General features: G+C 37.3%; 2 protein-coding genes, 1 long non-coding RNA gene and 1 pseudogene across 4 annotated transcripts; 2 read left to right on the top strand and 2 right to left on the bottom strand.

The window, feature by feature from the left end:
• Positions 1-22,201: 22,201 nt before the first annotated feature.
• On the bottom strand, positions 22,202-24,707 carry SSE1 (shrunken seed protein (SSE1)). Of its 2 annotated transcripts, none has more exons than XM_010257272.3 (8): positions 24,495-24,707; positions 24,188-24,245; positions 23,789-24,002; positions 23,399-23,706; positions 23,034-23,302; positions 22,773-22,840; positions 22,626-22,687; positions 22,202-22,494 (listed from the first exon to the last, which is right to left on the bottom strand). In XM_010257272.3, exons 1-8 carry the CDS (start codon positions 24,561-24,563, stop codon positions 22,433-22,435), a joined length of 1,110 nt encoding a protein of 369 aa, XP_010255574.1. In that variant the 5' UTR covers positions 24,564-24,707; the 3' UTR covers positions 22,202-22,432. The 2 variants fall into 2 exon arrangements, with proteins under 2 accessions (XP_010255574.1, XP_088751796.1); XM_088895670.1 differs by having other exon boundaries at positions 24,188-24,352; positions 24,495-24,633.
• Positions 24,708-46,530: 21,823 nt separating this feature from the next.
• On the top strand, positions 46,531-53,945 carry LOC104596204 (uncharacterized). The gene is made up of 2 exons (XR_735009.3): positions 46,531-46,929; positions 48,911-53,945. It is a non-coding gene; the product is annotated as an uncharacterized LOC104596204 (long non-coding RNA).
• A 2,812-nt stretch (positions 53,946-56,757) lies between these two features.
• Positions 56,758-65,092, bottom strand: LOC104596203 (hydroxymethylglutaryl-CoA synthase-like). Its single transcript, XM_010257269.2, has 12 exons — positions 64,752-65,092; positions 63,434-63,540; positions 62,139-62,271; positions 61,909-62,052; positions 60,456-60,614; positions 59,718-59,791; positions 59,545-59,620; positions 59,381-59,436; positions 59,157-59,244; positions 58,889-59,029; positions 58,642-58,791; positions 56,758-57,138 (listed from the first exon to the last, which is right to left on the bottom strand). The coding sequence occupies exons 1-12, from the start codon at positions 64,821-64,823 to the stop codon at positions 56,911-56,913; spliced, it is 1,428 nt and encodes a 475-aa protein (XP_010255571.1). The 5' UTR covers positions 64,824-65,092; the 3' UTR covers positions 56,758-56,910.
• Positions 65,093-71,893: 6,801 nt separating this feature from the next.
• LOC148804277 (laccase-14 pseudogene) overlaps positions 71,894-72,089 on the top strand; it is a 504-nt pseudogene continuing 308 nt past the window's right edge.

Here is a 72,089-nt window from a genome sequence, read left to right as displayed (position 1 = left end):
CATGGAGGATCTTGCTAACATAGTACACTAGCTTTTGCAACCCTTCGTCTTCTCAGACTAATACTGGACTGGTTGTCTCGTCCCCAATCGAAAGGTATAGGAATAAGGTAAAGTTATATGTTTAATATATGATGTATTGTTAATTTAATCTTCAAGCCTTACTTATTGTTCAAAAGTGGCTTTTAATGGTAACACAATCTAGAATCTGGATTGGGTCAGGCCCAATTTGTATCAACCAAACCTTTTTCCACTAAAATATTTTCAAACTCATGATACAGTAATAAATTGTGAAAAGGAGATCCATCACTTCTGTACAATGACCAATAAGACATGATCCCTATTATTTTTCTCTTTTATTAAACTCAAAATGCATGCCCAATTACATATTTTGAGTTGAGCCACTACTAGGAATGGCAATAGGGCGGGGCGGAGACAAGGTTATCCCCATCTCCGCGGGGATCCCCATTCCCTGTGAATTTTTATAATGTTAACCATTTTGCTTTTATTTAAAAATAATTAAAATTTACAATAAAATATTCAAACATATTCAACCATATTTTTAAAAATATTAATATATAGATGTATGCGTGTATATATACATATATAACGTATGCATATATATATATATATATATATATATTAATATTAGTGGGGATCCCACGGGGTGGGGAGTGCTCTCCTCGTCCCCGCTAATGGGAAATCATCCCCATCCCTGCCCCATTCGAGGCAGATCCCCACGAGGATTAGGGAAATAGGGAAAATTGTCATCCCTAGCCACTAGTAGACCTATCACCTTTAATAAACCATACTTAATTGGACAGTGCTTGGGGATTTCATAACCACACGTAGAAACAAAAAAGAGACTATGTTGGATGGAGGATATTCTATTGTTATCTATACTTGAACCAATGACTCCTGTTTACTTCCAACATTCAAGCCATGTTTATTTATTTAAGTAAAAAAAAAAAAACCCAATTTTCATCCCACTCAATAACTTTGCATGGTTATAATTCAAACCTAATGATAAATTGTAACAAGGATGGAACAATTAATAGTCCATGTGAAGAAGAAAGTATGAGATAAAGCGTGTGTTTTGTTATGTGGATGTTTTGTGATAGGTGTTTATCAAAATGCCGTCATGTCATCGCTAAATCTATTTTTTTCTCTTTATGTTCATCTATACACATTGGTATTCACAAAAGTGGGTTTTGATTTATATGTACACCAATTGTTGAGGAAGCTTTATTTTAACGCTTACCCCCAACGGTTGAGTGTTTGATGTGGTGCCTAATGGTGCCTTGTTGTCAATAAACGATTTATCAAGTACTTTTCTCGATTTTGAAGACAAATCAAATACAAACATTTATTTAATAAACGAAAGCTATACCCAACACATACTAATATAGAGTAAAACTAGCCAAAGTGATCATCTGCCTTATTACCCACACGTACACGAGGGACATGGCAAACCAAGGCTGAAAAGAATTTCTTAGGGTTGCGTTTGTTTGTAGTGTAAACTTTGGACTGGTGTAAATTTGCACTTTGGTCAAGTTTTCTCTGTTTTGGGTAGTGGTGTTTTTATACATTGTAAATTAATGTATAACTCAATTCAAGAAAGTTTTTACATTGATAATTCATCAGTGTAATGTTAATAGTGATTTTTTCAATGTAAAGTTTTCTTCTCTTCTCTTCTCTTCTCTTCTCTTCTCTTCTCTTCTCTTCTATTCTCTTCTCTTCTCTAATGATCTTAACCACATTTTACATTCTAGGGGCATTCTTTTTTCGGATTTTGAGAGGGGGGAAAGTTGATGGGATTTTGGTTCCCACTGACCAAGAATCCCATGTTCTTTTTTTTTCAGATTTGGGGAATAGGGAAAGTTTATTTTTCTTGGGTATTACTTACCCGGGTAAGTGATACCCATCTCCTAGGTGGGTAAATAACTTTCCTACATAGGGGAAAAGTTGCCAACACTTGAATGGGACAAAAATGTCCTTTTTAATAATGAATTTTTATATCTAAAATGGTCATTGCCTTATTTACGTGAGAAATAAAAGAACATGGGTAAATGCATTTACACGGGTAAGTGTTTCCTAGGAAAAGCTTACCCAGGTAATTGCATTTACCCGGATAAGTAACTTACCAAAAAGCGAGCGGGCCTTCTTATTAAACCATTATTGCTCTACTCCACTAGTGTAAAAGTATATTTATATCACAATCAAATGCAGCCTAGATAATTTCCTTCTTGCAATTGCCCGCACATTCCACGGTGAAGTAGCATTATTATCCACCTACAGGAAAGAGGTGAGAGAAAGGAAATCACTCTCCAAGTTTAAGATGAAACAAGATAGACCAATTATCTCCGGTGGAAAAAAAAAAGAAGCCTGTTGTGGGTGACAAATGCTTCAATCTCTAAGGTTGTGTTTGGTTTGAAAGAAAAAGGTAAGGAGAGGCAAGGAAACCTTAACAAACCTTGTATATATTTCCCTATGTTTCCCTTCCTTTTTTTAACTTTTCTTTCAAACCAAACACAGCCTTAGAGGGAGTAAAGCACATAGAAAAAATCACAACCAAAAACAACATTGATCTTCACTACCTTCGGATTCAGTCATCATATAATCGTAGTCACACCATGCTCACAGCCACTTGCAACCATGCATTGGGAATATCTCCCCATGAATAAAAACATACAAATACTAAGATATTCCTAATGCATGGCTCCAAACAATTGTAAGCACGGTGTGAATGTGTGATTATGGTTTTGTGAAGACCAAATCCGTACTCTTACAAAGAAGGTTTTGTCCAACTAGGGGCGCAAATGGATTGGATCATGATCCAATCCGATCCTATTTGGTCAAATTCGGATCACCCCCTATCCGATCCGAGAATATCTGATCCGATGTGTTATATATTTATAAATTGGTATATTTTATTTTTTTTCTTTTAATAATTTATTAATTTTTAAAGAAAACAAGTCAGATGAAATCAAATCCAAAGATCCGATAGAATTCGAATTCAGATCAAGTTTTTTAGATTCAATCGAATCTTCGAATCAAATCGAATCCGACATAAACAATATCAAATCAAATTGAAATATACCATAATTCAAATCCGATCCGATCCATTTAAATCCTTCCATACGTGCAACCCCTAGGATTTCTATTCCTCATCAAATTCACAAAACCGGCCTCGATCACGATCGAGGAAGAAAGGCGCATAAGGTATTAATAAGAGACTGCGCTATATAGAATGAGGATGAAATGGTTTGATGCATGATTTGCTCTCAAATATGAGACTGTTGTCATGCTTCTAAATATGCCCAACAGTAATATAACATTTGGTAAAAATAGACAAGTCATTAGAGCCACAAACTAAATTAATAGATAACCCATTAATTTAATTAATTTAATGTAGATGTAAACATATATATGTTTAAAACTTTAAATATAATGATTGGATCGGGGTGGATCTGTATTTGATCCAATTTTAAACTGATAATTTGGATTTGGATCGCATTTGAATTCGAAATCGGACAAATTAATACTGTTTGAATCCTAATAATCTGTATGGTCCAGTGGATTTCCTAAGTCTCAATTTGGAAGGAATACAAATATAAATTTATAGAATATAAATACAACAACATAAGAGTTCTTTTTCAAAACTTCAAAACTTTAAAATGATATATTCGACCCTTTAATTAGTAATTATAAAATTAATAATATATATTTCAAAAAAAAATATTAATCATATCGATATATGCACTAATACCCATTTGTATATATCAGGTACATCAATATTTTAATCCTCAGATGGAGCATTAGAGACTGCCCTACCACATTGTTAAATGGAATTAACTGAATGTGATGATTGTACAAGTTTGTAAAACTAATAATAACATCTCACATCAATCATAAAATACATAGAGCCCATATTGTAGACCAGGTTGGAAAGGAGGCCATCCGCTAAAAGGGCTGCAAATAAGTCAGATCCGATTTGAATCTGAGTTCGATTTAATATGATTTGAATTGGAATACCTCCCTTAATCATAATAAATCAAATTAAATTGGAAAGGTCAATCCATTTAGTTAACGAATTGAATTTGAATATACCCAATCCAATTCACCATGACCTAACCTGATCTATTAGTTATGATATATTATATATTACTAGTAAATATATACAATGCATTTGTACGTGACAGTGTCTCCAAGACAAAACTATTTATAATTTATTGACAGTTTTTGAACAATTATAAGTGGATAGTTTCTTAATTACTACAAGTGAACAGTTATAAGTGAACAGTTTCTTAACTGTTATAAGTGGGCAATTTTTGGAGTGAGAGTAAAAGACATATATGCCCTTTTTTATGCCCGTTGTATGTTGTTTAAATAATAGGTAAAAATATCTAATAAAAAGTCTAAAAAATGGGGTTATTCGCTCTTTTATTAGTATATATAATGATATATGATATATTATTATTTATAATATATCATCAAGTTTTATTTGAATGGAATATCAAATAAGATATTTAAATTTGAATTCAAATGATAATGTTGAAAATCCAATGACTTTTTATTGGATTTGGAGTCTGTTGAACTTTTTATCAAATTGGAATCCAATCCAATCCGTTTGCAGCCTTATCCATTAAATAGTTATTATCGAAGTCTATCATTTATTCTTTACGCCCAATTTGGAAGGAGTAAAAAAAACAAATATATATATATAATACAATACATACAAAATATAAAATTTAAGCTTAATTGAAAAAAGTACAAATATAAATATATACAATACAAATACATATAGAATAATATAAAATACATAATTTTGTACTTTATACATTTGTATTTATACTCCTTCCAAACTGAGCCTTAAGGGTGTGTTTTGGCCTTACGATAAACATGGACGGCTCGGCTACCCCATCATCTCACTCTCACGCTATATTTGGGGGACCCACCACCTAAGACAGGTGAATGTATTTAGTTGCCAATTAACCTTTTCTTCGGGAACACGTGGCCATTTTAGATGGCCCCTTCTTATCTTCTTACAAATTTGAATGGCTTCATTGCTTGCTGCCTAACTTCAACATGGTGACATCATCCCCCACGTCTCGCATGACGAAATGAACCTGCTTCATCGGTTTCTCCCTCGTTTGATTCAAAATCGACGGTGAATGAAATTGAAGAGTGAGTAATACTGGTAGGACTTGGGAAATTTTGGAAGTCATACACTCATACACGGGAAGAAAAAATGGTGGGGCCCCGCTGCTGGTTAGTGGCGTTTGGATGCTTGCGTTGTGTGGTCGTCTATCGCGGCCACGGTGTCTGGGACCCATGATCTTTGCCGATTAATCCTGATCTCATCTATCAGAAAATAAAATATACATATTGATGTTGGGACCCACATAATTGAATATTATCCCAGCTTCCTCCCCCCACCCCCATTTTTTTTAGGGGCCTACAAGCCTATTAGTATTAGCACATAATCTACTAATCTAATGGCTACCAACATTGTGGATCCCACAAGCGCGTGAAGCTTCAATGTGCCGACACAAGATGTTTGTGGTCCTTCACCGTACTCTTTTGGGATGTTGAAGTCAACAATATAAACATCGTTGATTTATTATGATTATTTCAAAAGTGCGTATATGTAGTATATCACCTTCCCATTAATAATTTATATAATTTAGGTAGTCATTTGCATTTTGCACCTCATGAATGATGCATGCGACGGGGGCCCCCATCTACAGCTTGGTGATTTAATCTCATCTCTTCATCAATCGGCAGATCTTACGATTATTACTAACTATTAATTTTGACCATCCATCTGATCTGATCCTCATCGTCGTCGTCATTTTTACTGATCAAGATCCTTAATACTTTTGACCATGTGATCATCGTGGTCATCATCTCTCTCTATTAACGAGTTACTACATCCTTGGCTGGTCCCTGCTTACAGATCATAGGTTAAAGAAATTTTCAACTTTTAATGATCACCGTCATCAACTCATCATCATCACTGTTCGTCGTTGTTCTGCAGTTGCTTTTACTACTGCAGCTTAAGCGTATGTTCTTTCAAGGCTCAAATGTTGTTCCTGTATGGGTCGGATCCATCCGGGTCTCGGCGGATCCAAATCATACGACGAATGGGTAAAGTATAGTAGCATACATTAATGTGAATCTGGCGCACACCCGAGTGGTAAATGAATAATTATGGGCATGGATCATAATTTATGGATTCTTTTAGATCTGTGAAGAATCTAAAATTCTAAATAACCAACTTAAAAAAAAAAAAAAAACAGAGATTTTGTGCAGGTAACAAAAAGATTTTCAAAGTAATAACTTTTACAGTCTTTTCTTCTCCTTTTTTTTTACTTGGCCTTTTTAACTTGAATAATAAAATCCCAGCTTTCTACAACCTGAACTGGACGGTGGCAAATGCAGCGAAATGCATCCACAGTAAATTAAAATCAGGTCAGTGCTCTTTTTTCTTTTTCTTTTCTTTAAGAAAACATTTCTCTTACTCTTCATTTCACACACTTGTACAGCAAAAGGCTTGAAGAGTAATTTACACTTTTACCTCTCTCTCTCTCCTAGGCTCCGGTCCTCTACTCCTCTTGGCTTGTTTAAACAAAAGGCAAGCAAAAAGAGGTTTCGATGCTGAGGTCCCACCCTACCTAAAGGAGGAGATGCAGAGAGCGGGACCCACTTCCATGGTGCTTTGCTGTCAATGCAGATCGTTGTGCTTGTGGATGTAGTTGCACCAGATTCCGAACCGCTCTTTCGGTGTGACCCCCGCTCTCGTTATTGTACCATACTATAGGTCCTACCTGAATAACATACTGATAATCGGATCTCAGTCATCTCACCTCACACCGTCAATTAATTGGAGAAAGGGACCTACAAAATAGATGGTCCCCGTCCCCGATCGACTCACTAGAGGGTGTTCCACATCATCACTGTAAATTGATCAACTCACCCCAAATTGTTTGACTTGCCTTATTTCACGCCTTTCCACGTTGACTCCCATTTCATTTGTCAATTTATAATAAAAAAGTAAACAGTCTTTTATTTTTTTTTATAAATATAAAACAATCAACAAATAAAATAGAAATAAGTGATTATTTTCTCACAATAAGCCATGATAGCTGCTAAAAGTTAGTAGTTGCTAAGATGCGCACGCGTGGATGAGAATTGAGAAATGAGATAAAAGATGGCTTTATGCATTTATTTCATACTATTTGTATTTTCCATACTTTATTATTATTTTATAGTTTATTCGTTGGGTACTACGCTGTAAGGCTGTTACATTACATACACCGAGCAAGTTGTTGTGGAATACGGATTAAACAGCAGCTGGAGGACCCTCACTACGTGTCAGTCAAATCTGATTGGGTGTGGCACAAGTGGAGGGAGGGGGGCAAGGGCAACGTGCCAACCCTCCCACTCAATAGTATTTTGGTCCCCACCCAAACACGGTAACTAGAGTTAAATTTAGGCGGTCAGACTCAGGTCCGCCCCACACTTGGGCCTTTGGTAGAGTGGCGGGCCCCCACATGCAGTTGTATGGGATAGAGTGTCTATGTGTATATGGGTCAAGATTCAACAATAGGCAAAGTCGTACCCATCCATCCAAGATGAAGGTGAAGGTGGTGAAGGTGTGGGTGGTGGTGGTGGTGGTGGTGGTGGGGCCCGCGCACGCTGTCTGTCTCGTGAAGGAGGCTCCTCTCCCTCTCTCTCTCTCTCTCTTTGCTTGGTTGGTGTGGGGTCCGCTCCTCGTAGGCCACGATGGAATGACCGCGACCCATTTATGTATTTTAATGTGGTCCCCTCCGCCCCACCCGGCCACCCGGCCCCTCCTGAGCAATGAACCCGGCAACATCTTGCACGGGCGGGGGGGGCCCTTATGTCTAGACCTCAGTACTCACATTTTGGCAACAAGTCTAACTTAAAAAATCCTATTTTGACACGTGTTGAAGTTTTTCACTTTGTTTATATTAATTAATTAATGTTACCTTAAACTTTATAGTTTGTTGGGGGTGAGGTGGGAAGAGGGGCAACTACAAAAATCTGGATTTGCTACTCACATCATCTTCACAGTGCTTTGAGCCCTGCATTGAGAACACCTCCCATACTTGAAATTGTTATTCATGGAAAGATGTTCCAATGCAGATGTGATGTTCTGTGAGGTTGGTTTGAAGAGCAAATCTGATTTCTAGCGGTAATGGTGACAGTGACCAGGCAAGCATTTGTAAAATCAAAAGTTTGGATTTTGTTGGTAAAATAAGAATAAGGATGAAAATTTCAACTTCATCTTCATATCTCATTTGGTAGAGAAAAAAAGGTGAATGAGTGATGTGCATATAAACCTAACAGTACTATTAATTATGTCAACAAGGAGTCAAGGATAATTAAGCCCCACCACAGCTCTCAGCAGAGACAGACTGCATCACATGAAGGCGGGTGATTCGGCGCAAGACTCGATCTCTTGGGGTTGGAGTCCTACTCAGCCATGACAATTGAGAAAGAACCATTTTGAAACTTAAACAGGCAAGCACTCCCATGTAGTTGTGGTACAAGACAGAGAGGGGGTGTTGTAGCCCAAAAGACAGAGGAGGCTTTGAAGGGGAGAAAACTAGAAAAGCCCACCTTTGGCTTATGAATTCAGTTCAGTTTGGGATAGTTCTTTTCTTGCATTACTTGACCAGATTATGAAGTTGATCTCTAATGATAATGCACGTTAAGTTGAGAGTGAGGTAATCAGATAGCCCTCCTCATACTCGTACGTCCTCACCAACCAAACCCAATTTATATCAAGCTTTGACATCTTTTTTAACTTCAACATATCGTTTTGGCGGGCAGGACTCAAGAGCTGGAGCAGTCGGTATCAGGCTGAGCCTGGAAAAAGGTCCAAAGCTTTGTCATTAGAAAATCTCAAGGAACAGGAAGATAGAGAGTTATTCTACATCCCTGTCCCTGTCCCTGTCCCTGTCCCTGTGCAGTAATAGTAGGGTAGCGTACTAGCGTTGCATCAGTTTTATTGGATGAGGGCTTTTCAGTCCTGCTGTGTTGAATCTCTCCCTAGCGAGCAAGTAAAAGGGTAATATTGTATCAAAGTGCACACTGCACAGTGGCAGTTCGGTCCAAATTGAGATTCATGGTCCCCCTCCACCCCCAACCCAGATCTCCTACCCACAACTACAAGACACTACAGCTGTGCATGCATTGGGAACATCTATTTCTCAATGCCCAGTAGTGACTAGTGAGGCGTGCGTGGGTAGGAGATCCGAACACCACCCACCCACCTTTACCTAAGCAAAGTTCTTGGGCCTTGCCTTTCATTTTTTAAATAAAGAAAATGAAATAGATGATGGTATTCATGTCATGTGAGGAAGAAGAAAGACGTGGGAGGATAGATGAGATGGATGTAAGGGTTGTATGACCAGGAACATGGTCATGATCAAATATAGGCGCACGTCATTTATTTGGCCCATCAAGATTTGTTTCATTGGTGGCTGCTGGCATTGAGAGGGATTGGAGTTGCAACTTCTTTAATACATTGCACAAGAACTGCTCCTGTCCCCACTTGGACAAATCTGAGGGCTGTAAATGCCCATATTTAGACCTTGGGAGACCAATAACTCTTAACACACTGATTGACGAGATATCTGTTTGAAATCATTCCAACTCCTAGTATTCCTTTGGTCTTGAAACTACGGCTTAGTTTGGAAGGAATACAAATACAAATACGTATAGTACAAATATATACAAAATAATGCAAAATACAGGGTTTTGCATTCTGCATATTTGTAATTGTACTCCATCCAAACCAAGGTTTTTCTTGGTAGTAGAATTAATGAAGGCCAAACAAGGTTCAAAATATCACATGTTTCAGGGTTACCAATACATGAAATACTGAGCTCAACCTATTTGATAGTCTTAAATGCTAATAATCCTCTTAGCATACATATCTCTAAATTATGAGTCCAACAAACTTCAAAAAAAAATAATAATAATAATAATAATAAAAGAGTATCAAGTGATTAGACGCTCCATACTCAATTTTGAAGTTTTTAAATATCAAGCATATTGACACTTGGAACCATAAGACCAAACAAAGTGTCAACCCAAAAACCCATCAAAACCATAATTACAAAGACTAAAACAACAGAGCGATGACCCAAGACGGAAAAGACCAAAAGACCAAACCCATTTCCCCCCGTGCCCTGTTCTACAGATCTCTTTGAGCGAGACCTTGCGCCACAGAGATGTGGCTCTTCTAGATGAAAGATCATTCAGATGCATGTACCAATTTCAGACACAGCCAACCTCTCTCATGTTTAGCAGGTAGTAAAGAGTGCCTCGAGATTTAGAAAATCCATTCACCATTGCAATGGGCTTCTTTTCTGGTCGGTAATGTCCATAAATCTGGAATGCTTCAGATTCATGAAAGCAGTGTGGCACCACTGATGAGTGATGACAATGGCCGCATAACACAGATATTACTACTGAATGCTAAGAAAACAAATCAATACGTTATTCTGCACTTAAAGAGGTAAGTGGTCAGATTTGACACCTTTTTTTATAGGAAACGGGAGGTCAGATTCGACACATTCTGATCAACCTGTTTGGACTGATAGACAATGTTTGGGAAAAATAGACACAAATAATTATTTACTGAGGAGACTTTTGAATATGATTCCCACAAATATTGCAATCAACTCCCACATGCTTTTTTCCATCCATAAATCTTTCAAATGGTATGATAGCCTACTAATGAGACTTCATGGCACCTAGAGTCCGAGATTAAATTACGTTTTCAACCCTATCAAGTTACATTTCCAGCTTCTTTATTGGCTTTACTACTAAATACACTGCTTACTGGGACAGTTTCCCAAATAAGGATCCTTTGCCAATTTGCAATACATTATTCAGGCTTGATCTACATAAATATGAAGGTGAATTGGGAGGCAAGTAGATGATAACTGGTGCGGAACCTGATGAAAGGTCAAAACATGGAAACAAACTCCAAGGTAGTTTCTGTTGCTCAAGTGGAAAACTTGCAAGAATTCGAGGCTTTGGTGTTTGTACCAGAAAAAGAAGAAATAGAAACTGAGAATGGTAAAATGCCACCGCTGGGAGTCATGCCAGATGCAACAAAAAGATAGATCAGATGAATAGAGCCTGCCATGCAACATCAAAAAGGAATGCCTTGCTCTTGGATGTTAACTCATAGGGATTTTAAAGGGCTGGATTGTCACAGATTTTGTGATAATTTGCAACTTGGGTTGGTACAATGCCAAAAAGATGAACTTGGATGAACAGACCTTGCTGTGCAATATCAAAGGAATGCTTTTCTCTTGGATGTCAACTCATAGAGATTTTAAAGGGCTGGATTATTGCAGATTTTTTATAAGGCTGCAAACTTGGGCTGGATTATCCAGAGAAATGTAACCAGTGGGGTTGCATCTTGGGTTGCGCCAACACAACCTTAATCCAACCCCGAAAAAAGGGGGAGGGGGTTTTGGTTGGTTGAATAGAAAGTAGTTAGGATCAGTGTTTTAAAAGCGCAAGGCGCAAGGCGAGGCGCGTGCCTTTTTGAGGCAAGGTGCACAATTAAAAAAAAAATCAAAAATTATAAAACATAATATTAATAAAAATATAAACTTAAGTTTTAAAATAAATGTTTTAAATAACCTATTATCTAAAATTAAAATACATAAATATAATATGTAAAGCAAATCCAAATGAGAATTTAAAAATGAAATCAAACATATAAAACATTTTCAAGCATATAAAACCCACAATCTCTTTTTTCTCTAAATTGCATCAAGTAGCTAATGTGACATACTACATTCCTAATTCTACAAGCTGCCTTTGTGCTACACCCCTCGAGGCTAGCCCAAGTCCATGTTAGGGTCTTAAACCGGAGCTTTGAGAATCCCCTATTTGGTAATGTTGTCCATTCATTCGTCCTAATAAAATATCTTCTTAAAAGCAATTAAAACTATAAAATTATTATTTTTGTGTGAAAACAAAGAATTTAAGACCCTAACATGAATTTGTTTGGGCTGGCCTTGAGGGGTGTGGCACGGGGGTCCAGAGGCAAAGCCCCCGGCCCAGCAGCCAGACTCAAAAAAAAAAGGAAAAAGCGGCAAATTTTCAAAAGGCACACGCCTAGGCTAAGGCGCAAGGCGCACCAGGCGTGCACCTTTTGAATGGGCTGCGCCTAGGACCTGGGCACGGTGCCTACCCTAAAATGCGCCTCGCCTGTGCACCTAGTCACGCCTGAGGTGCGCCTTTTAAATCACTGGTTAGGATTAAGATTTTTTTTTTTATCAGTAACAAAATGCCTTATTATAAGATTTGTGAAACTTTAAGTACAAGAAAAGTGAGGAGGTAAACTGTCTTAACTCCCCCACAACAAAGGAACAAAGAAGAATGCTAAAAATTAGCCCAAAACATAAATTCCTTAAGCGCCCCCTTGCTCTAACCCATCAGCCATTGAGTTAGTGCTTCTCTTCACCCAGCTGTACTTCACCTAAATATCCCTACTCAGCCATTTAAATTTTTTCTTTTCATTGTTGTAGCACCATTGTTGTCTTCCTTCAACCAAGAGTTAGGATTAAGATTAGAAAATATCAATGATGTTTTGTAGCATATGTTAATGATGTTTTGTCATTTCCACAAGTAATTTCTTATTAAATGTGTTAGAGGGTGGGGTAGCACAGTGTGTTTGTATTTAAACATCAACGCAAATTTTTGGTGGTTGACTTGGAGTGGGTAAGGGTTGGCTTAGGGTTAGAAAAAATATTGATTGGACTGAATTTGGGCCTTTGGGGTTGAGTTGTTGACGACCTCAGCTTAAAGATTTGATAGGGTAAGGGTTGAGGTTTCAAGACCACATGTTGGGCTAAAGTTGACCTTAACCCAAATCAACCGGTCCTAGTTGCACCCCTACTAACCAATATATGCAAGATGAACAATGGTCATTAAACAACTCATCCTTATCATGGTTCATTTGATATTAAAACAATTTCTTGATAATTATTTGAGGCAATAGACGAAATTTATCCATCATCAATAATCTAAAAGATGACCCGAGACAAGACATATATCTAGCTAAAAGTCATGTTTAGTAATACACTTCACATCAGAGTGGTAATAAAGTCATTTCGAATGAGCAATCCCAGAAATAACTATGATCGTGTTATTTGTTATAGGTGCAAAGGTTTCAGCATAGCCAATCTCACTGTTTGCATTCAGACAATCACAACTTACGAAATCCAGTATCAGAAAATAGGATATTTAAAACTAGCAGAAGGAACAATCCAAATACAATTTAAGAAAAATAGGATTTTCACATTCAAATTACAGAGAACAACCAGGAACTTCACTTCTAATGTGTGCACAAAGAAAATAAGTATATATGAGAATTATCCAATTCATCTACACAAGAATTCAAATAATTTGCAAATAAACAGTAGATGACTAACAAAAAATGATACCAGGATTGGTTGCTCCATTGTCTTGGTCCGCTCCTTGGGTCCTGCCTGATGAATAATCAAGCTAAATTTGATGATACACCTTTCAGATTCTAGGTTGTTGAGGCGTTGACGGATCTTTTATCTAACGGAAATTGAATTGGCGTATTTCTGGTCCCGTAGGACTATAGTAATTTTATTAATGTGAAGGTTATTTATGACGGACAGCTAGGAGTCCTAAAACTTTCAGATTTATGTAGAGCCTTCTAAGATGAAGGCAATTTGGATTTTGGAATTAATGATGAGAAATAGAGATGCCAAAGCAGATGCAAAATACAAATACTAGTACCGCAAATAATAATGTCTTTGGTTGATGATACACCTTTCAGATTCTAGGTTGTTGAGGCGTTGACGGATCTTTTATCTAACGGAAATTGAATTGGCGTATTTCTGGTCCCGTAGGACTATAGTAATTTTATTAATGTGAAGGTTATTTATGACGGACAGCTAGGAGTCCTAAAACTTTCAGATTTATGTAGAGCCTTCTAAGATGAAGGCAATTTGGATTTTGGAATTAATGATGAGAAATAGAGATGCCAAAGCAGATGCAAAATACAAATACTAGTACCGCAAATAATAATGTCTTTGGTTGCTCCTTGTGGGTATATTTGGGTGCATGTTGAAGTAGAACCACAAGTCAGGTAGCCATCAGATGGATTGGGGTGCTGGTAAGAGTCCTTGGTTGTCATGTCATTGCATGAGAGAGGCTAGGTTCTTGGCTGACAAAGAGAACATCTCAATTCACTAGGTCCAAAAATCAGCAAACTGGTTAAAGCAACATTTTGGCTACAGGAGGCATAAATATATAGTGAGTCATATTGAGAGTCCCTTGTCCTAGCTTGATAACTTACTTTACAGGTCTTTGTTTTTATCAGCAACAGAAAACATAGCTTTTTTTTTTTGATAAATGAGAAAACATAGCTTTATTAATTAGAAGAGAAATTTACAACATCTTGAGTAGCCTCGGCTACCCCAGAACATCTTAGAACAATATCAGAAAAATTTTCTTATCTTACAAAGAAGCCCAAAAGCAATTCCCTCTATTAATCCCTTGATTGTCTAAATGATCAGCAATGCAGTTTTCTGATCTAGGAACCCACTGCATAACCACCAGCATATCTTTTGAAAATCTTTTGAATTTTTTAAGCTCATTTCTGTAATACCATGGAACCTTATCCTCTCGATTCAGCCAGCTTGTGATCACCTTTGAGTCTCCTTTGATCACCAAATTTCTGATCCCTATCTCCCATGCTTTTTGAACTCCAAACATCTTCAATTCTGCAACCGTGGAGTAACCTTCCCCTAAAGGTCCGGAAAACAAAAAAAATAACAGATCTCCTTTGTCATTTCTTATCACCCCTCCCATTCCAGCAGCACCCGGATTACCAAAGTAGCTAGCATCAAAATTTAATTTAAAGAAATCATTCCCTGGAGGCTCCCAATTTTTCACTTGTTTCTTCTTTGCCGAAGATGATGCTGCGATGACTCCCCAATTTCTTGTAATACCATCAACAATAAACAACTTTGTTGTCTTCATCCAATGTGTCACCTTTATCAATATGCTTTCAATCAAAGACTCTTTGCTTCTTTTTTCCCTTCAAAAATTCTCCTGTTTCTTTCTTCCCAGATCGTCCAAACCACTACAGCTCTTATGCACTTCCACAGTAATCTTCCCCTTCTTCTCAGCCAGCTGAAAGTAGAGGGGTCAAACAATCTATCTAAACTAGTTGGAGAGTTCCACCAGCAACCAAACAAAGAAAAAAAACAATCCCAAATACAGCAAGCAAAACGGAAGGAAATGAAAAGGTGATGAGAAGTTTCACCATTTGATTCACACAAAGCACACCAATTTGGGGATAGGCACCATCCAGGTCTTCTCCTTTGTAATAAATCGTGAGTATTGATTGGAAAACCTCTCAAGAAAAAGCACTCACCCTAGGAGGGATTGGGTGACACCACACTTCCTTAGTCGAGAATTGCCCTTACGGGGGAGAGGGAAGAGTCAACACTCTAAATAAGGATGCACAAGTGAAAATTCCAGAAGGATGACTAGTCCACAAATGGCTATCCACTTTGTTGTTATCAAGGAATACCTCATCCAACAAATGTAAAAGTTGAGACACTAAACCCGCCTTTGAATCCCTCACATTTCTACAAAAACCCCAAGTTCCACCCAAGATCAGAAAGGGATGGGGACCGAACCAAAAATCAAAGATAGGCCTACCCTTTAAGGATGAGAGAGCAAACAAAGAAAATCTCCCTAGCCCCAAACACCACATTCCCTTTTTCTGCACACGACCTCTTGTCTGATTAAGTGATCTTTCTTCTCTTCCCCCAGCTCCCAAAGAAAATCCCTCATAACCTTCTCAATCATTTTCACAATAGCCTAAGGCATGCTAAAAAGTGAGAGATAATAAATTGGGAGATTGGCTAAAGAGGATTGAATAAGAGTTATCCTACCACCCAACGAAATATAGTTTCTTTTCCATCCTGCTAGTTTCCTTTCAAATCTTTCCACCACCTGGTTCCAAAAGGTAGATGCTTTAAGATTTGCACCCAAAGGGAACCTCAAATATTTCAATGGACAACCACTTGAGGTACACCCTAACTTCCTAGCCCAACTTTCAACCTCAGTCTGAATCAATTTGACTCCAACCACCACACTCTTACTAAGATTCACCTTCAAATTTGTCACTTTCTCGAGCAAATTCGCTAACCATCTTAAATTCCTCACATCTTGCTCTCCCTCTCCACAAAATATTATGATATCATCTGCAAATTGAAGGTGGGTCAACCTACCCTCATCTGCTTTTAGGATCAATCTACTGAACACTTCTGCGATGAGGGTGAATAAGAAGGGGGAAAGTGGGTCCCCTTGCCTTACACTCCTAAGAGTGCCGAAGAAATCCTTTACTCCCCCATTTACCAAAATTGAAAAGTGGCATGTCCTCAAACAACCTTTTATCCATTTACACCACCTTGCACCAAAGGCCCATTTATCCATGGCTTCAATCAAAAACTCCTAATCTACATCATGAGCTTTCTCCAAATCCAATTTACGCACAATGCCCTTCCTTCCCAACCTTTTAAAATCCTCAACACATGCATTGGCAATAAGAATTTGATCACAAATTTGTCTCTCCTGAATGAAAGCCCCTTGGAATTGTGAAATGATTGAGGGCAGGATCTTTTTCAAAGGGACAAGACTTTGGCCAAGATTTTGTAGGGGTTTGTCACCAAACTAATAGGCCTGAAGTCCCTCGAGTGGATAGCATCAAATTTCTTGGGGATCAAAGTGATGAAATTGGCATTGACTCCACAGTTAATGATCCCTCTATGGTAGAACTCATCAAACATTTTCATGAGATCCTCCTTTATCCACTCCTCAAATCTATTTTCTAATTCCACTCTCCATCTTTCTTCCAGCACTAGCCCTTCAAGTTTTTCTATTTTCCATCTGCTTGCTATTGGCATCCTATAAATTGATTTAAAATGACTCACATGAGCCCTTGAAATTTCTTCCTGCTGAGTGGTTGTACCATCCCCTGTCTCCAACACTGAAATGAAATTTTTTCTTATCCTCCCATTTGCAATCTTATGAAAAAACTTAGTGTTCCCATCTCGTTTCTTTATCCATCTCACTCTTGACTTTTGCTTCCAACCGGTCTCCTCAATAACAACAAATCCAATTCTCTTTTCATCTTGAGCCTTTCATTCCTCTCTCCTTCCACCAAAGAACCTTGTTCTTCCTTTTTATCAAATTCTTCAATTTGACATTAAATTGGATTTTCTTTCCTCAATTCTCCCAAAACATCTTTCCATTCCATTCCTTAATTCTCACTTTCACCTTCTGAAGTTTCCTATAGAATCAAACACCCTCCCAATTTGTCATTGTCTCCTCCCCCCCCCACCACCATTCCTTCACCTTTTGAATAGAATCCAGAGACGTAAGCCACATATTCTCAAACCTAAATGGAGAGGGTCCACCTCCTTTTGATCCTCCTACACAAATGGACCAATGATCTAAGTTGAGTCTAGGAAGAACTCTACCTACCAATTTGTCCCAATGATCCTCCCAATCTAAAGAAACAAGAAACCTATCCAACTTTAAACAAGTGGGGTTTTCTTGGCAATTTGTCCATCTGAACTTGCCCTACCCTGTCTCAATCTCCTTTTTTTTTTTATCAATAACACTTTCATTAACTCATTAATAGAAGATTTACAATAGGAAGACAAACACGCTTATCTTCCAAGAGCAACAAAGAACCTCAAGAAAAGGAAAAAAAGAAAGAAAACACACTATAGTTACAGCTTAGCCCAAAAAAGTGAATCCCTTTCTGCCCCTTGTTTAGCTAAACCGTCAGCTAAGGAATTAGCCGATCTTTTAACCCAACGTATCTTAACTTCCATCTCCCGCACCAGCCACTTGAATTTCCTCCTCTCATTATTGTACTTCCATAAGCCATTGTGATCTTTAATCAGCCACCCTATCACCACCTCTGAATCCCCTTCAATTAAGAGTTTCCTGATGTTTAACTCCTTAGCTTTCTGGACTCCTTCCATAACTGCAAAGATCTCAACTCTAAGGGAGTCACCCACTCCAATTGGGTTTGAAAACATGGCAGAAATGACCCAATTTTCATCCCTAAAAACACCCACAATCCCCGATTGTCCCGGATTTCCCCTGCTACACCCATCAAAGTTTAGTTTCACGAATCCACTAGGTGGAGGGGTCCAAGCCACACTCATTACTAACTTAGTCTGTGTGCAACTTGCAATTTCACCCCACTTCCTCAACATGTCATCCACAGTGTAATCTGTGAAAAGCTCCAAAGATTTCAGCCACTGTACCACCCTAATATGAATGATAGCCCTCAGATCTGTTGCTCCTCTCTGAGCTTCTGAGAAGCTCCTGGAGCTTCTTTCTTCCCAAAGTGTCCAACATACTGCAGCCCTTAGTCCTCTCCACATTGTCCTTCCCCTTTTTATCCGCCACCTGAAAAGAGAAGGGGAAAAAAGGCCTTGCAAGTCTGATGGGGTATTCCAACTACATCCAAATAGGGACAAAGCCCATTCCCAAATTGACCTCGCAAAATGGCAAGACACCAGTAGGTGAAAACCAGTCTCCCCATCTGCTTTACAAAGAACACACCACTGAGGTGACAAACAAGTATTGGGTCTCTTCTTTTGGAATAGATCACCAGTGTTGATTCTTTCCAAATAGGCTTCCCAACAAAAACTACCAACCCTAGGAGGTATTGCTCTGCACCAAACCTCATCAACAAGAAAATGAGGGAAGGTAGGACTGGTGGATTGACTTAAGACTTTGAAGAAAGAAGCACAAGAAAAAATGTCGTTGGGAAAAGGTGTCCAAATTCTAGAATCCGCCCTAGTGGGGTCTAAGACAACGTTATCAAGAATTGCAATAAGGCTCAAAATATTGTCAAAGTCTGAGTCCCTCAAATCCCTTCTTAGACCCAAGTTCCACCCAATCCCAGAAGTGGAAGAGGACGGGCTGGTAAAAGACGAGATTGGCTCATTTTTCAGATCAGAAAGAGCATACAAAGAAGGAAACTGATCCTTTAGAGGGGCACTCCCCACCCAAGTTTGTTCCCTGAATTTTATGGAGTTACCGGAATTCAAATCATACCTGATATTAGGGGAGAAAACTGGTAGAAGGTCATGAATGGCTTTCCAAGGAGAATTGCTTGTGGTCCTAGCTCTAATTCCAGCGTCCCATCCATTATGCTCCAGCCCATGAATACTTGCCACTATTCTAGCCCATAACTTCTCCTTCTCCAAGGGGAATCTCCACAACCACTTTCCCAACAGAGTCATATTCCTTCTCCTAATATTCCCAAGCCCCAAACCACCACATGTCTTACTCCTACAAACTATCTCCCAACTAACTCTATGATCCCTCTTTTTCTCTCCCGGTTCCCACAGGAAATCTCTCATTAACTTCTCCAATCTATTAGCAACCTTCACTGGGATTTTAAACACCGACAGGAAAAAGATAGGTAAATTAGCAAGCGTGGCCTTAATAAGAGTAATTCTCCCACCAAGAAAGAGTAGTTCTTTTTCCATGACACCAGTCTTTTTTCAAACCTTTCCACCATCGGGTTCCAAAAGCTCTCTCTCATAGGATTATCACCTAAAGGCAACCCTAAGTAGTTCAAAGGCCACCCTGAGACTTCACACCCCAGCACTTCAGCACTCTCCCTCCTCCAAATTCACCCCCCACAACACAGCTTTTCCCAAGGTTAACTTTCAAGTTGGATATTTGCTCAAACAGTTGTATCACCGACTTCAAATTCTTGATAAAGCTCACATTACCGCCTTCAGAAAACAGAATCGTGTCGTCAGCAAACTACAAGTGAGTAAGGGGGGTTTCCACCCTCCCAACTCTCCAGCCTCTAATGAGCCCCCTAGAATCTGCTCTGTGAATCAGTTTCCCCAAAACCTCCGCAATTAGAATGAACAAGAAAGGAGAAAGGGGGTCTCCTTGTCTTATACCCCTACTGGCTAGAAAGAAATCTACCACTGTCCCATTCACTAGCACTGAGTAATGATAATTCCGGACACAACCCATGATCCACTTACACCATCTAGCCCCAAACCCAAATTTAGTCAAAACTTTCCTCAAAAATTCCCAATCCACCAAGTCATAAGCCTTTTCCAAGTCCAACTTACAGACCACTCCCTTCTTCTTATCCCTCTTAAAGTTCTCCACACTCTCATTAGCAATTAAAATCTGTCAATAATTTGTCTTCCATTCACAAAAGCTCCTTAGTAGTGTGCAATGATATCTGGCAAAACCTTCTTCAGCCTCAAAGACAACACTTTTGCAATGATCTTATACAAGCTATTAACCAAGCTAATTGGCCTAAAATCCTTCGGGTGGGAAGCATCTTTCTTTTTTGGAATTAAGGCTATAAATGTAGAGTTCACACCCGGATTGACAATCCCTCTCCTGAAAAACTCCTCAAACACCCGCAAAAGATCATCTTTCAAAATATCCCAACAGTCCTGATAAAAAGCCATTGTGAACCCATCCGGCCCTGGGGCTTTTGTTCTATCCATAGAAAATACAGCCTCCTCGATCTCTTCTAAACTAAAGCTTCTCTCCAACCTTCTCCTGTTCTCCACCCCTACATCTGGCCAATCCAAACCTTCTACCCACACCCTTCTACACACAGGCCTTCTTAGAATAGATTTGAAGTGCTCAACACAAGCCCCAGCAATCTACACACAGGCCTTCTGCCCTGTCTCAATCTCCTTCAGCTCAAATATCTCTATGATCCTATTGAATCTCCTCACTTGTTGTGACCCCCTGCCTAGGATTATTGGACTCCTTAGAAAATCTGATCACATTTGCAATCTTCTTGATGAATTGTCCATTTGCAAACAAAGATGAACAACAACCAATTTATTAAGAACCTAGATTTTTACATTATTTCCTATCTCTAGCCCACTCCATATTCCCTATTTCTTCCCTTAGCAAATAGGTGTAACTAATACCCTTAATCCGATGTTGGAACAACCTAACTATGCCTTCAAAAAAGCAAACTAACTTGCTTTTTATCTTTGAAAATTATTCTCCATTTTACATCTTATTTTGTAAACCAACAATTATTATTCAGGGCCCATTTAGTTCCCGAGAATAGGGGTCTAGAATTGGAATCAGAATGGGCCATTTCAATTTCAATTGTTTGGTTGGGCTGAATTGGAATCCCATTCCCATTTGAGTGAATGTTCATTCCCTCCCCCTCCCTTGGGAATGAAATTCCATTCTAGCTAAGGACTTGGGTGGAAATAACAAGAAATTATTTAAGCGCCCATAATATGACAATGGATATGACAGTGAACATAACGGAATGGTGAAAGTGAAACAAGATTCATGTAGCCAACCCCATATAGTTAGGACAAGGCTTTGATGATGATGAAAAACCCCAAACTGTTGTTATCTATAATCTTGAAATCCAAAACCTTGCAAGTATCAAAAAAAAAAAAGAAATCCAAAACCTTGCAACAAAAGATTCCAAAAACATATAATCCCATTGAGGAGTTATGAAAGTATAAAATAACCCCCTTTCTTCCTACTAATACCTCCTCAAAATTCTATGCATGTCCAGACAAATTTATTTCTATCAACCTATCACAATTTCTCTCAGACTCCAGTACAATAATATAGTCATTAGTCCCCAAGGTCAGCAAATTTAAATGAAAGGGAAAGAAACCTGTTCTAAACAACAATGCTGATCAAAACCACTCCTTGTGGTAATTGAACAACTACAAGCAATCTTGTGCTTAACATAAACCCCAAGGTCCCCAACAAGCAAAGAGTCTCTTTCTATTTGTCTGTTGTCTTTATTTTCTTTCTTTTTGTTGATGAGAGACCATGAATTCATTCATTTCTCATAAACAAAGTGTACAATAAATTTACAATAGTGACATCCCCCCTCCCGCATTTGTATGTATTACAACAAAGCCCAAAAAAGTGACCTCTACTCACCCCTTGTTTAGCCATGATTTCTGCCCTTAATGAGTCCCCTGACCCAATAGCACCAGAGTACATTGCCATTACAAACCAAGGTTCTTATTAACTATGTAGATTCTATTTCTTCAACTAAGAATTTACTATGTAGAGACAAAGAATATTTAGCTCATGGAAATCAGTTCTTATATTAAAATACATTTGATGAAACAATTGAGCAAATAACCAACTGAACCTCACTATATAGTAGATATTAGGTAAAAACCGATGCAGCACATTTGTAGCTGAGTTCTGAAGACAATCTTGAATTTTCACTGTTTTTCTTTCTTGTGGAATTGGAGGTTAACTTAATTGCAAAAGGTGCACAAGAAGCAAGGCCCCCACAAATTCTTTGTCATGATCCTGACATATAAGTGTACCGTGTCTGAGCTCCAATAATAAGTTCGATAAATTTAGCTGCATGCAAAAGAAAATGTAGAATTCATGATTAATCATTCCCCAAGTTGAAATATAAAAACTCAACTAGCTAGAAATCAACATGATAATGTGGCATAAGATCTAGGTCACAAAGTAGACATCAAGTGCACCTGTGAGTAACCCAATGACAGGAACAGGTTCCAAGAGTTTCTCAGCATTTTCAAGTCTTTGCCTGGAATGTGATTGGATATAAGTAAAAAATCCAAAAGAAAACTAAACAAATCCAGAAATAAGTTAAAGAAAGCATAGAGAAGTACCTGGTATACTTGCTGAAGAATGGATCTCTCATCAAGTAAAGTGCCCATAACAGCTTTCTCCTTTTGACCTGTATCAAGCCCATATCATTGCAACTTATTTAGCAACAAAAGAAAAAAGAGGGAGAGAAAAGAAAAGAAGGAAAATGAACTTTTTCTTATAAGGAACTAACAGGTGGTAAAGACATAAACTGCTCAAAGAATAGAAACTGGCTCTAATAGAGCAATGAATCAATGAAAAGACAGTTAAATTATCATCCTCACCTCATTCATTTCAGATGTGGAAAGAGAATAATGTTGGTTATTTTTACTGCCCCATGAACTTGTGACAAGGGAAAGGATTCCCGTTCCAGTGATATCCACAGCTAATGAAATAAACCAAGGCAACCAAAACCGAACTCCATATTTTCTAATGAATAAAACATAAATAAGTGGCCTTGTGATAAAAAGCACTTCACTGAGTACAAATAAGCCACCAGAAAGCCCCTGGTCAGACAAAACTTTGGCAAGGGTAGGCCTCTCAGCCACTGGACCTGCAATAAAAATAAAAGGCAGAATTAACAGAAGCATCACAAGCAATTTTCATTCATTGAAGTTATCAAGGTACCATGCTGTCAAAGAAGCATTACTTGAAGATTCCACAAATGGAGAATGTTGATAATGTAATCTGCTCAACCATGTAGGGTCCAAGGTCATCCTAGCATTCTCTCCAAACCTACTCAATGCTGATAATGCCCTTCCTTCCAGATTCTGTGCACGATAGCCATTATAGTCCTGAAAGTAACCGGGCCCTTGATGTCCACCAGGTTTTGTGAAATTTTGCATTCTGTGGTGGGAACCAGAAGCATTTGGATCCTCCACTGTATTTGTTGCCTCACCTCCATGCAGGAGCATCTTATATCCACTATCCCGGAACAAAGCCAACCTAACTAGTACCCTGAATCAAATCAACTGGCAGATTAGCCAATAAACTAACTAGAGAAAGGGACTAAAAATCACCATGTAGAGGCATTGCTTACTTTATAGCCTCTGTAACGGCAATGAAATTCCATTTTTTATCGTCACCATAGAAGTGTTGTGCCACAACTTCAACCAATGTCTCCAAGTCCTTCAAAGCAGATATGCACAAGGACCAAGGGAACGAAGAGGGCTCTGCAGAGCTAGTGTTTCGCGTCGGGGTCGTTTCGATTATGTGATCATTGATAGCAGTAATTATACCCAAAATAGCAGTTACTGCAAGACAATTCTCAAAGACTTCAATCTCCACGTAAGTGATTGTGTTGAACAAAAACCCATAAAGGAAAAGTAAAAGCAAGATAAAGATAGACAAGCCCCTAAGAGAAATAGAGGAAAGTCATTAGTTTCGCAGCTTTAGAGACAACAAGAAGAAGCCAATTGTTACCAAAATTTCACAAAACCTGCTTCTGGTCCTATTTCCGAATCAGAAAAGCGTTCCGGGAGAAGCCACGTCAAACTCTGTACATTAATTTTCAATACCCAGATGAGAGAGCACCAACTAAATATCGAAATACAAAACAAGCTCACATCTTCTCTTTTCATGCTTTAATTCTCCTTTTCCTGAACTATCATGATAAAGAAAACAAAAAACGAATAAAGTAGAAAGAACACTCCAACCACCAAGCAAACAAGCAAACGAAGAAAAAGCATAGAAGATCGATAAGAAAAGAAACAGAAGTAGTAGTGGTGGTGGTGGAAACAGCTTACATTGGCAAGGGACTCAATTGAGTGGACGTAATCCTTGTTCTTCCTTACCCAATTCTTATAAGCTTCCATAGCTTCAGGAAAAGAGACAGCATTCAAATCTAAACCAAAAGGAGAGCAAACTCCTGGATAAATCGAAACCCTAGCTCAAAAAGTTATCGGGTGGGCTCATGCGAGCTTCCTTGTTTGCCAGTTTTTAAGATTGAATTGAACATTTAAAAATATTAGGCTCTTAATTTATATTTGCCCTCGAGAGATTCCCTTTCCTTGAGTCCTCGTGTATCGAGCCTATCGACTCCGAATAATCTCAATACAAACGAAACTTGTCTGAGATGTGCGGTTATAGATCATGTTGGAAGCGGTGTTGGTAGCGTCTTATTTTTAACAAATCTTATCTATATTTATATCTATACTATTTTAAAAAGCATTAATAGCATTAAGAATATTTTTTGAATTTTTTAAGAATAAAATTATCCTTTCACATTTAAATTTATTGATAAAAAATGAGGGTAAATAGGGTAATCTGTTTTTGATATTAAATGAGTTGAAAAGATATAATTTTAAAATATTTAAAGCATTCAATTACCTCTCATTAAGACCAATATTTAAGGAATTAACTTACATTCACCTTCATTAAATTATATATTTAAAACATTTTTGTTTCTTTTCATCATTAAGTTATATTAATTAAATCCATACATAATAAATTAATAATTTCAATAACATAAAAGCTTATATTTTTTAAATCTAATTAGGAAAAAATAGTATTTTCATCTAGGTGGTGGTAAGAAATTAAACCATTTTGGGTCAAATGGGTTAATCCATGTTGCCACAATTAAATAATAAAATGCAAAAATAGATAAAATACAAAAAATATAAAAATAAAAAAATAATTGGGAACATTTAGCATCATATATTCGACATATTAAACAATAATAAGTATGATAAATAAGGAATGTTTTATTAATGATGGAAATTGAATGTAAAATTTAAAACTAATTGGATATATTCTCTCATTAAACCCTATATTTAAGATATATTTTTTCATCATTAAATTTTGCAGATTAAAGACAACATTAATTTTAATAGTATAAAAATAAATATTTTGAAAAGTAATTTGGAACTCATGTTTATCAAATACCTTTTAACAATATGAAACCCAAGTTTTTTAAGGGGTAAAATTCTAACCCCCCCTGAAGTTTTTGACCATTGCTGAAAACCTCCCCTAAAGTTAGGTAATTGCAATCACCTCCTCTGAACATTGTAACACAGTTGCAAGTAAACCCCTTCTCTTATAATCCTCAAACAAGAGACATGAAAATGTCCAAAATAACCATGTAGTTAATTTAACTAAAATGTTTATTTTCCAAATTTTCCCTTCATATCAATCACTACCCCAAACCCTCCCAATCTCTTTTTTGAAATTGAATTATTTTATAAATTTTCCCTTCATATGAATCCCTCGGGCTCCATTTGATTTGTGGGAAGATTTGGGTGGGATGGGAAAAGATGGGATGGGATGGGATGGGATGGGATGGGATGGGATGGGAAAGTGAAAAAATTTAACTTTCCATTATTTGGTTTTATATGGGAAAATAGTAGGAAAATTATATCATCACAAAACAGAGTTCTCGGAGGTTCAATCAACAGTGGTGATGGCGGGCACCACTTGTAGTGGCTATGATGGCGGGTCCGGCGTGTTCGAGGAGGCACCGAATGGTCTCAGCGTTGGACTCATGACTGAGTTCTCTTGTGAGCTGAAAGATTCTCGTCGCATAGGTTGCAGGCATCCGGATCCTATGCCCTCGACCTTCAACTTTGTATGTTGGTCCTTCATAGAAGCTCTTCTCCCAAGAACCATAGGGAAGATTGAGAGGTCAGAGGAGGAAGGGTGTGTCAGGTCGAGAGGAAGGGGATAAGAGTAGTGAACAATAAGGGCATTTTAGGAATTTAAAATAATTAATACTCACGTAATGTCACATGTGAACGGAGTGTAACGGAAAATTAACGACAGGGGAAGTGTTAGACAATTGTCAAAAAACTTAATGGTAGCGCAAGCCAGTATCTAAACAGTAAGGGTATAGTTTGTTAATTCCGTGAACAGTAGGGGTAGTTTAAGAGATTTACCCAAAAATGAATTTAATTTCCTATTTGGTCCGAGTCAACAACTCAACTCTTAGGTCAACTGTTTTAATATTTGATATCATAATTAAATAATAAAAAATGAAAAATGAAAAATACATAAATTTTGCAAGAAAAAAAAAGCATTTGAGCGCATCTCTAATAATTGTATATTCATCTTATAAAATAAAAACAAGTTCCAAAATAAGAACTACTTTTATACACATGAAAATATAAAAAATGTAATTTGAATTTAATCCCTTTTTAATTGTGAGGCCAAAACATGTAATTTTAACTATTATTTTTCACCCCGTTTAAATCCCTCTCATTGTCATATATTTAAGGTGCTAACGCCCATATGGTGGAATTGGATGTTGATTCATATTCTTAGGGGAATAGCAATTCTAGGCTTGCCCTCAGGAATGGAATTCCATACGAAAGTCTATAAAGAAATAAAGAACTGATGACAAAAGGCCCCCCAAACCCTAATGTTAATAAAATAATAAATAACTAACAAATCAATAATAAGTTAATAGTAATAAAAATAGTAATAATAAAATATTAATATAATATAATTAAAGTAATAATAAAAAAATAAATACATAATTAAACAAAAAAATAATATGAAAGTAGTAGTAGTAATAATAATAATAATAATAACAATAGTAAAATATTTATAAAATAGTCATACTATAATAAAATATTAATAAACCAATAAGAAAATAAGAATAAAATATAATAATATAATAAATTATTAATAAAATATAATAATAAAAAGATTATTCAAGTAATAATAATATAATGATATTTTAATAAAATACTCATAAATTAATGATAAATACTAATAAAATAATACAAACAAAGTAATAATAAAAAGATAAAACATTATTTATTAAATAATAAGAATAATTAAGTACAAATAATATATATAACATAATTAAAGTAATAATAAAATACTAACATATTAATTATTCAATAAGAATAAATTAATTCTAAAATAATTAAAATGATAAAAATTAATAAACTAATAAGAAAGTAATAATAAAATGTAATAAATTAATAATAAATACTAAGGTATTAATTATTAAATACTAATATATTAATAATAGAAAAGTAATAATAAATGATAATTATATATTCATAAAATATTAATAAAGTGATAAGAAAATAACAAATAGACTAATAAAATTACTTTTGGTCCTGCCCGCAAATCAAACTAACCCTAAATCTCATTTTTTTCAACATTGAACTAATAAATGAAATTGTCTTTCTATCTAGGTAGTAGATAAGCAATTCAACCATCTGGGTCATACGGGTCAAGCCATTATGTCATAATTAAATAATAAAAATTAAAGAAAGACAAAAACGCAAAATATACAAAAAATACATAATATTTGTAGACAACATTTAGAACATCTCTAATATGGAATTATTTTATAGACATAATGTTTACTCTCTTTGGGACATAATATTTTAATGTATATTATTATCTTTATCATCTTAAATTGCCAGGTGCAAATTTACTAGTTATATATAAAAGTGTGAATATTTTTTTGGGGATTAATATTACCCTCTATTTCTTTGTTTGAGAAAGGGTATAAAAGTTATTTTATTATAGCTTTAATGTCAGCTTTAATAGCTACTATAATGACCATATTTGTGTATTTAATCCATCTCTAATTGAAAGGATTGAAAATGTATAACTTCAATTATTACTTTCCACCTTATTTAATCCACTCTCATTAAGTCTTATACTTAAAAGTATTAACTCCCACTTTCTCTTATTAAATCCTATATTTAAGTTATTTTTCATCAATAAATGGTATTAATTACATCTATGCCAAAATTTTTAACAATATAAATTCATATATTTTAAAATTAACTAAAAAACAAAAACATTCTTTATCCAAGTAATGGCTAAGCAATCCAACCATTCCAATCAAATTAATAAACCTATGAAGTCATAGTTAGGTAATAAAATTTTTAAAATAAAAATAAATATAGAAAATTACAAAAACATAGAAACAATTAGACACATTTATGATTCTTTTTTTAATCAAATTAAAAAATAAGGGTAATAAAAATAATTATTTTTGTTGATAATGAAAATGAAATACATACTATAGAACTTATCGAAAATGAAATTATTTTACTATTTGTCAACTTTTGGGTCAAATGTGTTAACATTTAATGTCATAAATAAATAATAAAAATTAATAAAATAAAAATAAAAAAATATAACAAAATACATAAATGTTGCAAAAAAATAAACATTTAGGCACATGAATAATATTAATTAATTATCATATTATACAAAAAGTAAGTGTTACATATCAAAATTATTTTTACACAAAAATATAAAAAAATATGGAAAAATTTACACTACTATTAAAAATATAAATAAGATTGTAAAACTTTATTTTGACTAAAATACTCATTTTTGAATTTATAAACTGAACTACTATTTTTCACCTCATTCAATTTCCTCTATTAATCTTACATTTTTTTGATAACTAAATAGAAAAAAAAAACACCAAAAAGATAAAATATTATAAAAAGAAGAACCCAACCAAGAAAATAGACTTGTCAATGATACTTGAAACTTCACAACTCGATTTGATTATCACATATTTAGATGAATTGTTTATGCAATCCTATTTAGATTTTGCAATTTTCATATGATTAATAATAAAAAGCAAAAACATAAAAATATGTGTTTGTAGAAATTTATGAATACACTGTTACTGTCATTATCATCATCTATAATTACCACGTGCAAAGCACGTAGACACTTACTAATCTCCCTAAAAGCACGAATGATTGCTACAATGATATTTGTTTTGAAAACCTCAAAGATATGTTCGCTTGTCTAATAAATGAATCATGTCTCATTACCATCGATCCACACTGTCTAATTTGAAACCTTGGTTGTTGGTGCTCCTCATTAATATAATTCGCATCGTTCTGTGACATAAGCGGTGGTGAGGTGGTGAGTACCGTGAATTTTTTTTGTTATTGCACACCTTGAATTTTTTATTCATGGAGATATTAGCATAGTTTGGGACGAGTATAAATACAAATACGTACACTATAAATACATACAAAATCTATACTACTTATGAAAGTGTGAATGAGGAGGTATTGGCTTCTAGAATTTTTCTTTACTGAAATACCCCTCATCTTGAATTTAGTTCATCTTTATTGAAAGGGAAGAAAATGTAATTAAAAGATTACCATTAAGTACATTCAATTACCTTTCATTAAGTCTCACATTTAAATCATTAAATAAATCACATTCTCTCTCATTGAATCCAACATTTATACTTTTGTTTAACACCATTAAATTCCACTAATAAATCCATACACAATAATTATTAATAGAATGAAATTTTATATTTTTAAAATAAACATAGAAATGAAATTCAATTTTTCATCTAGGTGGTGGGTAAGTAGTTCAACCATTTGGGTCAAATGGATAGTTTCATGATGTCATAAATAAATAATATAAATTTAGAAATATAAAAAGTACTTTTGTTTATCATCATTAAATTCCACTAATAAATCCATACACAATAAATATTAATAGAATGAAATTTTATATTTTTAAAATAAACTTAGAAATGAAATCATATTTTCCATTTGGGTCAAATGGATAATTTCATGATGTCTTAAATAAATAATACAAAATTAGAAATAAAAACAAAAAATATAGAAAAAAAGAAATTTTGAAAAAAATTGGACACATTTCTATTATTATATATTTGTTATATTAAAAAATAGCTATGATAAAATAAACATAATTTTATTAATGATGGACATCAAATATACAACTTAAAACCGATGGGAAATTAAACCATCTTCCTATCTAGGGGATGGGTTAGTGGTTCAACCTTTCAGGTCAAATAGGTTGACCCATGACGTATAATTAAAAATATATACATATATATTTTTTAAAATAGAATAGTACAAAAAAATATGAAATAATTTTGGGCAGATCTATAGTATCATACATGGTTTGCAAAATCGGACGGTTAGACCGGAAAAATTGGGAACCGGTCAGGTGACTGATTCTGTTTTTCCCCAAAAATTGGATTTTTCCCAAAAACCATTGATTTTGGTTAGCAAACTATTGACCCAAGCGGTTAACTGTTCGAATCGTTCGAACGGTTTTGACCGTTCTTTATTTTTTGTCAAAACAGGCCGACCGTTCGGTTTGAACAGTCGGACCGTTCAACCTGGGAACCGGACCCCTGACCGGTTTGTTCTCCCGGTCAGTTTTAAAAACCTTGGTATTATAAACTAATAATATAAACAAAAATAAGTATTGACGCGGCATGATCCGGGCACTCCTAGCTAGCTACTGACTGGCTCCTTGTGGGCAACGGACAACACCTGAGAAGATGAAAAGAAGGATTCTCGGGGATTTACCCAGTGGGAATACTCCGAAACTTAAGTCAGAACGTTGGGGAAGGAGAAAAAAAGAGTGTGGAAGCAAAGAGTGTAGGTCGCGCTTTATCACTGTGCTCGAGAGATTAGCTCGCGAGCAAGTAAAGACTCAGGTTGAGAATATGAGAGTGCGGAAGTATTCAAAAGTCTGAGAGATCTCTCTTCTCCTTTGCCTCAAGGGCTTTTATAGGGGAATTACTGTCAAATCGGGTGTAACTGCCACTAGGCCCCTGCCGCAGCCGTTACCTGCCAGGGCTGCGCAGGTGATCGTTGCAATGTACCTCTTGCTCGGATGAGTGACACGTCTTAAAGGGGCAGGCACGCCTCTGCCTGCTGAGAGACGTGGGTGTAGACTGTCGAAAGGACAGGGACTGCGCCATCAGTTAAGAGACGTGGCGCAATCTGATCGGTACGGTTTGTCAGGTAGAAGCTTCATGAGAAACGTTTGTGCTGCTCATTCGCGAGCTACTTTGTAGCGAGCTTAGGAATACTTTGGGGTTACCCTTACTAAGGTTGTTCTCTGGGGTGACTTATTCGCTTTGGGGCTGGAGCGAGTTGGTTTCCCTAGCTCGCGAGCTGGAGTAGTCTTGGAGTATCCCCTTCGGGGTAGCTCGGGGGGACCCGGAGCTTGTGTTGTAGCGAGCTCCTCCTACAGCGAACTATAATATAGCGAGCTGCTCTATGGGCTCATTACTTAGCCATGATCAGGCTATGATGTTGAGCTGTTGCCCGTGATGAGTCAGGTCCACATGTCATCATTTCATAGGTCGGGTCAAATCATCCTCCATCAATTGCCCCCCACTCCTTGAGCTAAGAGTGTTGCCTTAGCACAAGGAGTTCATGAAGTATGATGGACTGATTTGACCGAAATTCAAACTTGATTGACTGCTCACATTAAATGCGTTCGTGGGAATCGAGAGATTTTCTGACCTTTCGTATTCTAAAAATGTGCTGAGGTGGCTCTTAACTCCGGATGTCGTGCAACTGTCGTTACCTCAATCATGGGAGACGTGCAGCCAATCGCTTTTCGATTTCAGAAGGCGTGCGGTCAGCACACCTGCAAATCGTCAGATCTGCCTTAATCCGGGCCATTGATTCGGAGGCGCGGAGACTATAAATAGGAGGGCCCTCTAGGTCTCACTTTCTCTCACGCCATCTTGTTGTCTTCGGATTCTGAGGTCGCGCATCTGTCAAGTCTATTCGAGTTCCTCAGTTTACTTCGTCCCGTCTTTTCCGGTGAGTCTCGATTACTGTCAATCATGTCTAGGTACCCGTACCATACTCACCACCGGGGTGGTGGCTAGGATGATGATGCTCCCTTAGGCTCGGGGGGAGCATGGGAACATGTCCCAGGGGCTCGGCAGACCTCTGGTGACGGAGCTTCCACTTCTCGGGGAAGGGAACCTGATACTTTCGGCCCTTCCTCTATGACAGCGGGGAGACTTAGGTCTCTAATAAGCTATTTTCACCTTCCTGGGGACCTTGTCTACTGCCTTCCCACCGGTAACTTCCCGTGGGAGCACAACCCCAACGAGATAGTCATCTACCAGGAGCAGCTCGAGGCTGGCCTACGTCTCCCCCTACACCCCTTGATACTGGAGGTGCTAAACCATTTTAACATCACTATCGATCAGCTTCATCCCAACGCCATTCAGAACATGGTTGGGACATCCTTGTGCTGTGAATACTGTCTTCCTTTGGACCTTGACATCTTTTCTGCTATTCTCTGTATAAAGAATGCCACCCCGGGGCTCCACCGGAGAGGCGTCTTTACTACCTCTCCCCTCGTCGTGGCTACAACCTCTTACACGAGCCACCGAATAAAATTCCCGCCTGGAAGCGGGATTATTTTTTGGTCCGCAACCCTGAGGGGTGGCCCTTCCCTACTTCTTGGAGGAGTGCCATTTAGGACTCCAGGGTCGAGCTGGACTCTGAATTTCAAAAAACGATGTTGTCCTAGGCATCAGTAGGCTTCCTCTGTTCGGACTACTTGACCGAGGAGAAGCTCGTGTAGGCCGACCTGAGCCCGGGTAGGTTGTCTCTTTAGGTTGCGTAATACCTTGTCACAATATTGTGTATATACATATACTTTGTTCTTACCGGACTAATACCTTATGGTTTCTTCTTGGCAGCCATCATGTCTGGTGTTGACTCGCGTCGTCTTCTTTCAAGGAACCAGAGGCGCAAAGTGAAGAGGTCGCGCCCTGACCAGACTCCCCCCTCTGGGGTACTGAGTTCGGGTTTGCTGAGCCAGGCTTCACCTCTCTGCCGCCCGAAGTTCCGCCACCCCCATCCGAAGGAGGTGCTGGCGGGGCCAGCCTCGAGGAGGGCGAGCTCCCGCAGCAAGGGGTAGTCCCCTCGGGTCCTTCTCAGTCGTTTCCCTATCTGCGGCTCCCAGTGGGGAACTGGGAGGGCGTAAATGACTTCATTGTGGCTCGTCGGAGGTGCCGGAGAGCAATCTGCAACGAAAAGGTTGCTAAGTGGAGAGGGATGAAGCCTGGGGATCTTGCCGCACTTGCCGCCTCTCACTGTATGGTGGTAAGTGGTCATTCTCTTCTTCTTCGTCTTTCCTTCCTTTTTGTTGTCCTTTGACTCCAGTCTCTTGTTGGCAGGTGAACACCACCATACACGCCATGGCCCTCCAGACGCATGTCCACTCCTGCGACACTCGTAACCAGAAGGCCAACATTCAGAAGCTCCAGGGCGAGCTCGACCAGACTCGGGGCGAGCTCCTTCACACTCGCAAGGGGAGCGAGTCCTAGGAGCTGCTCGTCCGACACCAGGAGGCGCAAATTGCCAGGCTTTCTGAAGAGAGCGCGCGCTACAGGGAGGAGTCATCAAGGGTGGCAGCGGAGAGGGAGCTCCTTCGCCAACAGGTTCGGGACTTGGAGTCCACTCTTTTGGACCGAACTCGAAACTTTGACAACATGGTAGAGGCCGAGCGAGAGAAGGCGGTCTGGGACTTCAAAGAGTCCCAGGAATATCATGACCTCCAGGTAGATTATGGCTCAAGTTCGTACTGCTCCAGGTTCAAGCTTTGTTGGTGGTTGGTCCGGAAGAAATTCTCTGGGCTCAACCTCGACGGCATCACTATGAAGGGCCTGTCTCCCGAGACGACGGACCAGGTGGAGGAAGATGAGCCTGACTCTCCGCATGATGAGGACGAGGTGGTGGATCCCTGAGGCTTCGGCGGCGTTTGATCATCTGCTTTGACTTTTGGTGGCTCCTGGGTGCCATAAACTCGGTCTTGAAAGGATCTTTTGTTGGGCGATTGTGCCCTTTTATTTTCTATCAGACTTTTTTGAGCTTTTTAGCTCAGTTGCTGCTTTGTTGTTTGTTTTTTCTTTTTTTTTTTGAGACAGTAATGAAGTTTCCCTTTTCTTCCAAGTACGGTGTGCTCTTTTTGTTTTTGCTAAAGCGATCTCATCACTTCGAGCTGTTAGGGCTACATGCCTAAAATAAGACCTTTCGGCAATTATGTTTAAGGCATCTCTATAGTATACCACGGAGTGGTCACCATGTATGCCCGAACTACACGTTTGTTGCCTATACTTTGGTTTAACCAATGTGCCGAGATGAGCCATGCTTCGTGGGGTTTGGACCTAAGCTGCCAACGTCTCTGATATTTCATACTTTGCCTTCGCCACTGAAGCGACTAAGTCTTTCTTGGTGCCGAGTTCTTTTATTAGCTCGGTGTTTTAGCCCTTAGGCTGAGGGGGTGAGATAGTCTGCCCTTGAAGTTTGCCCATGCCGTGGAGGCGATTGGGTCTTATTGCGCTGAGGTCGTGTTAGCTCGGCATTTTGGCCCTTAGGCTCTAGGAGTGACTCATAGTCTACTTAGTAGTTCGCCCATACCATAGAGGCGACTGGGTCTCATTGCACCGAGGTCGTATTAGCTCGACATTTTGGCCCTTAGGCTCTGGGAGTGACTCGTGGTCTACTCAGTTGTTACAGGTAACATTGTCTTAAGTTGACAATATTCCATGCCCGATGTACTTGTTTCCCTTCGAGGGTCTCGAGCTCGTATGTTCCTTCCCAATTCGGTCCGAGCTTGCCAACGGACCAGGTCACCAACGCGGAGGTTCCGCTTCTTGACCTTGGCGTTATAGTATCGGGCTATTCTTTGTTGGTAAGCTGCAGCCCTGATATATGCGAGGTCCCTTACTTCGTCGAGTAGGTCGAGGTTGGTACGTAGCTCGTCTTCATTTGCCTTAACGTCGAATGCTTCTAGTCGTAACGAGGGAATCTCAATTTCAACTGGGATGACTGCTTCGGTGCCATAAGTGAGATTGAAGGAAGTTTCTCCTATGGTGGTCTTCTCTGTGGTTCAGTAGGCCCATAAAACATTCGGTAGCTCGTCTGCCCACAGTCCTTTAGCTCGATCTAGGCGCGCTTTCAGTCCGCGAAGAATAACCTTGTTCGTAACCTCTACTTGATCGTTCGCTTGAGGGTGTGCGACCGAAGTGAAGTTTTGTCATATCCCCATTTCTTGGCACCAGTTCTGGAATTTTATGTCCTCGAACAGCTTGCCGTTGTCAGAGATTAGCAGTCGAGGTAAACCAAAGCGGCACACTATGTTCTTCCAAAAGAAGTTCTGGACATTTCAGACTGTAATTGTTACAAGAGGTTCAACTTCTACCCACTTGGTGAAATAATCCACTGCTACCACTAGGAACTTCCTCTGGCCTGTCGCTGGTGGGAACGACCCAAGTATGTCGATATCCCACTATGAAAAGGCTATGGGCTGGTGAGGTATTTGAGGTCGGCAGCGGGCTGATGATGGATGTTGGCGTGCTTCTGGCACTTGTTGCATTTTCTGAGGAGTTTGGTGGCGTCTGCTTTCATTGTTGGCCAGTGGTACCCTTGTCGTAGTGATTTTTGGGCGAGGGCCCTGCCCCCCAAGTGTCCGCCGCACAGACCTTCATGAGTGTCGTGGAGTACAAGCTCGGCTTCGAAAGGTCGCAGGCAGCACAGGTAGGGGAGCGTGTAGGATCTTCGGTACAGCCGTTCGTCTATTATGACGTATTTGGCCGCCTGACGCTCTACCCTTTTGGCGGCATTGCGGTCCACAGGGAGGGTCCCGTGTAGCAGAAAGCTCGTGAGCGGATCGATCCAGCTTGGCTCTGCTTGAACGACGGGAGCGACCTCTTCAGCCCCCCCGAGAATGCTAGGCCGAGGAAGGTCCTCTATGTACACGGTCCTCATGGTGTTATCATTGGTGCTGGCCAACTGGGACAGGGCGTCGGCCTCAGCCTTAGCAGGACCTCCTGTACTTTGGCTAAGTAAGCAATCATGGTCAGTTTGCGAGCTTCGTATTCTCCTGTGACCTAATTGACCACGAGCTGGGAGTCGCTGCAAATGATAATGTGCTTGGCTTTCATTTCTTTGGCTAGAGCTAGCCCAGCTATCAACGCTTTGTACTCTACTTCATTGTTGGATGCCGCAAACTCGAAGCGTAGTGCGTACTCCAACTTTGTGCCGCTTGGGCCATGTAGGAGAGATGCCACACTGGCTGCAACTTCACAGTGCTCAGATTCGACCGGCCTGGGAGCTTCGGGCTCGCCCGAGCTAGGGGCTTCGGGCTCAACTGGCTTGGGGACTTCGGAGCCGAAAGTGCATTCTACAACAAAATCTGCTAAGGCTTGGGCTTTGATAGCAGATCGCGACTTATATTGGAGATCGTACTCGCTGAGCTCAACGGACCACTTCGTTAGTCGATCAGAGACCTCGGGCTTGAGTAAAACTTGCCTCAGAAGTTTGTTGGTGAGGACGACAACAGTATGAGATTGGAAGTACGGGCGGAGCTTTCGGGCTGCGATAATCAGTGCGTAGGCCAATTTTTCTATCTTTGGATATCTTGTCTCTGCTCCCTGCAACACTTTACTAACATAGTAGATGGGCCATTGGACCCGATCTACTTCCTTTATTAGTACCGAGTTGACCACTTCGTCGCTGGCCGAGAGGTACAACTCTAAAACGTCGCCCTCTTCGGGCCAGGTTAAAACCGGAATACTGGTGAGGTACCTTTTGAGCTCGTTGAACGCGAGCTGACAATCTTGGGTCCATTTGAACCCTTTGCTTTTTATTGCCTTAAAGAAAGACAGGCAGTGGTCTACCGATTTGGACATGAAGCGGCTCAGAGCGGCTATTCTACTGTTCAACCTTTGAACCTCCTTCACTTTCCGAGGTGGTCTCATATCTAAGATAGCCTTTATCTTGTCCGGGTTGGCCTCGATGCCGCGCCGGTTCACAATATACCCTAAGAATTTACCTGAAGTGACTCCAAAGACACACTTGTTCGGGTTCAACTTCATACTGAATTTATGCAGAATTTCAAAAACTAAGTTCAAGTCTTGTATTAAATCACCAGAAAGTTGGGTTTTGACGACCATGTCGTCTACATAACACTCCACTTTTTAGCCAATTAACGACTCGAACAGTTTATTTACAAGTCTTTGGAAGGTCGCCCCGACATTTTTTAACCCAAAGGGCATGACCTTGTAATAGTACAGGCCGAGCTCGGTTATGAAGGTAGTTTTCTCCTCGTCTGTTGGGTTCATCCTGATCTGATTGTAGCCCGAGTAGGCGTCTAGAAAGCTCAGCAACTCATGCCCCGAGGTCGCGTCCACTAGGTGGTCAATCCTGGGGAGTGGGAAGCAGTCCTTTGGACAAGCTCGGTTTAGGTCGGTGTAGTCGACGCACATGCGCCATTTACCGTTAGCTTTTTTCACCAGAACGGGGTTGGCCACACAGCTTGAGTAATGGACTTCCCTGATAAAATCGGCTGCAAGGAGCTTCCCGACCTCCTCGTCGACTACCCTCCACCACTCTAGGGCTAGGTTGTGTTTCTTTTGCTTAACATGCCTAACTACAAGATCAATATTAAGCTTATGAGTTATAATGTCGGGGTCTATGCCGGGCATTTCTGCCGCGGACCAAGCAAAAACATCTAAATTCTTAAGTAAAAAGCGTACTAGTTCGAACCGCAGGGGCTCCTCGACGGAAGCGCCGATCTGAAGCGTTTGGGTAGGGTCCTCTGCCGAGGTCGGAATGGAGACAGTCTCCTTCGTGGGCGCAGCTCGTTCCTCGCTCTGCTCCACAGGTCGCTCTAGCTCAAGGTCGTCAGCCACCTTAGCTTTTCCCTTGACGACAGCAATATAGCACTTGCGGGACTCAAGCTGGTCACCCCGCGCTACCCCGATACCGAAGTCCGTGGGGAACTTCATGGCCAAGTAGTAGGTAGACACCACAACCCGTAAGGCTTGGGTAATCGGTCGACCTACTATGGCGTTGTATGGGGAGGGGGTCGCGACCACCAAGAAGTCGTGGTCGAGCCTTACAATGCTAGGCCAGGTGCCGACTTCCACAGGTATTGTTACTCTTCCTAGGGGCCAAACTTCCTCTCCGCTGAAGCCAACCAAGGGAGTGTTTGCGGGCTTTAGGTCGCTCTCCTGAAGCTGGAGTTTGTCGAAGGCCGCTTTGAAGAGGATATTCGCCAAACTGTCTGAATCAACGAGGACTCGCTTGACTTCGAAGTCGTTGACCCTCATCTTTATGACGAGCGCGTCGTCATGAGGGTAGTGGACCCCGCGCGCATCGTCCTCTGTGAAGAAGATGGGGTCTTCTGTCCTTGGCCATTTTGGAGGGTTTTGCTCTTCCCTGCTGGATTCACGAGCTGACGCGCAGGCTGCTGCTGAAGTGCAACCCGCCACAATCGATTCCCCGACTATGACGTGGATGATCCCTCGAACTGGTCTCTCTTCGGGGGGCTGCTTCTACGGTTGCTCCGCTTGTCGGCTGGATTCGGGGGCGTCTCTGCCTTGCTTCCCCTGTCGACCTGCTTTATTATTATTATTACTATTATTATTTTGTACAAAATTTCGTAAATATCCACAACGGATGAGCTCTTCTATCCATCGCAGAGGTTTTTACAACTCTCGGTACTATGACCGTGGTCTTTATGAAAACTACAATATAAATTTTTATTCCGGGTGCTAGGGTCGGCCTTCAGCTGAGGTGGCCACTTCACATACGGAGCGTCCTTGATCGTCGTGAGGATCTCGGCCGTTTTGTATTGCGGGGCGTGTAGTCCCTTTCTGCTGCTGGGTCTCGGGAGGGCTGGACTGGCCTCGCCCCCCGAGCTATGTACTTCTTCTTCCTGCTGTCGCCCTGAGACGGGGGTTCTGGTTCCCTCTTTCTTTTTTCTCGGGTCTATTCGCCCTTCTAGTTGATCTCCTCCTTAGTCCCAATAAATCTATCCGTGAGCTTAAGGAACTTGATTACGGTTTTGGGTTGGTTGACAACTACGTGCCACTTGAACTCCTTATGGGTGATACCTCGCTTAGCTGTTGTGAGGCATACTGCGGGATCCAGGTCGGGTATCTACAAGCAAGCATCATTGAACCGCTTGATGTAGCTCCGGATGGACTCCCCTTCCTTTTGCACTATGCCAAGGAGGCTTTCCTGAGTTCGCGGGCATCTCTTGCTGGTGATGAAGTGGGAGGTGAAGACCTACACGAACTGCGTCCAGTTTCTTATCGATCCTGGCGCAAGGTTCCGGTACCAAGTGCGGGCCACTCCTTTGAAAGTAGTGGAAAAGGCCATGCACATGCAGGACTCGCTAGCCCGTGCCAGGTGCATCTGGGACTGGAAGGCGTCCACATGGTCATTTGGATCGAAAGACCCATCATACTTGTCCAGAGGAGGGAGTTTGAAATCCTTTGGCATGGGGACAACAAGGAGTTCTAGAGATAACGGGGAAGAAACCGAGAGGAGGGGGGTAGCTTTCACTTTAGCTGAGCACACCTCCTCCTTTCCTTTGAGCTGGGAGAGGCTCTGGAAGCGGTTCGGAGAGCTCGCTGGCATCTTCGCTGCTGCTTTGCTGGTTCGGCGTTGGTGCTTGATGCCTCGGTGTTTCCGAGCTCGATAGGCTCAGACTGCTGGTGACGGCTCTAGACCGAAGGGCCCTATCTATAGCCCGCTGCTAGGACCTCGAACGGGTTGTCCGCTAACGGGAGCTCGAACTGCGAAGGTTGTGGTGACACGGGCTTTGTTGGGTGAGAGGCCCCTGACCCGCTCGCAGGCTGTGAGGCGGGTTCCGAGATGGCAGCCGGCCTCTCTTTCTTTCGACGAGAAGAGGCGTGGCTCTTGGTTGGATCTTGGACCTAGGAGGCTTCTTCCCGACGAGGCCGCTCACTCCGTCGGGTTGGTTTGGCCTGCTTCGTGGGCGGGTGCCGAGGTGGAAGCGACATCTGGGCCTGAGGCAGAGAGGGAAACTGCTGCTGGTATTGGTACTGGGAAACCTGGTGCAACACTTGCTGTTGGTAGAGTTGAAACTGTTGGAACTGTTGCATTTGAGCCTGCATGGCCCGCATGCATTGCACTAAGTCCTCCAGTTGGTTCAGGTTGGCCGTTGGGGGCACAACCGAGGGTTCAGTAAAGGTTGCTCCTACAGTAGAAGGGAGCGGAGCAATGGTGGGTGTCACTGTAAGAGGCACATTCAGACTGGGGACTTCATCCACGGTGAGGGGGACGGTAAACTGTCCAATGTAGACAGTAGGAAGCTGGGGCTGCTCCCCACTAGTGTTCTGGCTGTTGCCACGTCCGGCATTGCTGGAAGAAGCCATGAAGAATGCTAAGTTTTTGGAAGAAAAGTGTTGTAAAAGCTTGGAGGAAGGCTTTTAGAAGCGTTTCCCACAGACGGTGCTAAATGATGCGGCACGATCTGGGCACTCCTAGCTGGATGCTGACTGGCTCCTTGTGGGCAACGGATGACACCTGAGAAGATGAAAAGAAGGATTCTCGGGGATTTACCCGGTGGGAATGCTCCGAAGCTTAAGTCAGAACGTTGGGGAAGGAGAAAAACGAGAGTGCGAAAGCTAAGAGTGTAGGTTGCGTTTTATCACTATGCTCGAGAGATTAGCTCGCGAGCAAGTAAAGACTCAGGTTGAGAATATGAGAGTGCGGAAGTACTCAAAAGTCTGAGAGATCTCTCTTCCCCTTTGCCTCAAGGGCTTTTATAGGGGAATTACTGTCAAATCGAGTGTTAGCGCCACTGGGCCCCTACTGCAGCCATTACCTGCCAGGGCTGCGCAGGTGATCGTTGCAACATACCTCTTGCTCGGATGAGTGACACGTCTTAAAGGGGCAGGCACGCCTCCGCCTGCTGAGAGACGTGGGTGCAGACTATCGAAAGGACAGGGACTGCGCCATCAGTCAAGAGACGTGGCGTAGTCTGATCGGTACGGTTTGTCTGGTAGAAGCTTCCTGAGAAACGTCCGTGCTGCTCATTCGCGAGCTACTTTGTAGCGAGCTTATGAATACTTCGAGGTTACCCTTACTAAGGCTGTTCTCTAGGGTGACTTATTCGCTTAGGGGCTGGAGCGAGCTGGTTTCCCTAGCTCACGAGCTGGAGCAGTCTTGGAGTATCCCCTTCGGGGTAGCTCGGGGGGACCCGAAGCTTGTGTTGTAGCGAGCTCCTCCTACAGCGAACTATGATATAGCGAGCTGCTCTATGGGCTCGTTACTTAGCCGTGATCAGGCTATGATGCTGAGCTGTTGCCTGTGCTGAGTTAGGTCCATGTGTCATCATTTCATAGGTCGGGTCAAATCATCCTCCATCAAGTATGATAAACAATAATTATTTTATCAATGATACAAATGAAATGCAAAATTTAAAACCAGTTTGAAAATGAAACCATTTCCATATCTAGATGGTAGGTAGGTCAATGATCTAACATTCCGGATCAAAATGGGTCAATCTATGATGTCATAACTAAATAATGAATATTAAATGCATAGATACATACATACATACATATATAAAACAAAAGAAAAATATAAGTTTTGTATAAAGCATTTTGATACAATTATATTGTTATGTATTCACCATATTAAACAACAATAAATGTGAAAAGAAGAATTACTTTTATTGACAATGAAAATAAAAATGGAATACATGGTTTAATCTATCCATATCAAATGGATGTTATTATTAAATAATAAAATACATAAAATTCTAGAAAACGTAGAAATTTGCCTATAATTTTGGGTACATTCTATAATATTATATATTCATCATAGAAAAAAGTGTGATTAATGAGAATTATTTTCATTAATGATAAAAATGGGTTAAAAATTAGGATTAAAATAAAAAAGCATTAATGTCTAACACATGACCCGATTAACCTTGTGAAGTGGTTCAATAATTTAATTAGCTAGGATATCGTAAGCAAGTGGTTTGGTAGGGATGCAAACAGATAAGATCATATTTGAATTATGGTATATTCAAATCTGATCTGATCCACTGATTCGATCGGATCTCATAAACATTGATTCGAATCTGAATCCGATCAAGATGTCATATATTTGAATCTAATACAATCCTATTTAATTTTTTAAAAAAGTAATAAATTATTAAAAGAAAAAGAAAAATATAACAATTGAAATAAAAAACAAAAAATATAAGTATTTTTTCAACTATTTTCATCATATAAAAAGTTTACAAAAATGCAATATAAATAACATATTTATAAATAAATAATAAATAGCATATATTATATATAAATAGTATATATTATATATAAATAATTGATTTGACCACAATATTAAAAACCAATGTTCAAACAATATATTAGAATTGCATTTCCTCTTGGTAAATAAGTAATTTTCATTATCTCATGAATTATATAATAAAAAATAAAAATATAGGATTTTTTATAAATTTTGTAAAAAAAATGAACATACATTAATTATTATATATTCTTCATATTAAAAAAAATATGTTTGAAAAAATGAAAATTATTGTTAGTAAAGATAGAAATGGCTAAAATACACAGAACAAAATGAATTAATGTCTTAATCATAGTCCATTTTCCTGGATAAATAGGTTAATGGTTCAGCCAGTAAAGTCCTTTGGTTACGGGTTATTATCATTATCATCATTTGGTACTACCACATGCAAAAATAAATGCGGAAATGGGAATTACTTTTATTGATGATGAAAATATAATACATGATTTAAAATCAACCGGAAAAGAAAAATGGTTTTTCCATCCAAGTGATGGGTTAGTGGTTCAACTATCCATGTCAAAAGGATCAACACATGATGTTATTGTTAAATAATAAAATACATAAAATTCTAAAAAATGTAGAAATTTGTAAATAATTTCGGGTATATTCTATAATATTATATATTCATCATATAAAAAAAAAGTGTGATTAATGAGAATTATTTTCATTAATGATAGAAATGGGATAAAAATAAAGAAAATTACTGTCTAACACATGGTGCCACTAACCATGTCAAATGGTTCAATGATATTTTATTCAAGGTTCAAAATATCGATATGCTCGATACGCCGGTAGGGGCGTATCGATACCCTTTGTTATATGTTTTTTTTTTTTTTTGCAACCAGTTTAGGTCTCCTCCATCCCCTGGACTAGTTAGACCCCCGAAACACCCACTGTAGGGGTGTACCGGAGGGGTGCCGGAACGATACGTATCGGCCGATACGGGCTGATACGTGTCGATACTTTGAACCTTGATTTATTTAGCTAGGTCATTGCAGGCAAGTGGTTTGGTAGGGATGCAAATAGATCGAATCGGAATTGAATCGTGGTATATTTGAATTTGATACGATCCAAAGATCTGATCGGATCTCATAAATATTGATTCAAATCTGAATATGTTGGATATCCGAATATGATATGATCCAATTTAATTTAAAAAATAATAAATTATTAAAAGGAAAAGAAAATATAATAATTGAAACAAAGAAAAACAAAAAATATAAGTATTTTTTCAACTATTTTCATTATATAAGAAATTTACGAAAATGCAATATAAATAACTTATTATATATATATATATATATATATATAATTGATTTGACCACAATATTAAAAACCAACATTCAAACAATATATTGGAATTGCATTTCCTCTTGGTAAATAAGTACTTTTTATTATCTCATAAATTAAATAGTAAAAAACAAAAATATAGATTTTTTTTTTAATTTTATTAAAAATTTCGAACATGCATTAATATTATATATTCTTCATATTAAACAAAAATATGTTTGAAAAATAAGAATTATTGTTAGTAAAGATAGAAGTGGCTAAAATACAAAGAAAAAAATGAATTAATGTCATAATAATAGTCCATTTTCCTGGTTAAATAGCTTAATGGTTCAACCAATAAGGTCATTTGGTTGTTGACTATTATCATCATCATCATCATTTGATATTGCCATGTGCAATGCACATACACTTTTACTAGTAATACAAAATACAAAGTTTTGCACTCTACGTATTTGTATTTGCACTCCTTCCAAACTGAGCCTAATACACAACAACAAATTTATGTTTTAATCAACATCTACTGGTAAAAAAACAAATCATAATTTCACATGATTAGTTAGGGTGTTGTACATCTGAATCTGATTCGAAATTCAATTGGACTTGAAGACCTTAGATTTTAATTCGAATGGATCGAATATGGATATAACCCATTTCCCTTGAATTTTTTTAAAATAAAAAAAATAAAAAAATAATTACTTTTCAACTTTTATATATAATAAATTAATGTAAAATTGTAAATATATATATTGAATTTATTATATATATATATAAATTCCTATATAATTTTAAATATAATTATATAAAGTTTATATATTAAAATCAATAAATATTATAGTATAATCATATTTGGATTTTAATCAAATTAGAATAAGTCAAATCCAAATCCAACTTGATTATTAATCGGATGCAGATTACAAAATCTGAATCTAATATGATTACATAAATATACTATTCAAATTCGATATAATCGTATTAGATATTGGATCAAGCCTCAGGTTTTTAGGTATCATTAATTGGCTTACGTTTAGTGGTAGAATTAAGAAGTAATGCGAGCATGTAGTCTATGATAGTATGGACCCAAACCCATTCTCAGTTTATGGGTCCAGGTGTCTAATGTAACCCAAATCTTTTATCAAGGACTAGGGATTAAAGAACTTGAATGCTCTTCAAAATATGCAATGGAGCAAGAAGGGAAATCATAAGACAATTGCACTCACTCAACTTAGCTTTGCACTTCACTAACTTCAAAAGCTAGAGAAGAGGAAACAAACTATAAGGCTACTCAAAGGAAACTCAAATTTTGAATGAGTTGCACTACATGGGTAGGGGCATTTATATTGGGAGCCGAGGCTTAACAATCAATCATTAATCATTAACTCAAAATCTTAACCCACAACCTTTTCATCCCTCCTAATAAGTATCATAAATATTCCTCTAAATATAACGAGATATAGGTCCCTTCATCTCCCCAAAATAGGTTATGATTGAAGCTTTAATACACTCTTAATAACCTTCTTTAATCTCTCATTAATTAAGGAATTGCATATTCCTTCAATGTCTCTTGCATTAAATGCTTCTAGATCAGATTCCCTAGGTTAAAAAAGACTTATCCTCGAGTCAAGATCATCATCATCGGAGTTGTAGATTTGCAACATTAAATGTAGTTGAGACATCCATGTCACCAAGAAAATCATAGGCATTCTCTCCAATTCATTTCAAAATTCAGAGTGGTCCATTAGTGTGAACTTATTTTAAACTTGTGCATGTAATTCCTTGATGTAGCTTACCACGTCTTCAACATGTTTGCTAACTTTATTGGTGATAGACAATGAAATAAGATCTAATGGGTTGTAAGGAATTTGACCATAAACAATATCAAATGGGGTACATTCTAATTGATCTATTTTTCAGCCAACGGTATGCAAACTTGGCTTGTGATAGGGTCAAATCCCATTGGTGTTTGTTATTGCTAACTAAGCTCCGTAGTAAATTTCCAAGTGTCCTATTAACAACATCCATTTGTCCTCAATTTGTAGGTGATGAGAACTACTAAATTGTAGTTTAGTCCCTTTTTTTCATAGAATCTCCCAAAAATGGCAAATGAATTTTGAATCTCAATTAGAAGTAATGGTTTTAAGAATTCCACTAATGTTCACAATCTGCTTGAAGTGTACTTTTGCCATATGAGATGCATCAAATGTCTTGTTGAAGGCAACCATCTATCCACCACAATTATTATGGAGCCAATTCTTCTTCTTATCATTAGTAATTCTAATACAAAGTCCATTGAGACATCCTCCCAAAGTGCTTTTGGAATTGGCAAAGATGTGTAAAGCTTAGTATTCTACAACATTGTACACACTTAGAGACATCCTTCAATATTTTTGACCAATAAAAACTCGTTTAAACCAAATTCAGAGTCTTATCACGACCGAAGTATCCACCAAGACCTCCTCCATGTAATTCTACAAGTATGGCTTGTTAAAGTGAAAATTTTGGAATGCATAATCAATTACCATGAAACAAGTATCCATTTTGTTTAATAAAATCTCTATGTGCTCCATTTTGACAACTTGCCCATATTTTTGATCAAAATAAGGGACATCTGGATATTGTTCCTTCAATATTTCAAATCCCATCACTTTGACCTCCATAGTGCTAAATATAGTTGCTCTTCACACAACATTTGCAGAACATGGCTAAGGTGCTCAAAGGCCCTGTTTGGCAAGTATTTTTTGAAAGATCATTCGGGTTTTTAGAAACCCTATAGACCAAAAATGGTCTTTTTTTCTGTTTGGCTTGAGAAAGCCCGTTACACCAAAAGAAAATATCTCAAAAAGGCTCTAAAAGCTCCAGCTCCAATTGAAGCTTACGATCTATTTGAGCTTTCATCTTTCTTATGCATTTTGACAAAAATTCGAAAAGTGGTCGATCAAAACCTCCTTCATTCTCCATTTCAATCGGTGAGAGCAACTTTGCCTCCAGTGACCACTGAGAAGAATCGACGTAGGTAATAAACGCTCTTCTTCTACTTCTTCTTCCTCTTCCTCCTCCTCTTCTTCAAACTTCTCTTTGTACATGGATAGTTTAATTGCTAATTCCTAAAAATCAAAATGACTCTCTCTCTTCTCTAATTCCTTTGTGTGAATGATAACTCATCACAATAAAACACAATCCAAGTCATTTATATGAATTAGGTTTCCAACAAACAATCAGAAGTCTTGCTTCAACCCTGATTTTTTTTTACTAGAAAATAGTAATTTTTGGTAGAGCAGTGAACTTAATTGCTAAAACATATATATGATGCCAGAAGGACATGATATATTTCAGAAAAAATTGAAACCAATCAACCAACATTCCGATATCATAATTTTTTCTGTTATTGTGCAAAATTTTATAATCTGCTAATTTTTTATTCCTTACTTGCTGAGTCCAAAATCATTGATGTAAACCAACATTCCGACACCATTTGGATGAAAACCAACAGTCCAACAGTCCAAAATCTATTTGTCTCTCCCAACGTAAAAAGGAATGGTTGTTTTCCCCTAAATATGGATGAATATTTTTTGTTTCTTTAGTTTATATTCACTTCGCTCTTCTATGATTTCCATGGATGTGAAAACTTGTGTTATTTGTGGATTGATGATGATGATTCTCTGGTGTTTTCTATGGAATGAGCTAACGAATCCTTAATTTGGGTTTCTTTTATTCTAAGGTTGTTGGAGTTTTAGTTTGATAATTTGGATATTGGAGTTTCTATTTATTGCTCTCTCTGGATATTCTAAGGTTGTTGTATACTTGTTTATTATAGTAGTTATAGGCCTATCGTAATGGTGAGCTATGGGATGAAAATGGAATTTGGTGGAGGGTGGTGGGTGAAACAAGGAAATATTGATATGCTTTACTCGGGGCATGCATGAATAGTTTAGATGTATTATTCATGAATAATAATAAAACAATTACTTATTGCTGAGGCTTCTTCCCGAGTCCCCTAATTCTTAATTGATCTCTTCATCTTCACTCTGTTCTAAGTTAGGTTGAAAGAATAGGCATTGTCTATTAGGCATGTGTAAGAAGTATAAATCCAAAGCAAATGGTGTGTTAATTATTAGTTGGGGTTTTGAAGTCATAATGCCTTTATTACTACTATGGAGTCAGTAAGATGGGCTTATGGAGATGAAATGAAGATGATAGAGTGTTTAACCAGTGGTATGAATAAAAGAATCCAAAGGAAAATGAGATTTGCTGATGGGTTGGAAGATGATTTAACTACAAGGGGTGCATAGGGATCATTTATACTAGTAGTGGGCATGCAGATTGAAAAACTAATCCACCTCCATTATCATATTGAAAAACTAATCGAATATACAGTGGTGGGTTTCAACGCTGCAATGTTTCAACTAACTCTACAATGTTAATTGGTTGGTTTTGGTATGGATTCACCTCAACCTCATTACAGTTGACCTGACCCTAACCCAAAAGAGTTGGGTCAATGTGGGTTTACCACTAAACCCAATCAACTAACATCCCTACGGTTGAGTAAATAGGTAAACCTAAGGAGAGGTCTTAGTATTTGACAAAAACCATAGGAGAGGTTGAATATAAACCAAGCTTTTTTTTTTTCTAGATTGTGGAAGTTTTATAATTTATGTCATTGATTTCATATTTTAAGAGTTACTATTTTGTAGTTTGTGGTATCATGGAAACAAGTTTAATTATCTTAAAGGCTATAGTAATTTAAACAGTACTTGAGTTGGAAAATACATTTACACCCACCCACCCCTCCTCCCAAAAACAAAACAAAGAAAATAAAAGAAATGAGTACAAAAAGGATAGAGAGAGAGAGAGGGAAACAACAAACTCTACAGTCATCATTTCTGGAATAGCCTCTCATCTTTCTTCTTTGGGTTGCTGACTATGGAATTGCTATCAGATTCATTTTGCAATTTTGTAATCCTGCATAAGTGCTAAATCATTTTCAATGATAATAGGGTGAATCTTGGCTTTGAGCAAGTCAAGGCAAAGGGAAATTCTCCAAGTGGTTATTGGTTTTGGTGGCCTATGGATTTGATTGTTCAATGCATCACAATAGGAAAGTGAGAGACTTGTTGCTTTTTATGCACAAGTATTTTAAGCATTTATTGTAATCTTTTAAAATGTATGTTTTACTTTTTGTTTTCTATTTTGATAGTCAATGAGTCGGTGGTTAATGGTTAGGAATGATAATGTTTAAGATGTGATTTGACCCTAGGTTTGGGGTTTGACTCAACCAAGACTATCAACTAGGTTAGGTAGAACCCTCTCAAAGGTCTTGTTGATAATTAGTTTTGGACAATATTCTTATTGCAATTGGCATAATTGATTGCCATAGATCTTTCATTATTCTTATCGTTGTCCATGAATTCATGTCACTTGAAATGATACAAGTTTTCCCTTGAAATACTAAAAAAAACTACCTCAATTTCTTGAAATGCAACTGAAGGAAAATGCTCACCTTTTAATTTAACATGTTACTACAGTTACAGGATTTTCCCACAATAATCATTCATAGGCCAATTCATAAAATAATAAAATTTTATGTTACTAGATGTCTAGTTAAGATGGCTTTTTGATGAGGATACTAGACCTTATTTTAATTTTGCAGATGTGATTCATTGAATGATTAATGAAATTCTCTTTTCAACTTATGATAATGAATGCATACTAACTCATGGGCCTATGGGGCCTTAAGGCTTAAGCCATTATTGATGCTTTGAATCTCCAAACCCATAACAACAACTTTTAAAGGCCTTAATTGTTACAGGCCAATATTTCAAAAGCTCCTTTACTTGTCAATTTTGGCTCATTCTCTATAAATTATGTAACACAATAGAACAACTACTGAAGGTAAACACCCATACATTTTGGCTTGTGTAGAGGAATCAAAGCCTTCCACAAGAACATCTATGCTCCTCCTTCAGTGGTAAAGCAAACCTACTAATTACACTACAGAAAATCTTCAAGAACTCAACAATTCCATTATGGCATTCTATTTCAAAGACAAAATAGTAAAATATATTGTTGACAACCTTCTGGATGAAGGGCCTATGAATAAACCAAAAATCCTATGCAGGATAGTTTTCAAACAATCTCTTTTTCTTGGATCCTTCGAATTAAACAACTCAAGTAACCTATTGTTTGAGCATTAGTAACTGGCCCTTGGTTTGGTTGGCATCAAGTTGAATTTGCCTTTGCAGTTCCTTGATCTAATCTTGCTGAGTGGGGAAATAGAAAGGAAGCTTAAAGCTGTTTTGGAATTTAGAGGAGAAACAAAAATGATTTTTGAAGAGAAAGCGAGAAACAATTAGTGTTGGGTCTCAAGCATGTAGACAAATGGAATTAGTACGAGATGAAATCATGTTCCAGATAGTAGAACATTACAACTTGAGAATAATTCACCCTCGGCCAAGAAACATTAAGAGAAGGTAGGTAACACAATTAGTGTTTTTTTTGTTAAACTTATTGTGTTTTTATTTGATGAATGTATTAGATTGTGTTGAACTATTTGTTAGAAATAAATATTCATGTTAAACTATGTGGGCTCACATTGATTTTTTATTTTATATAAGTGAATGTGCAAGTGGAGCCCATAGATGATAACCACATATGTCAATGTGTGGATAGGAATTACATTGTTATCATGTATAAGGAAATGCATGAGTGCGGTCTATTTTAATATTTTGTGTAGGTAAATGTGTAAATGGGGTCCATAAGTAATATTTGCATGTTTGAATGTTACTGGGTCCCGCACATAACATTTAACATGTATGTAAGAGGGATTGATAAGTATGCTTGCGAAACGGTCTTTCAGTCTTTCTAGCTTTTAAAAAGATCTTTAAAAAATTACAACCAAATGGTCCTTGGTCTTTAAAGATCTACCTTTGAAAGCTCGTCAGTCTTTTAAGGTTTTGAGCTTTTGGAAGATCTTCCTAAAAAGACTTGCCAAGCGCCTCCTAAATTTGCACTAATACAAGTCCATTGAGCCAATTCTTCTTCTTCTTCATCATACTAATATGTCATCAAAGTATGCAAGAAATTTACCAATAAAGGGTTGAAATATTTGATTCATCAAGCGGATAAATGTACTTGGTGCATTTGACAAGCCAAACCACTGATATAATCCATCTTTGGTCTTAAATGCAGTTTTCCATTCATATTCTATCTTGATTCTAACTTAATGATAACTTCTCAAATCTATATTGGAAAAAAATTCGAGAACTAGTTAACATATCTAACATGCCATTTAACATAGGAATGAGAATTTGTATTAAATGGTGATTTTGTTGATGATTCTATTATCTACACACATATGCCATGTTCCATCATTTTTTGGTGTTAGAAGAGTTGGCATTGCACATGGGTTTATTCTTTCACGAATCAACCTTTTTTCCAATAACTCCACAACTTGCCTATATAACTCTTTATGTTCATTAAGCTCATCATATAAGTTGCCTTGTTTGGTAAAGTTGAACTTGGGATGAAATCAATATGATGAATATTCCTCATTGGTGATAATCCACCTAGTATTTCATAAAAAATAATATCAAAATACTATTTCATTAAGGGCTTAAGTACTATTGAAATAGAACTTTCAGTATTTTCTTATTTTATAACAAAAGCTTATATCCTTTTGGATTTTTCCAAAAACTCACCAATGGTAAGGAAGTTGGTACTTTCACCCTTAGTAGTCTTAGGAATGTACTTCCTCTTGGATGGACCTAAGATTATTTTGATGCCATCTTTTCAATAGGTGTAAGTATTCTTGAATTCTTCATATTGAGCTTTTCAGTCATATTGTCATGATATACCCAACAAAAGATGATAAACATCAATAGGTGCCACCCCACACCATACGTTGTCTTGATAATTCTTGCCAATAGAGGACACTAAGTAATGTTTAACAATAGTTACCTAATTTCCTTTCTTGAACCATGCCAGCTTATAGGTAGTTGATATTTTCTTAGTCTTTAGGTTCAACATATCAACCATTTCTTGTGAAACTACATTTTTACAACTTTCACTATCAATGATAAGGTTGCATACCATTTCATGATGTACACCTTGTATGAAAGAAGTTGTAATGCAACCAATCATTGTCTTCAACGTGTGTAGTGTCAATTATACACCTAGTGAAAGAGCTTCTCCTTTGTCACTCCAAGTGATGTCATCACCTGGATGATCATTAAAATCATCATGGATAGACATTTCATCTTCTTTTTTTGGCTTTACAAATTCAGCTTCCTCGACTAAATTTATAAACTTCTATTTGGATAATCTGATGCTATGTGACAAAACCTAGGCACTTGAAACATTTTATTGCCTTGCCCTTTAGATCACCTTGTCGACTTAAACTTGATGCAACATTTGTATATACCGGTTCACGTAGCTTTATATGTTGCTTTTCCCTTGATGTAGTTGATCATTACTAATGGTAGACATTGCAATTGACAAGTTAGACTTTTTTGCTTGTTATTTCTCCACTTTTATAGCCAACTTGTAAACATCATTATAAGTTCAACAAGGCTGCAAAACCACTATGTCATGTATCTCCTTGCATAGTCCATGTATGAGGCATGTAATGGTATGGTCCTTTGGTCCAATCACTCCATGTCACATGGTAAATAGATCAAACTCTCATGTATATTCATTTAATGGTTCTTTTACCTTGTTGCAAGTTGTATAATTGTGTTTACCACTTTTGAAGATAATTTTTAGGAAGGAATTTCTTTCTCAATTACATTTTTTTCCCATGTGATGACTTTCTATTTGTTTAATCTCTCTTTATTCAAACCCTTAATTGCTCCCACCAAGCAAGTGCATACTTTTTTTAATTTGATGGCTACAATCTTTATCTTTTGATGATATGGAACTAGGGGTGTCAACGACATCCAATTAATCGATTTTGAATTCAAAATCTGAGATAAATCAAATTCAGCTAATCTGATTAATTTAATGATCAAATTCAAATATTTTTCCTTACTGGTTATTTTATCGAATCGAATTCGAATATATGGTGATTCAATTCGATAAATATTCAAATTCAATTATTATAATATAATATATAATATTATATATAATAAATCACCCATGTCTCATAAGTTAACTTTTGCGTGTAAAGCTATATCCAATTTCCGAGGTTATAAAACTATTGCTTTGTGTGTAAAGTTGTGTCCCCATTCCCCAAATGCAATTGATTATTGGTCTTGACAAGACTATTCATTTTTCTACTTTTTCATTTGTCGAAGCATTCCATCTCCATCTATCGTCTCCTTCCCAAGTTCCCTTTTCAATCGTTTCTCTTCTCTTTCTTTCTATTTGCAACTACTTTGTAAAATAAAGTTTGAGGAAGCGAACATGAGAACCAAAAAATCACAAAGGGGTTTCATATAGCTCGAACATCAGATGTTTCAACTTCGACTTCTATTGGCCTGAGTGTTAGGGTGAGGTCTTGACAAGTCTGTTGAGTTAGGCAAGGTTCAGAATGTGGGGCTCTTACTTAAAGTCTTGATGCTCATATTCACAGCCTTGCCAATGAATGCATCCATGCATGTGTCCTCATTTATCAACGACACCATGAACGTTTCCTTCACAAAAGTGCTTGCTCCACTTCAACCATGGTGATAGAGCTATCAAAAAGCCATAGAATGAAGCTAGGGAGGTTGTGGCAATGCAAGATTGCGTTGAGACTATCAGAGACTCGACCGATGGTCTATAGAGGTCTATGGCAGAGATGAGTCATCTGGGCCTCTTGGGGGAAAAATCATAGGTCACAAGAAGATATTTTTTTTATACAAACTAGAGATTTGGTCATTTGTTCTAGATTTTTATTGGTTTTTTATTCTCCTTTATTTCTTGTAATTTGTCTATCTTTGTCATTCATATGGCATAGCAATACAGAAATTGTTTCTTCCTCTACTTTCAAAGTTAGTATTCTCAATGTAAATGCTAGGAATTTGCCAAATTCAAATCATATCGAATATTCAATTATATAATCGAATTCGAGTTTGGTTTATAATTTTAAATATTCGTTGAATATCGAATTGAACTCGAATATTTACTTATTTTTGAAATCGAATTCAAATTCGAATATGGTCTGATTTGCTTTAAATTCGCTTGGAGTTCACTCCATTTACAGACCTATTGGAACTTTTTTATATTCAAGGATGCATATAGTATTCAACTAGTCAATGAAGTCATCTAGTTTGATCTTACCTTCGAACTCAGGGATATCCACCTTCAAATCTGCATTCTGAAGTTAAGCATAAGGTCAAGTTGCATGATCCTCCCCTACCCCCTCACTTGGCTCTTCATGTGGAGCATAATGATGAAAAGGGTTAATTTCATCCTCAAAGGTGAGACCATCATTTGCACGGTTTTGAGTTTCACAATATTGTAAACATTTTGTCGCATGTGGTACTTATCTTCTTAATCCTTACACTTCGATATGTTGAAGATCGCATTCCCATATTGAGGCATTAGCATTATTGGCACAAGCACGCCTTAGTGCCACCAAACCTTTCTTCTCACAACCCAATGAAAGATGTTGCTTAGATACATCTAATGCATTGAAGCCTTTCACGAAGGATTAGGGATGAAATATGAAAGAACTTGATGGTCACACCTTTAGAATACGCAGCAGAGTAAAAAGGGATATCACAAGATAACTGCACTCACTCAACTAAGCTTTGGGCTTCACCAACTCCAAAAACTGAATAGGAGAAAGAGATGGAGAGCTCTAAAGCTACTCAAAAGAAGATCTCAACTCAAATTCTGAATGAATTGCACTACATGGAGAGGGGAATTTATAGTAACAATCAAGCCTAACCGTTGGATCAAAGAAATATTAACCGTTGATTTGAAGCAACTAATGATCTTTCATTTCTCTTAATAAATTCTATGGATCTTCCTCTATATATGATCAAACACAAGTCCATCTCCCCAATAAAGGTTATGATTTAAGCTTTAATGGCCTCTTAATAACTCTCTTTAATCTCTCGTTAATTAAAGAGTTTCATGTCCCTTCAATGTCTCTTACATTAAATGTTTCTGAATCAGTGTCTGACCTCAATATGTTTATATTAAGTAATTAAGGTTTTCTCTTTTGTTCATCTCTAGCTTGCATGGAAAGGTAGAGCAAGTCTGTGAATTAGATCTTGGTTGTATTAGGATATAGGGGTTTTTATGAGAGTGAGATTGCACCAAGTTGTATCCTCCATTCCCATTTTTTATAATGGATTTATGCTCCTTTTTCACCCATGAACATAGGCTGAATTACATAAATCTCTATGTTTTTTTTTTTTATTTTTTTCAATTCATCTATTCTACTTTTTCTTATTGGTTTCTCTATTTGCCAATCAATCTCGGTTTTGGGTTTGTTCCGTAAATAGAGAATCAAGGCAAACAGAATGAACAATGATGATCTAATTAACATGCTCTAATTCGTTCAATCTTCACATGCTGATAAGTTGGAATTAGTTGAGCCAAACGGTCTTTGTGTGGTTGGAGATTGGATTTGGAAAGTAGTATGTAGTATGCACTCATCTAAGCTCAAAATAACCAGGTGTAAAACAGGAATCCACAATGAAATGGGACTGGTATAAATTTACATGACTTATAATTATCAATTTCAAACAGGTGTAATGTGGGTGGGCCATGCGGAGGTAGCATGGCATAGTAGTTTTGTTCTGCCGAATGCCGCTCACTGTAGTGGACCGTACTGGCACATCCCGATAGATCAGGGAGGGGGAGTAGCACAGAACCAGGTCCATGGCCCATGGGCCAGTGTCATGCACACAATTTATTTATTTTATAAAAGAGAAATATATATAAACTCTATAATTGTATCGTATGCATGAATGGTGCATACGGTCCCTTCATCAAGAACCATCAACTGGTGGGTCTTGATTGATTCAGTGAGTATACCATCATTCGTAGCAATAAATTAAGGCTAGACTTCAACAGCCATAGCTTAGCTAGTTCTCCGTTCTAGTGCTTTCAACTTTAGACCAAGACGATCCGGTCTAACCTCAAACTTGTTAAAAATGCTGAACCGTTTGAATCCTTCTCCAGTTGATAGTTCTAACTATAATAAAAACTGACTTCTAATTATTTATTTTGAAAAATAAAATAAAGCCCAGGGAAGACCATAAGGCTGTAATTTTTTTTTTGGGTATTGAATCACTTGCCGTTCGTCCCCATATTTCAATTTTCTTTGGCATAATACAGTATGTTTTTTCTAGTAACATTAATAATTCTTTTTTCAAAGGTAGTAAGAAATAATAGTGGGTTCAAAACCGCATCTCGCTTGGGATTACCCACCCAATTTATGTACCAACCGAACCACTACTCCCTACTCAATTGGCATAAGGCTGTGATTGGTTTGATAGAACATGAGAGAAACAGAAAGTTGAGGGCACAACCATTTGTTAAGAAAATTCACCCAACTTTCAGTTTCTCACCTAATTTTCTGTCGAACCAAATCATAGCTTAAATAGATGTGTGAGTGTGAGGAAGTGGGAGGGAGGGGTAATAGCCAAAAGAAACAAGAAAGAAGCCTGATACAATCATGCCAGTCGCCAGATCTAACGCTGAAAGAAAAGAAAAAAAAAATCAATTGAACCGTCATCACCGGCTTACCGTCCTTTTTAAGATGCCATACTCGCTCCCTCTGATTAATGGGATCGAATTTGAGATGAAAAACTCTTGCCACGTGGTCAGAATGAATTCAATACCTAACTTTTCTTGTGAAAAAAAAAGCAAAAACATTGTAGAAATGCTAAAGCAGCAGAAACTAGAAAGATTTCGGAGGAACTTAGGAGAATTCCATTAACGATTAACACAACGAACATTAAGCTAGTAAAACCTGCTGCCTATGAAGCCATATACTTTGACAAACAATAGAAAAACACTTATTAAAATGCAAAGGCAGATAATTGAGCATTTCCCCCCCAGTTTAGTGACCGTTGACCAGTGAACCATTATCATGGATCGTAGCAGCCTTGCCAGCAGCGCTGTCATCCCCAACTTTCTTGGCATAGAACCTTCGGTACAAGTTGTCGACTTCAATGAGATAGAACGTGCCCGGAGATAGCAGTCTCCTGTCCTTTGACGTCACGAAGTCCTTTCCTCCATAACGATGTTCCATTAGCTTTAAAGTTTCAACAAAATTTTCGGGAGAGATCTGTACCAATAATCATAGTGTTAGGAACTTAGGACTTACGAAGAATATTTTGGACCTATATCAAGTGTATCAGCAGAAAGCTTCACTGTACACCATGGTTTTAAAATGCCACAATTCAGTATCCAAACTTTTAAAATGTGACAATTCAGTACCTAAACTTTCAAAATGTGACAATCCAGTACCTGCCGTTAACCAGTCCCTTAAGAGACATTTGAAAAGTCATAAACGCCATCTAATTCTCTTTATCAACCATCCAAACATTGACAATAAAATGAACAGTCCCAAATTCTAGATTCTTCTAAACAGTTACCAACTTTTTTGAATAGAAGAGGGTAGGATTTGGGATGTTTAGTTTTTTGTCAATGTTTTGATGGTTGATAAAGAGAATTAGGTGGCATTTGAAGGGCATTTTTGACTTTTCAAATGTCACTTAACGGCAGGTACTAGATTGTCACATTTTGAAGTTTGGGGGTCAAATTGTCACTCAAGCCAAAGTACAGGGTACTGATCGGGAATTTTTCCTTTAAAAAATGACCAAAAAACGAAACCGTTCTGGCCACCGGTTTCTAGGTCAACGGTCTGACTGTCCAGTTCGAATGGATGGCCCATTCTGACAAAAAATTAAAAGATTAATAATAAAAAACAGCCAAAAACCGTTGAACAGATCAACGGTTCGACCACCCGAGTCAACAGATTGCTGGCTTTTTTAATGGTTTTTGGCCAAAGACCGGTTTGAGTTAAAACAGAACCGGTTTCCTGGGTGGGACCTGGGCTGATCAGTCCGACCGTCTGGGTCAACGGCAGGCCGAGCAGATCAATGGCCATTCGAAGTGGTGGAGAGAAGGCTTCTCTGTGCACTGGAAACAAATGCAACCCAACCTTTCTTTGCCATTCATTTTTTCTTGGCCATCTGGATAGAACATGCCGTCATAGATTTATCATCATCCTTCAAAATAAACTCATCTGTAAGTCATAATTTTTTTGAGCACTATTGGCTGAACACGATGGCTGTGGAACCAATGATAATGTTCCATGCCGGTAATAAAATACATGGGACGCGCACCTTTCACAGTGGGGCTCATGAATTTATTACTGGTGTGAAGCATTATCATTGGTTCCACAGCAAGCTAAACAGCCATCGCATTCAGCTAATCCAAATTCATTTTTTTTTTATCTAATAAAAATTACCATTGAAAACTTAAAAAAGTACATGTGCCAATAGCATCATGCCATCATCATCATGTCGTAATAAAAATTTATCTGGGCATGTTCATATCCAAAGAGCTTTTACAAGTTATGAACATATGTACACATCCATATGCAGTGCATGTGATACATTTGTGATTCATGAAGGGTTATACGCAGACATGAGACATTCATGCAGGTCGGAAACAGCCTCCCCATGGTTTAATGGTGACAATGGCATGGAGACAGATACATGAAGATAAGAAAGGCAGCGTTTGAGGGTATTACTTATTTGCAATAAAGGAACAAGAACAATACCTCATGTCTTGACTTCAATTTCTCAGAGATGTTCATGACAGTTGCAATATTTGACAAGCTAAATGGATGTTGTCCACTTTGAAGTTGGAATGAGAACATTGTGGAAGTCAGACCACTCCCATATGAGAACATTATAATCCGTTTACCCTCCTGCAAGAAACAAAAGAAAATTCAGAGTTGCAAAGAGAAACATAAATTTTGAATATGCAGGAACCATGCCAAATGCTTAAAGAGGCTTTGACTTTACCAGTGAGCTATGCTTGTTGTGAATAAGGGATGCAAATGCTGCATAAAGAGATGCTGTGTACATATTGCCAACTTGTTTTGGTAGTAAGGTGGTTGGTTGCACCTTCACATCATATAGGTTCTTTGCAACTTGCTGGGAAGCCTGTAGATGCCACATATTAAGTCAACTAACAGAATAGCGAAGTTTCAAAGATATCCAAGAGAAAAATAAGCATTTTCATCATGAAACACCAACCACAATATCATTATTATCAAGACACGAGATTGACCTTTTCAAGGTCCCGATTCTGATAGCTCTCATCACTGGATAAAGATGAAAATGGTGCCAATTTTTCTTTTGCAACCTCCCCCACAGAACTGGTCAATAAAATAAAATGCAGAATGTTATCAGACAGTTGATGGATGTACACCAAAACATTAGCAATTACAAATGATAAGATCCAGAACCAAAGAAACAAGAAAAATCAAGTTATGGTGTTAGTTAAATAGGAACCTGGCATTCCTCAAGAAATCATTGAAATACAACCTAGCAAAGCTTTTCTGTACAAGCTGCAATACGAGTTGAAGAAGCAAATTAAATAAAATTATGTTTCAACCAAGAACCTTGACTGATAAATACATGGTAAATTGTTCAGGTCCAAAATGTAGAAAATGTACCTTGTTATATGGAGAATGAAACACAAAATAGTCTGCATCAGAAATTGAGAACTGCTTTCCTTCTAATTTCTCAAATCTATAGAAAGACAGGATAAGGCACTTAGACATTGTAAATAATCACCAAAACTTGAGCAAGGGTAGACAGAAAGTACTGTAATTTATGAGAAACTTACTTGTTACAGAAATGCTTGTAACAAGCATCAAGTGCCATGAGATAGCAAGTTTGAGAAAGCTTACCATTAACAACCTACACATATTAATTGAAGGTTAAAGCAAGAAGCAATGACCATTTGGGAACGATAAAAAACCAGTTGCAATCATAATGGAAAATGATTTTCAAATTCAAGCAGGGCATTCCTGTTTTTTGTTTTTGTGTGCTATTAAAGTAGACAATTAGTACTTCATTTTCAGGATTTTTCAAAATCAACATTGAGTAGAACAGTTATACAATCAAGGCTTTCAAATACTCAAATTGTGGTCTCTTTCCTGTCCATTTATTCTTAGTACAGTCATCTTATATAGAAAGGACATATGAGTCATTAGATTATGCAATTCCATACAAAAACATACCTGCCAGAAAAGCTTCTGTATTACAAATGTAGGTCCGAAAAATAATTTACTAACAAAACAAAAATGCCCATGCATCCAAAAATTATTTGCTCAAATCAATAAAAGTGGTATATTTGGCATAGGCTGGTGAGTTGAGAGGAGTATGAACACCAAGACCACAAATAAAAATTGAAGGACATGAATGTTGGGGCAGGACAAAAATGCCCCTTTCTTTCCTCAAACTTCAAAGGATCCCTAATAGCAAACTAACAAATGGGACACAACAAAACTCAAATTGAGTTTCCGGTTTTGACTGCAACATTAGGCTACCAGTAAGGAGAAAGTAAAGTCAGGAGGCCTACTGGGTATTCACTTGCAAGATCAGGCTTGTAAAAATCATAGACATGGGACATATGACTCCCTCTATATCTGCTTTCAAATGCAATTGGAGCATTTGGTCCTATCAGCATAGCAATAGCAGCAGCTCCTCCAGTTGGCCGGGCTGATCCTTCTGCATAGACCTGTAACAGAATCCAAGTAAAAAAATTGAATATTCAGACATAACAGAGCAAGTTTGATCTCTCAATTCATGTATATTCATATACAAGCATGGAAGGCCAGTAGCATGCATCAATGGTTGGAAAGACACATGGAAGTATGGAACATATTGAGTTCATACAAACAGCATGCATCAAGAGTTGTGAATGCCTGGCACTTTCTACAGCAGGAAATTCTTAAGGTTGTTGGCTTACATGAAGATTTTGTGCTTTCAATTATGCAGGTGAAATGTGCTAAAACTTAATCTTTGTTACACACTTGCACATTGTCCAAACCATAGATCCATTTACGAGCAAACGTATACAAGATGAGATAATATTAAACATCAAAAAGATATTGATACATAAGCAATGGTAATGTGATATCTTACTGGTCCACTGAAAAGTTGATCACCCAAACGCCAAAAAGCAGGATTGTCAGGATTCAATCCATATATGGTTTAAGTTATATACCAAGGCTGTGTTTGGTTTATCAGAAAATAAGGAGAAACAGAAAGTCGCTAGAAATTCCTCAAGGAATTGAAGGCACAGAGGGTGTGCATCACAAAACTAAAGGATAAGATACCATATCAAGTTTATCCAATTCTATCAATGTGGTGAGGTGATGACAAATCATCTTGGCCTGTCTGGTCAATGCAATGACTATTCGGTGCTTAGCTGCTGACTAGTCAATGAAAAAATTATGTTCTTAATTTAAGATACTGATGCAATCTCTTAAATAAGCTATACAGATTACAACTATGCAATAAAAGAATGATATAAATTTAATTTACAGTCCTTGTTTTGAAAATGTAATGGATAGGGTAGGATAAAGAATTTCAACCTTTTTTTCTGAGGGAAGAGTGAAATCTAGGGTATTTGATGTGCACTTCGCTTGTGGCAACTTTGTACCCAACACTACTGATTGGAAGAAAACTTTGTGATTGGCTAGTCGGCCTACTCAGTGCTTAGTCATCCTAGGCAACCGCATAAGTGTCAACCAACTAGACAGTGATGCAGTCAGTCTAGCCCTCAACTGACTAGTCAATGGCTGCTCAACACTTATGATAACATTGATTTCATCTTTCAATTAAGTTTCACTGGATATGCAACATGGTTTTTTACATGATTACCAAGCCTTTTTTCTCTCTTTGTTTTCTTTTTTTATTTATTTGCCAACATCTAAGAGCTTCTAATCATTGCTAACATTATTCAGTAGAAATCAGCAGTCTATGCCAATACCAGACAAGCACAAAAGATTGAAAGAAAAGAATCATACCGCACTGTCTGTGCATACAACGAGTCCATAGCGTCCATCCCACGAACAACTCTCTACCCAATTTACACAATTGAACAAAGCTGCAGTCCCCCCATAGCAGGCATTTGTTGAATCAACTCCTTCAATATCAGTATTACCATGTTTCTGTTGTTTTTTACATAAAAATGGTGAGAAAAAGAAACTCAAGAAGAAGAAATGAGGATCTGTAGCCAACAGAATTGATGGGATACCTCAAAAATTTGCATCAAGAAGGTTTTAATGGATTTGCTTTTGTCTATCACAGTCTCACTGCCAACTTCCAGACGACCAATTTGTGTTGGATCAATCCCATATTTCTCAAGTAGGGAAGTCACAACTGTCAAACTGAAAAAGTACAAAGTTTGATGGAAAAAAAAAAAAAACATAAGACCAAAGAGTTGTTTCAATGAAAGTTTTCATTATAAGTAAAACTTGACAAGTTTTTGAATAATGAGATTTTGTACAACAACAGCATAATCATGCCATGAATTTTAATACTCTAAATTGTCCCTGAAAAGGCTCTATTGTTAATTTTATAACAGATGTGCATGATTGGCACATGATCGCATGAAGGTGTATGTGTTAGTCTAATAAAATATAGTCAGCCACATGATCCCATAATTACCATTTAGTTGCATTCAGAAATTAAGTATTCAACCCTCACTTCTCTATGTTCAAATCCAGTTTTCCCTAGGAGAAGAAATCATATCAAGTTTATACATAAGAAAAAGTTATTTCTTTCCAGCTCCGTAAGAAAAGATTTTTTATGAAATATTTTTATGTCCTTGCAGAAGTTCATGGGTCATTCGATAATGGATGAAGTAAATAAACTGAAATTATTTATTGCTTTGACTTCTAGTGAAGTGTCATTAAGTGAGTGGTAGCTCCTTAATGGCTTAATGGCTGAATGGCATGATAGGCTGATCGCTATACCCCAAAATATTTTATCCATTAAAAGACAAAGTAATAAGTCATTCAGTTCAGCCACTCAGCCACTTTAGCCATTACCAAACAGCCCCTAGACTAGTTTGACTGAAGTTTCAACAAACCACCACAACGCATTATGCAGTTAGTCCCCTCCAATAATTATCATTCAAGACGGTGAACACATAATTACATAGATCACTACAAATATTTGAGTAAAGAAATCACACAACATTGCCTTTTCATCCCAGTAATAAGCATTCCAGCTTCTCATGAAAGGCAAAGAATATTACAAACCAGGGAAGCTGTGCCAAACATTTGGAAAAAGGTCTAGTATTTAATTCCATCAATACTTGTAATTTTAATAAACTTAGAGAATTTGAGTTCAGAGTCAAAAATAGTTTTATGTCTTGCTATGTGCTTAAATTTGACATTCTAATTAATAATAAACAATGCTGAATTCACAAGGTACAATAAGTTAACCAAATTTAAAAGAAAGCAGCTTCTGTCACTGGAATAAGTAATAATAAGGAACTAAATGTTAGTACACAAAAAAGTAGATTATCATATTAAGAGTAAAGACCTCATCGAAATAACATCTTCTGATTCTGTACAAAATGCCATGCAATCTTGGCCAAGTCCAATAGTGTATTTTCCTTTATTTGCACCATCATGAGCCTCCAAAGCTTCCTATTCATACACAGAGAAGAAAAGGATAAAGAAAAGGAAAATCACAATTAAGTATGTAGCTTCATATGAGTTCACATATGAAAGAAAAGAACGTCAATAAGAACATGAAAAACCCGAGATGTCTTGGTATGGTGGGAAGAGGGATTTAAAAAGTGGTGGAGAAAAGGAAATTGACATAAATCATGAAAATATGTATTTTGTAGTTTCTACTTTCTATAACCAAAGAAATATCCTAGTTTTCCTGAAAAAGAAGAGAAACAGAGAAGTAATCCTAGCCACAATATCTTCGCCATATGAAACTCTTAGACAAAAAGAATACATAAGGTAAATAACATAGGAAGTTTAAATGGAATTCCAGGCAATATGCGGTGGTCAAAAGGACCCTGTATAATGAAAAAAAAAAAAAACAGTTTATTATAAATGGAATTCCAGCCTGAAACTCGCGATATCCTTCCTATATACCATTTAAATGTCTCTTTATTTTCTGCATCATTTTATAAATGGTAAAGGAATCAGAAAGAACCAGCGGTAAGTGAATTTTCATATGTTGGTTAAAGCCTCCGTGAAAATACTTCCGTCTAGGTCAAGGATATTCTCACAAAAGAAACTGGACATCAAAACCGTTCACTAATTCCAAACGGACTGATTTATGCGTGTCATTAATGATCCTCGGATAGCAGAATAAGACACTATTCAAAATCCAGAAAAGCATATTTGAATTTCCAAAGTTTCTTTATCAAGACGTCAAGTACAAATAAGAAACGGTTAACTACAATGCATAAAGTCGAAGATATTTCGGCACACAGAGGACTTCTGAAGATCGCAGCTCCGAAGTCACCATGCAATCATAAGTAACTACAGCTAAAATCCACCCACTTCACCAAAATGAAACGTCATAGTTTTAAAGTCTTACAAAAAGTAGACAAATTTGAGCAGAGTTGTCATTTCAGAACTGTATGAAACCACTTCCACACACCCCCCCCGCCCGCCCCCCCCCCCAAAAAAAAAAAAAAGATCCTGGAAGAAACTTCCAAATTCAAAAATTTGTTGATCCCCTAATAGCACATTTACAGAAGCAAACCATGAATCAAACTAAAGCAGACATTCCGCATCAAATTAAATCTAGAAATGATGAAAGAAAAAGTGAGGTCCAACACATGCAGGAGAAAACAGTGAAGGACACGAAAAAGAAAAAGGCATAAAATCTTCACCTGTTGAACACACGTAGGAGGGAAGTAGATGTCCATGGCCAAAATACCGACATCTTTCTTCTGCGAAGCCATGTTTGCTCTGTTCTGATCTACTCTGCTCTGCTAGAATTCTCAGGGAAACCCTAAATCAAAGCTCAGACTTTTCCTCTCTCACACTCTTCGTTTGTAATTCCGCAGAGGAGCGAAAGAGAGGGAGAATCCTGGAATCTCGCAGAGAAGTAGAGAGAGAGAGAGAGGTGGAGGAGGGGGGGAGGGTGCAGTGGAGGATCACATGTTCTCGTCAGAGACTCAGAATATATAGGAAAGAGAACGATTGAAGTTGCTCCAAACGCAGACTACATGAGTTGAAAGGCTGGCGAGAAATGTAGCTTGTACATGCAGGGCAGGTGGATTTCCTCATTTAGTCACACCTTTTCCACTTAATTACTCTATTTACCATCAAATAGGAGCGGTCCGGCCATTATATGGGTATATCTTAGTTGTACCTCGTACATGACAGCCAATTGATCTGGTCCCTGTCCCACTTTGGTTGTAGGTCGGGTATTATATCTGGTGAGAGACACATAATCAGTCGAGTTTTCCACCTTCATCTCCACCGCCGTTAGATCTTAATCTCGTCTCTTGAAGACATCGATGAGTAACACAGCTTGAATTGAATGATTTCCAGTTATCCACCCTTTTTCAACTGGCAACCAAAATTGACTACAAAAACGCTGACTTGGTCAATATTTAGGCTACGTTGGAGGATGAGGGACAATTGGTATTGGTATTTCAATCTCATCAAGTTACAGTGGGTGGGTCCTACGTACAAGATCTCTGGCCATTGCGTACTGGATGATCCATATATTTTAAATTTTAATATTATAGTTTTGTTGTTGGTGTTGGTATTGCACATGTTGCGCACGTGAAGATTGGTCGTACTCGGCATATAAAAATGATTGAAAAGTATCCACCATTCATTTCCTTCTATTTGGTGGGCCAAACAGGGCGGGACAGGTTGCCAGTTTTCAGTTGCCAGTCCTCCCTTTGTTAACTTTTACGATTAAAATTTTTCACAAGAAAAGTCCTGCACGTGACAACTTTCTTATGAAACTATTGTTTTAACGTTAGATTGGAATATACCTAACCTAACGTCCATTGTCATATGTCCCATCTGACGGATTTACCGAAGGGCGATGGGCCTCGCGTGGGCCCTCCATGGGTTTGGAATCCAGATTCTCATTCCCCAGTTGAATCGCAATCCTGTGATTCAGTCTACCATATTATATTGCAGCTCTAGGTTCATGGTTCAGACATCAAGAATAAAAAAAAGATAAAAGAAAGAAACACTTTTGGTTTGTACTTGTGTGACTGTAAAACCGAAAAACACATATAATAAGGGATTTATGACATATAAGTGTCATTAAGCACCACATTAGCAAAATGTTAATAAATACTTATCAGTTTTAAGAAGCTTTATTTTAGAGCTTGAGTGGTGCCAAAATTTGATTTTAATGAGACATTTATTGACGGGGCACCTATGTGGCACCATTTATAAATGTTTATCCAATAAATATAAACAGAATCAAACATATACTAACTTACGTGATTTATTTAATGGGGAAATATTCTCAAGTAGTACACTTTCTGAGATGTAATATCAATGAAACCATTAAATATATTTAATATTTAGTGTGATTGGTTGATATCTGAATTTAAGATTATAAATTGCACTTCTTCCTCCTATATTTTGGACAAGGGAATTCTACTTTAATCAAGGTAGATCTCGTTTGAACAGCCTTTACAGTTTTACATTGAGAATATCTTCCTATTTATATGTTTTATTTTATTGAGAAATATTTCCAATGCAAAGTTACAAACGGTATGAGCACGGGATAGAAGCCTATCTCCATGTAGGGCCCATCTAAGGAGATGTTCTGTACCAAAGATTAGTCCAACAAAGTGATCTAAAGCCACTCAAATAGTTGCGGTTTATAAATCGAACTGTAAAGTGGAATTCAAATATGGCAAGTTTTATTGACAAGGTTGTGTTTGGTTTAATAGAAAAAAAAAGAAAGAAAGAAATGGAGAGTTGAGGCAAAGTTGTTAAATAATTACATAGAAATTCGTTTTTGACAAATAAGACATAGCGTAAGTGTAGTAGAGCAGACTAAAACCAACCGCCCTCAGAAATGGTTAGTTAAAATAATATATTTTGTGCTCCAGACTTGGACCAACTATTCAATTGTGCTCGTTTCTTTGACAATGAAGTATGAAATATTCACTTAAATTCCAGCAATATACAATACTAAAGACAATCAAAGAATGCTGCCGATTCAACTGGAAACGACAAAAACAGCTTGGTCTTTTCACACTTGTCCAAATTAAAGTAAAGGAAAAAATGGTGGACAATGATAGATGGAGTGTGCTCGAGGGCACCATCGTTATAGCTTTTGGGATGGCTTTGAATTTTTGATACAGAGCAATGGGCCAGCCCACTTAGCTGGTAAAACACGGAGCGTTCTTTCCATTCAAAACAAAGCAAATATAGACCATGTACAATAAGTCTTAACGTGGACTTCATTTTTTAGCCTATATGCATACGTTAGTGGATTTCGGATCTGTGCGCCCCATAAGTCTTAACTGGAACATAAGTCTTAACGTGTACAATAAGTCTTGACTTGTGCCTGCAATGTGAAAGATGTTCTTGTACTTTCCAATTACCCAATTCCTGATCTGTGCGCCCCATCATTCGGCATCAGTGGATTTCGGATCTCCTGTCCACCAGAATTCTGTTCACTTCTACCCACAACATATTATTCATCGTGAATTGAGAATATTTCTTCCTGTATAATATTATACAGAGGATGAAATGTTTTCCATATATGGTTGTGATAATTGTGGATAGAATTTGTGTGGGCATACGATCCAGACTAACACCAGCAAGGCTTAAAATAACTGATACAGGGGTGCAAGTGGGATTGGCTGGAGTTAACATTTTATACTGTATTAGGTTTGGGCTTCCATTTGGATTCATTAAAATTTTAACAAAATCCTAATCCAAACCTAAATAAATTTTGTGCCCCTATTGATAATGGTATGACCAGATTTTCTTTTTTTTTTTTCCTTGTCCGATTTTTGTATAAATACATATATATTTTTGATAATTCATTCATATATATATATATTAATGTATATTATACTCAGTAATGTATAATCAAAGATTTTATGTTCCAGTTGATCATTTAATTCCAAGCACGACAGCATTAAAGAAGAAATATTTTAATGTTTCATTTGTGAATTAAACTAATAAAAGCCAGAAAACACGTAAATCGGATAGTCCTAGGTGAGATACGGTTTCGAGCCCTGTTATCGATTCTCACCACCTTTGAGAAAAATTATTTATATTATTAGAAAAGATATTGTACTGTGCAAAAAAAAATTGAAATACAACCTTATGGGACAAAGGCGAGTGATTCAATACTAAATAAAAAAAATGTAAGCTGTATAAAAGTCTGGATCACTGCACTTGTTGTGCATTTCTATGAGATATTTCCAATGTACGGCTGAAGTTCATATTGCCATGCTCTCTTAACCCTTGAATCCCAGCTCAGCTTTATATATCATCTCTATAAAGTATAAACAAATGTAACGTATAAACAGAATCCCCGGTGGTAAGTGCGAAACTTGGAGAAGTGAATTGTTTAATGCCACCTACCCCCAACACCTTTTTCAAGTAAATATTTTATATAAAATATGTCTCCAGCTGAAATTGAAATTGAAGGTGTGATCAACACTGAAATATAATAATTAATAAACTTGCTTGCAAGGGGTTCTAACGTATAAATACTTTGGGCCATTAAATCTGGACTGGTCCAATTCAATGTCCTGTTGGTCCGGTCAATCCAATCCAATAAATACTTTGGATCATTAAGTCTGGATTGGTCCAATTCACTAAGTCTTGTTGGTCCATCCAATTCTTCCAAATTGATTTTGGTTTGGACAGGGTCCAACCCAAAATCGGTCCATTGAAACCCCTATTTCTAACTAAAATTTAAGTTTAATAAAAAATTGTTATATATATAATTATGTTTATATATAGATATTATATGCAACTATAAAAATTTTATAATTAATAAGTTTAACATTTTATATTTATGTATAAATTTATAAATGTAATTATTTTTTTAACTATATTTTTTTTCACTTTAGGTTGTATTTGATTGTAATGCAAATGATTTGAGTGCAAATTCTGATTTACTTTTGTTTCAAATTTTAGCTTATTTTGTTTGATTGTGGTATAAATGAAGTAAATAAAGACATAAAACAGAATAAAGTAAAACCCAAAACAAAATTAAACGAGAATTTGCATTTTTTTTCATTTGCACGCACTTTCATGCATTTGTATTAATACAAATAAAATTGCATTGCAACCAAACACAGCCTTAAGAATCAGATTAAATCCAAATTGAATTTGAATCTAACTTATTGGATATATGATCGGATGCAGATGTAGGCATGTAGCAGTATCTGATCCAAACCTAATTCAATTACAGACCAATGAATTAGCTGCACTTTATGGCATGTGATCGGGGCTGTTTAATCAATAATAAGACCGGTATTAATGATGAAGTGTATATGTCCTACAACCACTCCAACCTCTCAATTTGCAATTATTTGTTGGCCAAGGGCATTATTATCGGTTAAGAACTTCTAATACAGCCATCAAATATAGCTAACCCGGATTCTTCCCTTAACCCCACTAGCTTCACTAACTTATTACCCGTTCCAGAGGGCTTTTACATAGCAGCTTCTGGCATTGCAAGGTAGGCCCTACATTGAAAGCTGTGAAGACATGCTTGGTGAAAAAACTCAGAAATCTAAAATAGGCTTACATGAGCTGAGAAATCAACTTTTCAGTGAAAATTATTTTTGATAATTTTTTCTAACCAGCTCAACCAACACTGAAGCCCTCCCAAACAGGCCATAACTAGATCTAGCATATAGCATGGGGATGATCATGGCTGAGTTAGGCCAGGCTTTCATAGTGCATTAATGACCTTTATAGTTGCTTAGGCCTAGGCCAACCCCACACCCTAGGTCTGAATATTAGTGCAAGCTTGGGCCTAGGCCAGGCCAAGCTGGGCATTTAGGCTTGATTGTATTAATTAATAAAATTAAGGTTTTTTAAAAAATTAAAATTTTAATTAATCTTATAATCAAAATTACAAATAATATAAAAAGTTTATCTTATATACATACATACATACATACATAGTAGTAATTAAGCACATGCATTAGGCATAAGAAAATTTTCTTCATATTAAACACTTGAATTTTAGATATATCATAATTAAGATAGAGATTGAAAATAAACTTAAATAATTGTAGTAAATGTGCATGCATATTATAGTAGAAAATTTAAATTATAATAACAACTATTATTATTATTATTATTGGTTACTAAAGTTTGTACTCTATTTCTGTTATAAATAAAAATAATTTTTATTTAATATGATGAATATATAACATTAGAAATGTTCTCAAATGTTTTTGACAAAATTTTGTACTTTTTCAATTTTGTGTCTATCTTCTTTTTTAATATTTATAATTCAATTATAATCTCATGAATTTCTTTGAAAAGTTGGACCATTGACCCACCATTTAGATAAGAAAATAGCTTTGCTTTTGGATCAGTTTTAAATTGTATATTTCATCTACATTATATAATTTAACAATTTTTACTTATTAGACTTAATTTTTGTTTGACATAATTAATATATAATTTTTTATATATTCTTTTGATTACTTGTTTTTTTTATTACGTTTTAAAGATTTATTATTTAACTATCATATCATTGATTAATCCATTTGACCCAAGCCATTAATTGACCACCCAAACAGAAAAATAGTTTGATTTCTAGGTTGACATTAAATTTTGTATTACATTTTCATAATTGATAAAATTATTTCTTATATATAATATTTTATTTTTGTTCAATATAATGAATGTATAATATTATAGATGTACCCAATATTTTATTTTTTATAAATATATAACATTAGATACGTGTCCAAGTTTTCTCTATCTTTTTAATTTTTATGATTCTATGTATTTTATATTTTAAAATATTTTATTATTTGACTATGACATCATTTTATTTCTAGGTTGATTTTAAATTTGGCATTCCATTTTCATCATTAATAAAAATACTTCTTACATTTCATACTTATTTTTGTTTAGTATAATGAATACACAATTTTAGAAACATGCCCAATTCTTTTTATTTTTTTGTATTATATATACTTTTACTGTAATTTTATTATTTAATTATGATATTATTTATTAACCCATTTGACCCCAAATGGTTGAATTGCTTACCCTCCTTTAGAAGGGAAGAAAATGGCTTTGTTTTTAAATTATTTTTCAAAATATTTATTTTTATATTATTAAAAATAATGTTGTGGATTTAATGACGAGAAAAAATATATCTTAAATATAGGATTTAATAAGAGAATATACCTTAGATATGAGATTTAATGAGAGAGAGAGAATATGAAAGTAGTTTCATTTCCAATTGGTTTTAAATTTTACATTCCATTTCCATCATTAATAAAAGGGTAAATCTCTTAAACTACCCCTACTGTTCATGAAATTGACAAACTATACCCTTACTGTTTAGATATTGTCTTGTAGTACCCTTAAGTTTTTTGACAATTGACATTGTTGTTAAATGCTAATGGAAGAAAACGAAATATCGAATTTATCCTCCACTATTCATCAAATTTCATTCCCTGTTTCACCATCTGCCTCTACTCTCTCTCCATTCTTAGACCTCCCCCTCCACCTTTGGTCTCTCTCTCCTTCTTTCTCTATTCTCAGAGCTCCCCTCCGCCTCTGAAATAATTGTGGGGATCCTTGTGGATCGAGGTGCATTGAATAATCCCCATATGCTGGATCGTCTAGGAACTTTAATGATCAACCTCATGTTGCTTTCCAAGACTAATTTGGTGAGATTGTCGGCGATGATGAAACAGGGGCGACAACCACCGGCGAAGGGCTCCCTCCCTCTCTTTCTCCCCTTCATTCTCTCTCTCTCTCTCTCCTCCATTCCCTCTTGCCCTTGTCTCAAAAGCTGGTGGTGATGATTTTTTGACAGACCATGGACATTTTGCTGAAAGCTAACCAAGCTCCCAGCCACTATTACATGGCCTCTAGAGCTTACTCGAGTGGTCTCAGTGTGGTCTATGATAACACCATAGCTACAACCATTTTACAGTACAGAGAAAACTACACCCCTTCGTCGTCTCTTTCCATGCAGTCCCTCCCTCCTTACAATGACACAGAGGTAGCAACCA

Source organism: Nelumbo nucifera, chromosome 1 (genome assembly GCF_055504915.1).
Source record: "Nelumbo nucifera cultivar China Antique chromosome 1, China Antique-T2T, whole genome shotgun sequence".
NCBI classification, from domain to species: Eukaryota; Viridiplantae; Streptophyta; class Magnoliopsida; order Proteales; family Nelumbonaceae; genus Nelumbo; species Nelumbo nucifera.
Note: the sequence above shows the minus strand (reverse complement) of the source record. Positions and strands in the feature narration are given on the sequence as shown.

Coding starts and splice junctions, on each gene's coding strand:
- SSE1 (XM_088895670.1), bottom strand. CDS start 24,329: ATGAAAAGAGAAGATGTGAGCTTGTTTTGTATTTCGATATTTAGTTGG. Junction 24,003..24,187: donor GGAAATAGGACCAGAAGCAG/GTTTTGTGAAAT, acceptor ATTGTCTTGCAG/TAACTGCTATTTTGGGTATA. Junction 22,841..23,033: donor CCACATCTGAAATGAATGAG/GTGAGGATGATA, acceptor GGCTTGATACAG/GTCAAAAGGAGAAAGCTGTT.
- LOC104596203 (XM_010257269.2), bottom strand. CDS start 64,823: ATGGCTTCGCAGAAGAAAGATGTCGGTATTTTGGCCATGGACATCTAC. Junction 59,437..59,544: donor TTCATTCTCCATATAACAAG/GTACATTTTCTA, acceptor CTCGTATTGCAG/CTTGTACAGAAAAGCTTTGC. Junction 57,139..58,641: donor AATTGAAGTCAAGACATGAG/GTATTGTTCTTG, acceptor TTATTGGTACAG/ATCTCTCCCGAAAATTTTGT.